Here is a 72089-nt window from a genome sequence, read left to right as displayed (position 1 = left end):
AAGCCATCATGTCACTTTACCATCCATCTTGTCCACAAATATAGTGCTCCCCCAGGAGCAATAGCAGCACACTCACAGCAGTATGGGCAGCATTCTCACAGAGCTGGCTTTGAGGCAGGCAACAGCAGTGATCTATACTGGGCCTGGGGTGGCTTTAAATCACTTAGTCTCCCCTTTTAAAGCTGCTCTTGGAGGGGAACAAGAGTAAGGGATTCGGCCCTGACCCGTGCCTCTAATTTCAGGAAGCCTCACCCAGTATTTCCACAAGGCTAGTGAAAAGTGAGCAAGGCACGTGCCTGGCATTAGCCCGTGGGCCCTTGCTCATGATGGCAAAATAGCACAGTATGTATTTTATCATTTACACTCATTGGGCCACATCCTCCTGTGTGAGAGAAATATCTGTGCAGGGAGCAGGAAACGTGAGAGTTTCTATTTACCGAGTTTCTTTCTCACGGGTCTGTCATGGGATGGGGGGCGAGGGGTTGTCACCCCTTGTGGACTGGGCAGGAAGTTTGGCAGCTAAACAAGCAGATGTCTCATGACACACACAGCAGCCCACGGCCACGTGCCATGCTAATTCCTGCCCTTCCAGCAGCTCAGGACAGGAGACCCTGTGGGAGTTAATGCTGCTTGAAGCAGCACTGAATCTCTGATGGATATCCCCTTGTAGATCCAGTATGTCTGCCAGGAAGCACAACGGCTGGTTCTCCAGCCCCAACCCAAACCCATATAAAGTCCAATCAGCAAAATAAGACACACGGGAAAAATGTTCCAGAGCCTGTATTCCCCTGAGCTGGTTCTACAGGGCTGGACTTGCCCCGGCTGAGAGGAGAATATGCCCTGTTCTGACAGGATGGGGTATAACTTGCTCTCTTTCGGTCGACTACATGCTATACACGAGTGGGAAAAGCAGAGCTGAATATGCAAGGGAGATGCTGTAGTGCCTGTGTTTCAAGTGCTTTATAGTCTGAGTTTTCATGAATCAAGGGTAGAGCTAATTATACATACAACAAGGCGATATTGTAGCAGGGATATAACTAATAGCCTTGTAGCGGATGAGCTTTGTGCCGTAATGTTTTGGATTCAGTGCTGGTAATATGGACACGGTATATTGATCTAAGGGCTTTCAGAGGCTGTGAACATCAGCATTATCTTTAGGAGAGATGTGAAATTTAAGCTTTTAACTGTTAATAGAAAAATCCTACAGTGGCTCTCTGAGCGTAAATTCAACTTGCAACAAAGCGGGGGAAACAACAAGCCAACACTATTTATTTTGTTACTTTCCAGAGATGCTGCCTGAACATGGAGAGGCAGTCCAGGAAGCCAGAGAGAAGAGGATTTACCCACCTGCTGTCCTGTCTCATTTAAAAGCACAAACCAGTGCACCATGATTCATTAGGGGAAACGTATAAACAAGAAAGGAAACAGGATGAGAAACTTCTGCTACACTTGAAAATTGTGCTGAATAAGGGCTTTGGCTTTTGTTTTGTTGCTAACCCAGCAGTACACTGATCAGTGCTGTGCAGAGTGAAATATTGACCGAGTATGAGCTAAACACAGACTTTGATTGCTTCGGATTCCTCTCCTCCTCGATATGACCAGCACAGCATGGACAAGCCACTCATGTTTTTTTTTTTAAATGTAGTTCATCATTAATTGTCTTAAATGAATTGAAATGTAATCTCCATCTTGAGTATTTTTTTGAGTGACTCTCAGCTTGATGGCTGAACATTGCTACGTCAGGGCTAAATTGTCCTTTAACTGGACATGGACATAAAGGGGAAGAAGATGTACCCGCTGGCCAGGGCTGGCTCCAGGCACCAGGGCCGGCTCTGGCTTTTTTGCCGCCCCAGGCAAAAAAGACTCCGGCCGCTCCCCCCCCCACCCCCCCCAGCAGGGGGGAGGGGGGAGGGCGGCGAGCCCCGGCCAGGGCTCCGCTCTCCCCCCGGCGGCCAGAGCCCTGGGAGGAGGGCGGCGAGCCCCGGCGGGGGCTCCGCTCTCCCCGGCGGCCGGAGCGCCGCGCCGCCCCCCTCCAGGTGCCGCCTCAAGCACAAGCTTGGTGGGCTGCTGCCTGGAGCCGGCCCTGCCAGGCACCAGCCGAGCAAGCTGGTGCTTGGGGCGGCAGCTTGTAGGAGGTGGCATTCCGCCCAATCCTAGGGCAGCACGGCCGCTTTTTGTTGTTGTTGTTCTGCTCCGGCTGCCCTGTAGGGGGCAGCGGCGTGGAGGACGGGAGCACCCTGCAGCAAGCCCGGCAGGGCAGCCCGCGTCCTTCCCTCCCAGCCGACCGGAGCGGTGTGGAGCCCTCCTGGCAGGGGGCACAGCGGGAGGGGCTGCGTGGCAGCGCCCTGCTGAAGCCCTGGCCGCCCCCCTTCCCTCTCTCCCCCCACTCCCTCCCCGTCCCCCCATCTGCAGGGAAGGGAGTCCCCCTGCACCCTGGCTCCAACCACGCCGCAGGTTTGTTGTTTTTTTTTTTTTTTGCTTGGGGCGGCCAGAAAGCCAGAGCCGGCCCTGCTGCTGGCTCCTTCTCCATTACCTCCCCAGACCTTGGGTCCAGCCAGCCCCGCTCCTGCCTTCCTATGACGCCCTGATTCAGCATGTCATGGGAGGGGCAGAGAAGGGATGGGCATGGCTGGGGTCAGCCTGTACCCCAGTGATTCTGGGCTCCTGCAACGGCCCATAGGCGCCACTGAAGCAGCAGTGTAGTTTAGGGAAGTCCCAAGGGTTGCTCCAGCTTGTGCTAGGGGACTCACAAGCCTCCACTCGTCCCATAATAGGTGAGGCACAAGCTGCACTAAAGGGAGCAGAAAACTTTCCCACCCTCGTAACAACATTTCCCAACCCATGTTGTCGTATGGGCGTACTTCGTAAAGTGTAAACAAGCCAACATGGCCGAGAACTTTACAATTGGAGAAAGAAGGTGTGGGGGAGGGTAATTTATTTTATCAAAAACTTCTGGTGGTGAGAGAGAGACGGGTTTGAGCTACACAGAGCTTTTCTTCAAGTCTGGGAAAGATACTAAGAGTGTGACAGCTAAATACAAGATTGAAAAGATAGCACATAGTCTAAGGGACGAAACTAAGTACTTATGCTAAACTAGCTGTTCAAGCTTTACTCCTGGGGGAATTCTGCACCAAAACATTACAAATTCTGCACACAATATTTCAAAATGTTGCATAGTTCATTTGTCAAAATGACACAATATAATCACACCAGTTTCAATTATTTGGGTAATTTATTTCAAAATACCTATCAGCAACTATGTCTGTAACAATAGAGGCACACAACAATTCCTCCAGGAGTAGAGTTAAGGAAACCCAGTAAACAACAACCCAGTAAAACCCTGTTTCTCTGCCCCCTCCCCCTAGAGCCCAGTAGGAGGGCCAGACACCCACACCTCCTCCACCCCAGAGCCCAGACGCGGGGCACCCCCAGCCCAGACACTTGCACGCACCCCCTATCCTCCAGAGACCAGCCGCGGGGCACCCCCTAGCCCAGACACTTGCACCCCAGACCCCAGCTGTGCCCCCCCTCCCAGGCACTCCTCTGTCCCGCAGTGCTCAGCCGTAGGGCGCCCGCAGCCCAGACACTCACACCCCTTCTCCCCAGACCCCAGCTTGCCCCCCCCAACCCAGAAACTCACACCCCCTCTCCCCCAGAGTCCAGAGATCCAGAGGGAGAAACAGCCTGATGCTGGGTCCTGGGCTTGTGTGGAGTTTCCTGCCTGCCACCTCCTTCCTTCAGGGCATGCTGAGAACTGCAGCTGCCGGGAACCCTCCAGCTCCTCCTCCCCCTGGCAGTGTCTTCTACTTCTGAGCTGCACTCGGCCAGGTCCAGTGGCCCCCAGTGGCGGACAGCAGCGCTGCAGCCCATTTCTGTGGAGGAAAAGGAAATTCTGTGCAAAGAACCATTAATTTCTGCGCCAATTCTGCATGCGCAGTGGTGCAGAATTCCCCCAGGGGTAAATCTTGTATTTAGCTGTGCCACTCTCAGTATCTTTCCTAGACCTGAAGAAGAGCTCTGTGTAGCTTCAAAGCTCGTCTCTCTCACCAACAGAAGTTGATCCAATAAAAGATATTACCTCACCCACCTTGTGTCTCTAAGGGTATGTCTACACTACGGGATTAATCCGAATTTAGATAATTCGAATTTGAGAAACAGGTTGTATAAATTCGATTGTGCGCGGCCACACTAAGCACATTAATTCGGTTTTTAACCACATTAATTCGGTGGTGTGCGGACACACTACCCCATTAATTTAACCACATTAATTCGGTGGTGTGCGGCCACACTAACCCTAATTCGAATTAACAAAATCGATTTTGGGGCTACTCCGCTCATCGAGGTGGAGTACAGAAATCGATTTTAAGTGCCCTTTAATTCGAATTAACTGGCTCTGTAGTGTGGACGGGTGAAGGGTTAATTCGGATTAACGCAGCTAAATCCGAATTAAAGTCGTAGTGTAGACCAGGCCTAAGATGACGTGGCTACAATAACACTGCCTACAACTTTAAAACTGGGCAGAAACAGACGGTGAATCCCAGCAATGATTGAACCTCCTGATATTCTAAAGAAAAAGAACTCTCCGCCTGCTTGTAGCTGTTTCCATTGCTTCCGGCTGACTCAACAGACATTCTAGGCTTCAGAATGACACACGGACAGTGTGACAGTTCTGTAATCTGAAATCACTGGGATTCTGAACAGCAGAAGAGTGTTTAGACTAGTGGTGCCAGATAACCACCTGCAAACTTTTCCAGCATTTCTCTGCCTACTGTGGATTATTTTTATTAGCCCTAAGAACCCCAGGGAACTTCCAAAAATAAGAAGCCACAGGATGTTTTGATCTTTACCTCTAAACCCAACATAAATAGACCAAGCCAGGAGTGATGTAATACCGTCAACAGGCCAGATATTGCACAAAGTCAATAAATACAATGCAGGATCCACCATCTTACTAGTCTTGATCTTGACACGTCGGGGAGTCAGAGATCATTCTGCTCTCCCCATTCAGTCCCTTTTTACTCTGCTAGAGGGAGAATGTATTTTATTTATTTATCTACCATCACCGAGGGAGCTGAAAACATGTCGTGTTATCCTTCAAAAAGTCATTTTGACCAGTGGCATTTCAGCCACTTTCTCAAAACCTAGAGATGGAGCCAGCTGGGTCTCTAAAGTGAAATCTGAAAGACAGCATCTAATTCACTGATGAGCGTGCTGGGTTAGCACACAGCATTCAGAGAATGAAAAGCATGAAGTAAGCTTCAGAAGGGGTAAGGAAGCCTGCCACTAACAGGATATGGTGCTTGTTTACTGAGATGTGCTACGGATATAGCAACCTCTTCCCCTTTCGATTATATTTCCATCAAACACATGATCATGCAAGCGCACATTAGTGTCTGTTTATCCCTCTGTAATTTATGAACTTTCCAGTAGATGGCTGTTGGCAAAAGGATAAATTCTCACATTTTCTCCTGGGTAGCTGAGTTTGGAAAGAAGAAGGGGTTATGGGGGAGCAATGGAACGCTGCCCCCCAGCCCGGGAGCAGTGGTAGAGACAGTGTAAGGACAACCCCCAGAGGCAGTGTGGCCTAGTGGTTAGAGCACCATATTGGGACACAGGAGACCTGGGTTCTATTTCCTGCCCTGCTTGGTGACCTTAGACAATTCAATTCCCCTTTACGCCTCAATTGCCTCACCTGTAAAATGGGGATAATGATCCTGGCCCCTTTTGTAAAGCATACTGAGATCTGCTCATGAAGCACGCTAGATAAGAGATAGAGACTATTAGCATGGAATGCTGAAGAACCCAGCATTCCATCTGCTATCTTCCCTTGCTGCACTGGAGTAGTCAGGCAGGCCACAAAGAGCTGAATGTCGGGGTTTTCAGGAACTGCCATCCTGCCAGGCCATTTCCCCAGATCCTTCCTTCCCACCCTGCACAGCAGAATGCCATTGACTTCTGTTGCACACAAGGTAGTCTGTGATTGTGGAGGTGGTGGCTGGATTTGCCTCAATGGGCATAGGAAGGGTAGATCAGAGCAATTCTCTATAGAGCAGCAAGTATTATGCAAGGCTAAGCGCCGGGTCTTGAAAACAAAGAGAGACTACTTGGCAAGAAAGCTGTGGCCCTTGTCCTACAGTTCAGCAGATCAACACTGTCTTGCTGCCAGAGGCTGTACATCAGGCTGGTCATTCCAAAAGGTCAGTGCATGAGGACGGCAGCTGCCTACACTAATGTGGGTTTTCTTGCCGCAAGCCCATTACACCCATGATGCACAATGCACACCAGCCAACATCCGATTTCCAGGGGGATGAGGAAGGTGTTCATTTTGACCTATCATTCTTTGAAGGGTTTGGCCCTCCACTACCTCAGCAGCAAACTCTTTGGGTGGGGTTTCGTGTGCAGCAGCCAAATGGTGCTGGTGGCTTGTAATATACACAGGAAATCAAACTAGATGATTTGGTGGTCTCTGCTGGCCTTATCCTCTATGACTATCACTCAGCAGAGGTGCTCAAGCTAGTACCTCCCTGGTTTAAATGACAGGTGGGTCATGACTGGGCTTTCTTGGGGACACCAGTGTTTATTTTAATCCTTGGTCCACTGAGGCCCATATTGGAAGGCCTGTGTTTTTTCCCAAGACTAACCGTGAACAGGGTGGGAGTGGAGTGGGATCTTGGAACAGCTAGCCGGGAAGAACCTTGTGTCAGCATTTTGCCACATTACACATTATTATAGACGGTCTGTCTGGGGCAGGGACTGTCACTGACTATGTGTACGTACAGCACCTAGCACAGTGAGTCGAACCTGCAGGTACTAATGCAATAGAAGTGTGAAATGACAGTAGCGGTACTAATGAAATTTGAGATTATCGATCAGGACAGTTTTAAAATCTAAATATACAAATGATTGACTCCTAACTGCAAGTTAACTAGTTATAGCTACTAAGGGGAAACAGAATAGAAAGAGAATTACCTAAAGAACAATTTCTTAACCAAATCTTTAAGCTCTGCATAGAAAATTCTCACTGAAAAGGCAAAACACTCCAGACTACACAGGAAGAAAGGTGGCTGACAATCAGCAACCCTTAAACTCAGAGCACAACAGTAACAACTGACTTCCTGTCCCAGTTCTGTCTGTATTCTCCAGAAGAGCAAACAGTTAAGTCAATGAAATTTAAATGCTAGCAAAATCCACAGAGAAAATTGCAGCAGTGGGGTGGGGATCAGCATACAAAAGTAGTGTCTTTTTCTCAGCAGAGACCATTAGCTACATTATGTTCATCCCCAGTACCAGTCAACAATTCAGCAAAGCTCTTCCAGTTAACGTACTGCATGGTATTGGAGAGAGGGGTGTACATAGTTCCCAAGCAACATTTAGTGTGTGCTTCTCTAGCTTAAAGAACAAAGAGATTTCCCTTTTTTAACATAGAATAATATGTACTACTGCTGTCAAGCGATAAAAAAAATTAATCGTGATTAATCGCGCTGTTAAACAATAATAGAATACCATTTATTTAAATATTTTGGATGTTTTCTACATTTTCAAATATATTGATTTCAATCACAATACAGAATACAAAGTGTACAATGCTCACTTTATATTTATTTTTATTACAAATATTTGCACTGTAAAAAACAAAAGAAATAGTATTTTTCAATTCACCTAATACATGTATTGTAGGGCAATCTCTTTATCATGGAAGTTGAACTTACAAATGTAGAATTATGTACAAAAAATAAATGCATTCAAAAATAAAACAATGTAAAACTTTAGAACCTACAAGTCCACTTAGTCCTACTTCTTGTTCAGCCAATCGCTCACACAAACAAGTTTGTTTACATTTATGGGAGATAGTGCTGCCTGCTTCTTATTTACAATGTCACCTGAAAGTGAGAACAGGCATTTGGCATGGTACTTTTGTAGCCGGCGTTGCAAGATATTTGAGTGCCAGATGTGCTAAACATTCATATGCCCGTTCATGCTTCAACCACCATTCCAGAGGACGTGTGTCCATGCTGATGACGGGTTCTGCTCAATAACGATCCAAAGCAGAGCAGACCGACGCATGTGGATTTTCATCATCTGAGTCAGATGCCATCAACAGAAGGTTGATTTTCTTTTTTGGTGATTTGGGTTCTATAGTTTCTGCATCAGAGCGTTGCTCCTTTAAGACTTCTGAAAGCATGCTCCACACCTCGTCTCTCTCAGATTTTGGAAGGCACTTCAGATTCTTAAGTCTTGTGTCAAGTGCTGTAGCTATCTTTAGAAATCTCACATTGGTATCTTCTTTGTATTTTGTCAAATTTGCAGTGAAAGTGTTCTTAAAACGAACAACATGTGCTGGGTCATCATCCAAGACTGCTATAACATGAAATACATGGCAGAATGCGGGTAAAACAGAGCAGGAGACATACTATTCTCTCCCAAGGAGTTCAGTCACAAATTTAATTAACGTATTATTTTTTAACGAGCATGATCGGCATGGAAGCATGTCCTCTGGAACAATGGCCAAAGCATGAAGAGGCATATGAATCTTTACTGCATTGTAAATATCTTGCAATGCCAGCTACTACAATTCCATGCGAACACCTGTTCTCACTTTCAGGTGACATTGTAATTAAGAAGTGGGCAGCATTATCTCCCGTAAATGTAAACAAACTTGTTTGTCTTAGTGATTGACTGAACTAGAAGTAGGACTTGAGTGGACTTGTAGGCGCTAAAGTTTTACATTGTTTTGTTTTTGAGTGCAGTTATGTAACAAAAAAGCCTACATTTGTAAGCTGCACTTTCATGATAAAGAGATTGCACTACAGTACTTGTATGAAGTGAATTGAAAAATACTATTTCTTTTGTCGATCATTTTTACAGTGCAAATATTTGTAACAAAAAATAATACACAGTGAGCACTGTACGCTTTGTATTCTGTGTTGTAATTGAAATCGATATATTTGAAAATGTAGAAAAATATCCCTAGTATACACCGGTTGATTTGAAACAAACTCGCACCACTCCCTAAACACTGCTGCTGGGCTTGAACTCCAGCGTAGCATCCATTGGGTAGAAATGAAAGTCTCCAATTAAAACCAGAGTTTGTTTATGTTGCTTTGGGGAGTAGACGGGAGAGAGAGAAGGGAAAGCTGAATAATTCAGTGAGTGATCTATATTGTGCCACTACCCGTATGCAATCATCATTATACTAATAAGATTTTCCCACACAGCCTTTCCATTGGGGCATCTCAAAGCACGCTGCAGCCATTAGTGATAGCTGCAACATTCCTGGCCCTCTTTACAGAGGAGGAAATTGAGGAAGAGACACAAAGCAAGCATCATATTTTCTAAAGAGCAGCCTTCCTTCTGCAGGTGCCTATGAATTATACCCCTGGAAATCAGGCTGAGGCACAAGCCCTCAGATTTGTATCCCATCATTCATGGTGTGGGTGCCAAAATGGAAGTGGACCCTGACCTTGGTGCAAATGTTCCACTGGGTGACTGGGCTACGTCACCCCTGAAATCTGGTTGATCCGGGAACAGACATTATGGGCCTTCAGACTCAGAGTCCTGGACCTCAGGCGCACGACCACCCTTCTGCCCCGTCAAATGGCAGTATTTAGAAAGTAGTCCCCATTACTCACATGTGGCACCGGCGTCACCAGGGTCCACTTCTCTGAACCCACAGCTCTAATCCCAGGTTCACTCACTGGGGGAAAAAAAGGGAAATGGGAATTAAGATAAATATATCTGGTTTAAACCGCACATTGAGTATCATTTACCCACAGGTACACGCTCCGGAGCAAATTCAGCCCTAGTGTAAGCAGCTCAGACGCCCCTGGCTGATGAGCACTTCAGATGAGCACACAGTTATCCACCTGTCCAGAAAAATGACACCACGATAGAGTTGTTCCAAACTCTGTTGTGTTCCATTGAACTTTCCTGCAGCGCTGGAGATGCAGCGGGAAACCCCGTGTTTCCCAGAATTCAGGCTGTATATGGTGTGGAAAGAGTTAATCAAGATTAGGCATTCCATCTCTATACATTTTCCCTGGTGTTTTATTGGTTCAAGTTAAGGGTGGCCCTCATTTCCTTCTCTCAGAGCATCTCTCTTAGGAGAAGGGGAGAGACACTCAAGATGTGCTGGAACATTGCTAGTTACAGCTGTTTTCAAAAATGACTGTCAAGCACCCAGAATGATGTTTGATCGTGGTTGTAACATGAATCTAGACAGCATGATTCTTCTCTGACTGTGGACAGGGACAAAAACAGCAATTAAGCAATGGAATAAGCTGCCAAGTGTGGATGTGAAACCACAGGAGATAATTCACCATCACTGGAAATACTCAGAACTAGACTTGACATCATCTAGCAGAGATGATTTAATGATAACTAAATTAATTCTGCCATGATGCAGGAGAATGAACTAACTAAATCAATGCAGGATTTAGTCCTTCAAACTCTGATAACTCTCAAATCATTTAATGATTCTATGAGAACAGATCCGTTCCATAGTATTTGAATCTGCACCCCAAGGTAAGTAGAATTTAACAGAACAAGAACTTACGAGGTCTCGGAGGTGTTGGTTTTGTCTTGCTGAAAGATTTTTCCTGAAAAGGAAAAAAAAAGTCCCATTTATAGCAGGCCACTCTGAAACCTACCAGACAAAAGGTCAAGCACTCTGCTTTGTATTCTTTTTTTCAAATGTTTTGCTTCCAAAAATGAAATTAACTTTCTTATTAAAGTCATTGAAATTCCCTCCCCAACCACAAAGCTGAGCAACGTTAATATTAATTTTAATTCTGAGTACTTTATAAAAAGGGGGGGGGGGGGATTTTTCATTAGTAGAGGAAGAAAAAGCCTACTTAGCATATCTAAATGAAGAATGTAAGATTTATAATGGCGTACAATAGCAATCACGTAAAAGCTACAAGATGGTACTATTCTCTCAGGGCTTTTATCAAGGTAGTTATTCTAAGTTAAATGTGAAATCCAATCAGAAATCACTTACAGAGTTCAGCATTCACACTCTGTTGTACTGTAAATAATACTGCCTATGATAGTAAATGTTCTCTGTTTATGATTCCATAATTTAGGCGGTGTCAGGAGTTATCGCTCTCAATTATTATGCACTGCATTTTTAGGAGTCAGGAGGAGTTAAGTATTGCAGGCAGCCAGACTACAAACTGATTTGTGATGCTACCAGAATAAAAGACAGGATTCATCAAAGAGAGAACACCATTGTGACGTTATTGACATGAACTGTGACCATATAGATCATTGTTGCAACCAGATCCTGTGGTTGCATTAGGTCTTGTACAGAGGAGGTCAAGTGGGGTGTCTATGGAAAGGTTGTAGTTTGCTGGTTATGATTATGCTGTCTGTCTGTGTGTATCATTTTTGTATTTGAAGTTATGAATATTGGCTTTGTACTTGTATCTCAATGTGTTTGATTCTAAGTAGCCTCAGTGAAGAATTTGGTCAGCTTCTTGAGAAAGGACGATTCTCAGTAAATGCCCAATCAAGAAACACTTAACTGACAATGGACTTTGGGAAACGCCAATCCACATCTGAGCTTTCCTGGGAATGTTCAAACTAACATATAAACAATGGCGTCGGCCTGCAAAAAGCTGAATCATTCATGTACATGTAACTTGCCCAGGTGGCTACAAACTCCATCTTGTTGCTGTGACTTTGCACAGAAGAACAAAGGGGTTCCCGCCCACAAGAGAGAGACTATAAAAGGTCCTAGAAGCCTCTCCATTTTGTTTTCAGCTGGCTCAAGAACTGGCCTCTCCACCCCCAAGAGATGCCTGAAAGAAACTGGAAAAAAGAACAGTAACTACGGGGGTGTGAGCGATTGCTGGACCCAGACTAGGAAGGAGTCGAGTCTGCAAAAGAAGCTTATTGGAACATCTCTGGGGGTGAGATTTCATCTGTAATCAGTTTCTTAAATGTATTAGGCTTAGACTTGCGTGTTTTGTTTTATTTTGCTTGGTAACTTACTTTGTTCTGTCTGTTATTACTTGGAACCACTGAATTCCTACTTTTTATATTTAATAAAATCACTTTTGTTTATTATTGAACCCAGAGTAAGTGGTTAATACCTGGGGGAGCAAACAGCTGTACATATCTCTCTATTAGTGTTATAGAGGGCGGACAATTTATGAGTTTATCCTGTATAAGCTTTATACAGAGTAAAACCGATTAATTTGGGGTTTGGATCCCATTGGGAGCTGGGTGTCTGGGTGCTAGAGACAGGAGCACTTGCTAAGCAGTTTTCAGTTAAGTCTGCAGCTTTGGGGGCGTGGGTCAGACCCTGGATCTGTGTTGCGGTAGATTAGCATATCTGGCACAACAAGACAGGGTTCTGAAGGCCCAAACTGGCAGAGAAAACAGGCTCAGAGGTAGTCTCAGCACATCAGGTGACAGCCCCAAGGGGTCTCTGTGATCGAACCCGTCACAACGATATTGTTAGCTTTTCAAACTTGAATGGATATATCATGAATGGGACTTAGCTCCTAGATTTGCATATTTCATTTAGGGACAGTTTTAGCCCCCCATACTTATGCCAAGTGATACCTTAGCTGCAAGTAGCACCATTGGTTCCAGGGGAATTAAAGGCCCGTTCCTGTCCCCATTGAAGTCAGCAGGAGTTTTGTGATGACCCTCAGTGGGAGCAAAATCAGGGTCTAATAGCAGAATAAGTGATTATATTACTCAGCATGAGTGAGGGAGGCACAATCTGTCCCTTAACACGAGCTTTGTCTGAGTGAGGTGCGTGGGAGCAGGTCTTTTTGTAATTAAAATTCAAAGGTCATTCTAGTGAGATTTCTATGCTATACAGGGTCCACTCTACAGAGGCCATTCTCTATCCATAGAATATTTGCTTCCAACACACATTGGGGGAAATTAGTCTAGTATGGGAAATACACTACCTTTCCACCCCACACACACACACATTTGGAGTGGACCAACATATATGTGATTCATAGTCCATTGGGGTATTTATTAATTGGAAGCTTTCTATAAATACAAGAGGGCCCACGAAGAACAAAATGAACTCAGGCAGCCAAAATATCCCCCTCCCTTGCTCCTCCCCCCCAACCCATTGGCCTATGCTACCAGTGAATTATTACCCCCAGCAGACTGGCAGGGATCGAGACAAGCCTCATGCCATCTCCCTTCTTGTAGGAAAGAGTAGGCAGGCCCACAGAGCCCCTTATTCCTGTATGCCTGGATTCAAGGTCTGGATAGCTCATGCAGGGGGTGTCACAACATACCTTCTGAATGTGTCCTAAACTTTCTCCATACCCGTGCTCTATGTCTGTGCCCATTACAGACCCATACTTCCCTAGGGATGAATCTTAAAGGTCAACATCTCAACCTACAAAGATACCTTTTCTACAATGCAAAAAATTCCAAAGGATCGGTTTGGCCATTTTAAAATGACGAAAGTCGGAGCTGGGGGCGGGGAGTAAAAAACAACAACAAACAACCACGTGTTTCCCATTCTTTTGAGTCAGAAAGTGCTTTAATTTGAAAACTGTAAACAACTTATTTTAAAAGGTCTAATCCCTTTTGGAATTTTGGAGAGGAAATAGAAAAGATAAGGTGGACGTCCAACTTTTGCTCTACAACAATGGGATTGATCCTGCCCTCAAGGAAGTCAATGGCAAAATTCTTGTTGATCTCAGTGGGAATAGACTTGGGTCCTAATTTTGAAAGAAGCATCATATGCATTGGTCATCTCAAAAAACATGCTACTTGCCTTAGAGAACTATGTAACGTTAGTTTAGTGGGCCAGATTCACAGATTGTGAGCTGGTTTGCAGTGCTTCACCAATGCAAAGTAGCTGTAAACACACCTTAACTAGATGGGTCATATTGGAGTTGTTCCAATCCTTGTATGTAAGCATTTATCTAAGATACCAGGGCACAAAAATGAAAGAAAGCCTCTTGGGCAGATAACATGCATGTATATTGTTACATTATTTGTTACTATTATGTTAAACTTATTAACAACAGCTCATATATCAAAAGACTTCCATTAAAGATTTTTCCCTTCAGTATTAATTAACACGATCACTATGTTTGTAGCACTGTTCATTATGTTAATATATCACTATTGTACTGTGAGTGTCCATTCTCATGAACTGATTTTATGTATTGTTTGTCCATGACAACTAAAAATAGTAACAAGTAAATTAAATACAAAAACCTCTTTAAATGATTCTCTTTGGACCAGACCCTTATTCAGGTTGAGTAGAACATCATTCCACTAATACTCCTAGAGAAATCAATGGGGCTATTGCTATTGGAGAAGCAAGGTACTACTCAACGTTAGTAAGGAACCCACAGTCAGACCTTCAGGGCTTAACAATGTGCCAGTGGGCACAGCAGTAAGACTAGATGTGCAGTCCAATGTGTCCTCTCAAAGGCTAGTTTTGCAAGCCAAAGGGAGGTCATCATTGACCAGGGGGGACACACTGTGGGATGCCCTTTGCAGACCTTCTGTGCAGAAGCAAAATGCCACCCACCCCCACCCCACTGCCTGGTTCCTGTGGAGTGTGCCACCAATGACCAATGATGGGCAGTGTACAGAAGATACAGAGTTTCCCAGAATCTGTGCAGGCTTCCCATGGTCTTACCTCCCAGCAGAGTAGAAGCATGGTGGCTCAGCTGCTTTTCGGGCGTTGTGTGAGCATGAGGAGAGGGTCATGACTGACCCCTAACTGCCTATATGGAGGGAACAATTCAGAGAGCAGAGGGCTCTCTATTCTAGCAGACAAAGACAAAACAAGATCCAATGGCTGAGAGCTGAAGTTAGACAAATTCAGGCTAGAACGGAGACAGAACATTTTAATAGTGAAGGTAAGTAATGATTGGAACAATTTACCAAGGGATTAGATGGATCCTCTATCATATGAAGTCTTTTAAATCAGCACTGGATGTTTGTCTAAAATATATGCAACCAGAGGTTATGGACTTAGCACAGGAATCATTACTGGGTGAAATTCTATGGCCTGTGTTTTACAGGAGGTTAGACTAGATGATCATAACAGTCCCTTTCTGGCCTTAAAATCTACAACTCTGTGAAACTCCGGAGTTCTCCTGTAATTGGTCCTTCCAAAGGAATTTTAAATGGCTGAGTACATCTATGTGAGGTCTCAGACTTTTGCAGAAACTGAACCATCGCCAACACTTATCTGCTGTTGGGACATGCATTTTACACACCGTGGGCCAGATGCTGAGTGATGTAAATCAGCATAGATAACTTCACTGAAGTCAGTGGAGTTTCTTCAGTTTACTCCAGCTGAGGATCTGACCCCATGTCTATTGGAACCTATATTTCTCAACTTTCCCATATTACAACACAAATTTACCCCTCATTAGCCTGAATAACAGCAGCTATGAACAAATGTGATCTCCCTCCCTGCTTACATCTTCAGAGCTGTGTCCTGTATTTTCCACAGCATTTCCTTGATAATCATGTTATATCTAGAATGTGTCATGTGTACACCCATCCTGCGGGCACTTAAAGGGAATAATCAAGCTGAGAGCTAATCTGTAAATAAATAGACTTAGTGAGGTTATGGCAACAGGATAAGCAGGATTTATACTTCACGAGGAAAAAATGAATACAGATGGGTACTCAAGCTGTGGGTTTCACGGTTAAGCTAAGAGTGCCGTGTTAAGTAGGAGCAAGGGAGTTCTTCATACATTTGTTATTACCCAAAGATCTTTAGAAAACTGTAACAGTGAATACTGAAAACCATGCTACAAAAATATTTATCTTGTGAGACAACATGGGGGGGACAGGGAAGACAATAGGAAAATTGTGTCGATTCTTAGTAATATGTTAGGGGTTTATTCTCCCTTACTACTGTACTTTATTTATTTATCAGCTATATAACATATATTTGTGCCTAGCATTAGCATCATGGGGCACTGTTCCTAGACCAGACTCTACAGCAATACAATACAAACATTACATAACAACAACAACAAAGGTGCCCAGCCATTGCTAGGGGTGCCTTTACAATATTCGACATCAAAATATAAACTCACCAGTCTGTGCAGAGCTCAGAGAATTACCCAGGACTAATCATAAACATCACCACCGCCCTCCTATGGCTTCATAGCCCACCTCCTGCCTGCCTGCCCGCCCAGGAAAAAAAACAAGTTTTGCTGCATGCCAGAGAGTTTAACAGATCAGGGCCCTGATGGACCGAGGGGAAGTAAGTGAGTTCTAATATCCAGGGGCTTTTCACAGCCCTGCCAGGAGCTCCCTGCCCCATATCCATCCCAAAGGAATTTCAGCTTGAGAGACTCCAGTGACCTCAGATGTAGCAATAGGATATGGGTGCTCTCTTACCCAAATCATTATGGGACTCTGATGTCAGTGGGACAGCTGCATTCAAAACCAAGGGAAATTACACTCCTTAGATTAGCAGTTCTCAGCATGGCACCTGCAGCCTCAGCATGGCTCAGGAGTGCGGTCTGTCGAGTTATGGTGAGAGAGCAGAAAACACGATCCCAGTCTGCTTGGCAGAAGACAGCTGTCAGGAGCCAAGGGGAGTGAGCAAAGAGACAGGAAGGAAGTGCTCACCCCCCTTTCCTTGCTGGATACGTTTCTGCTACTGAAAATTGAGCCGGGCCAAATCTTGTAGTCCTTAGCCAGGCAACATTCCTACTTGGTGCTGCAAAGTGCCAGTGACTTCAGTGGGGGGATGGAGTTGCCTTAAGCAAGACAACAGGATTTTTCCCAATTTATACTAAGTACAAGGGCTAAGTTCAGGACAGGCTGGTCAGTCTCCAATTCGTCTCACAAGGGGTGCTTTCTTGTTGCCCTGTCCCAGGAGCAGCCCAGGAGGGAGACTGTGACTCTGCGAATCACAGGCTCCTTCCTGGTCTCACCAGTGCTCCAGGGAGACTGTAAACACCCCAGACCTATCCCTGTCTATCAGTACCTGCATAGGGAGAATGCACCCCATACTAAACGGCTTTTTAATCCATGTACATTTAAACCAGGCACATTTAAATTTGAAATGTTTAACAGCGAGGCTGATTAACCACTGGAACAAACTACCAAGAGAAGAAGTGAATTCTCCATCTCTTTAACTCTTTAGATCCAGGTTTGGGCTTTAGTCAAGCCTGTAGTTTTGGGCTCAATACAGGAGTAACTGAATGAAATTATCTGGCCTGCATTAGACAGGAGGTCAGACAAGATGATCTAATGGACCCTTCTGGACTCAACATTTATAAATCTATGAATGAAAGCATATCCTGTACTCTTCAGTGCAGTGAGGTAACTACACAACCATGCACATTAGGATGAACGTAAGGCTCCTCCATGGCCTAACTGGTTGTTAAATTTTATTATTAGGATTTAGTTTTCTTTGTAACTAGAGGTTTGATGAACTAGGGGCTGAAGTCAATGAGAGTCTTCTCAATCTGGATCAAGCCTAAGATATGGTGATGAACATACCTTTCATATAGCCCTGTCGATTTCCATTAAGAAACCAAAGGGAACAGTTAGCTTTGCAAACTGAGTGTCTTTCTGCACTCTAGATACGCAGGGGAGCAGAAAGGGGGGAACAGAGAGAATAAGCAGTTCTGAAGTGGTAAGCGATCATTTATGTTTGTTTTCTGGTGGCTTTCTTGAATGCAATTGTTACCCGGGGTTTGGAACTTTGTCTGAAACAGTTTTAGAACTTTGCTGCGTTAGCAATATATTCCATTCACGTGGCTTTTTATTTCTGTCGCCTCAGGAAGCCCACAGGATTATAGGTGAAAAGTCAGTTAGGAATATCCCCCCCGCTGCTGAGATAAATATTTTGTAACTATCTCCCCCCACCCACATCTTGCAAATCTTACATTTACAGCATAAAATGCTGCATGACAGCAGCAAAGAAGTTTCACTTTTTATTAATAAAATCAAATCAAAACTAACAGGTAATTATCTTTGTTTGATTTCTTAATAACACATGAAAGCTTAATGGGATGCACTAATGCTGAAATCACTGCTTAAAGCCATGACTAACCGCAATATCTGTGCTCAAGGGATGATCTCATCAAGCTCCAATCAGACTGGGGGAAAAAAGGGACACCCATGTTTTCCCCTCCCTACTCCTTGCAAAATGTAGGACTTAATCTACCAGAATAATACCGTAAGCTTTTGGGTCTCAGTCTCGCCTTGCGAGGTCTCCTCTGTGCTGCTGGCTGCCTTAAACAGGCAGCTGAGGATACCCCCACCCCCACCCGCACCAAGCATGGGATCCCCCAGCGTTACCCACCTACTCTTTTTCTTGGTGTTAGGCCATGCTGGAATAGGGGAGGGGTGTGTTGGTCCATGTTGGGTGGGAGAAGGCAGGGCACTGCAGCTGAATCATGACCAACAGAATGGCTTGCAGAGAGTCAACGTAAGATAAAGCAGCCTTTAGCTGTGATTTATTACTAGGGAAGCCAAAGGGGCCTCCAGTTGGCTTAGCATTAAAGGGAGGGGGGCAGAAAAGGGGTGTAACCCCACCTCTGCTGTTTCACATACAATGTGCTGGATAACAACATGAAAGGATTCCAGGTTTCTAAAGCTAACCTGGCTCTTTATTAAGAGATGCTGAAACTGCAGCTAGGATTCAAGCCATGTGCACACAGACAGACGTTCTGGTGCCCCCTCCACACTCTTCTCCCCCAAGTTCTGTGCAGGTTGCTATGTCTGCCACCCTACCCTTGAGGTAGGCCAGGCTCAGCTCATGCATCCCAGAGGATGAAGCCCTTGTTGTGTAATCGCGACCAAGTGACCTCTTTGCTTCTGTTGCAAATGCTACACTTTGAGGGTTATGGGTTTTCCCAGCTGTTCTTCAGCACATTTTTTTATGGGGGTACTTTGCCCTGACAGAATATAGCTCCTATCATGTTCAAAGAGCTCTACAAATACTGGGCCAGATCTTCACCTGGTATAAAGTGGCATAGCTCCATTGCCATCAGTGATGTTACACTGGTTTACACCAGCCAGGATCTGACCCAATAATAACTGCATTTTTAAATACGGTCATAGGTGCCTAGAGCCAGGGAGAGGAGCTTTATTTTTCCTGTATACATCTTCACAACACCCCTGTGAGGTAGTTGAGCTTCAAGCATTATTAGAGGCAGTGTGGCTGTGACAGGGTGGACTAGGCCCAGAGGCCCCCTGTTGGAGGACTCAGGGTTCTACCATACCCCATCCCAGAAAGGGCAGAAATTGAGTCCTCCAAGTGGCCTACAGTGGCTGCGGGGGAAGCAGCCAATTGGAGAGAGGCTGCAGAGCGCAGCCAATCACAGCCCAGGAGGGCCATATAAAAGGAGCTGCCGAGCTAGAGACAGTCCTTGCTGCCTGGAGCTGAAGGAGTGAGAACTGTGTTCCTGACTGGCTTAGGGAGCAGCAGGTCAGTTGCTAGCAGGGACTGGGGGAGCAAGAGGGAGCTCATAGCTAGCTGCTGGGATTGAGCCCATAACAGTTGCTGGCAGGGACCAGGATAGCAAAAGGGAGTTCCTGCTGGCTGCTGGGACTGAAGATAGAAGAACAGCTGGGGCCAGAAAGAACCAGAAAGACTGAAGAGTCTCCAGGGAGGAAGCCCTGGGGACGCAGCCCCATACCAAGGTCAAGGGACTATCTGAAGACGAGCTAAGAAGGGGCCGTGTGATTGATTAAGGACCAAGCCCAGGAAGGGTTGCAGGAAGATAGTGTCTCCAGGGAGGAAGCCTTGGGAGTACGGCCCCATACCAGGGCTGGGACTATTTAAAGACTGACTCTGGGGAGGGCTATAGAGATACCAATGGAGCGGTACTGGGATAGGTCTCTGATGAACTGTACGCACAGGAAGGGCCTGTTTGTTTCACATACGGACTATGTGTGTGACTCAGCCAGAGGGCTAAGTCATTGAAAACCCTTCTGAAAAACCACTGACAGAGGTCACCACAGACTAAGATTGCAGGCACACACACCTGGCAAGGGGGCACTTTCAAGAGGTGGGTGCCATGCCGTTACAGTGGCCCTCTGAACCAAGCACTGGGTTGTGACGCAAGACCTGGATTCTCTTCTGGGCTCTGCCTCTGACCATCTGAATAACCTTGGGCAAGTCACTTCACCACTCTGTGCCTCACTTTCCTCATCTGTAAAATGGAGATAATACCAACCTCCTTTGTAAAGCACTTTGTGATCTACTGATGAAAAGTGCTGTATAAGAGTGATGCATTATTATTAAAAAGGAAGCCAGCTGTGTATACTGCAGCCTGAACAATTATTACACCTATAAGATTATTTATTGGGCTGCAACATGCATTTGTCAGAGATAACTGGTTCTTTTCCTAGGCAGCTATGTTGATAAGATGGAATTTGGTGAAAAACACAAACATTATTTTACACAGACAACAATAATTGATGTCATAGGAAAATTCAATAGACATAATGATTAGAATAAAATAAGTACTGTTACGTGGTTTCCTGCATTGTTCCATATTTACAATCTTGCTCTGTGCATACTTACAACTCTGTGGAGACCACTGGAAACAAAGATAGTAGGGAAAGTAAGTGGAGCCCATCAGAAGATTATAAGAAGATCAATTCCTACCCGTATCTGTATGTAGCCTTTGGGGAGGTGTCCATAATTAAGCATTAATATTATGATTTACATCACTTCTTTCTCAATAATTCCTATATACAAATGTGCTCTAACTACTTAGGTACTGCATAGCAACCTGATTGCCAAAGCCCCCCAAAACTCCCTTCCTGCAGAATTCTGCAGTGTACTGTACCCTTTGTGGTCACTTATTTTTCCCCTCAGAATGAGAATGCAGAACTGATGACTTAGGGTCCTCTCTTTAGGCCTTACACTATTTCAGCTAGATCCCAGCCTTTGACATAAATACTCCCACAAGGCCTTATCCTAATATAACAGCCTTTAACTATAGCAAGCCTAATAACCCATTTATTTCTGTCTCCCTATTTGCCTCCCATGCATGTTCCAAGTTAATAAGCAATACACCCCATCAATATTATACTCCTACAATGTCATTTTACCTCTAGCAAGCATAAAAGCACCCGGAAGACAGGGCCATTGGTCATAAGATCAAGCCAAGTTTCCCTAAACACCATCTTCCAGACTCACTGTACAGCCTAGAAAATGCAGGCCCTTTAACAGAGTCATCTGCAGGTATCTTGAGGCATAAGTAGGGAGAGTAGACTACAGTACTCAAAAATCCTTTTTACACCACAACAAAGTACTACATCTCCTGCATTTATTTCAGTGCACTCCAAGCACAGGGCCATTCCTGGGCACAGAAGAGAAGAATCCTTTCAGGTTTTGACCAATAAGAGGAGGCGATGCTAGCTGTAATAACATCAAAAAATGTAAGAAACCCTTTGATGTAGAAAAATGTAGTATTGCTGTTTGTCTGCATACTTGGTAAATCACTCATCATGGGAGAGTGTGTGCTTCAGTTAGGGCTGGTTGGTAAAAGGGATAGGGTGGTTTTTTTGTTTTGGTATTTTGAGACTTTTATATTCGTTTTTATTTTAATTATTTGTGAAAGTGACTAGAGCCATTTGGGAAAAGGCACAGTAAAGAAATCCAAATAAGGAAACCAAATAAATTCACACACACACACACCCCTTTGCCAGTTCATACCACTCCTTAGTAGAGAAACTTGCACTGGGAGAATTTTAGTGCTGCCCGGAAATCAGAAGGACACAGATGAAATAAAAGCTTGTAGATACAGCCAAACTACTGGTTATTAAATTCAGTTACGACAAAAACATCTTACAACACAACTGGTCTGGCTTGTGTGCACAGGCCCAAACTGTGCTATAAACAGTCTCAAGGAGGACACAGGATGGCTGCCTGCAGTATGCAAGACTGCCCACCCAGACAAACACAGTTCACCTGGATCTTTGGGAGTAAAACACTCCAATTCCCAGAGCATGTTCAAATGTTTCAAACAAAAAGGGATATTTTTGTTGGAAAATGGCCCCTCTTCCCACCCCCTCCCCCATTAAAAATATTGTGGAAAACTGCTGACTCATTCAAGAATCATTTTTACAATATTATTAAGCATCAAAATCATTATCATAAATATTATCAAAGTTGTTTCCCAAAAACTGTTGATAGACATTTCAATAACACATGTGATAAAAATATCTATCAATGTTTTGAAGGGAAAAAACCCCAGAAGAGGTCAGTTTCAAACCAGACAAACCATAACCACCATCAAAATTTCACAGGGTTTTTTTCCTCTTTCCTTGAACAGCTCTACCCATTCCTCCTTGAAACCTCCTGACAACCCTTGAAGAGATTACAAGCTCGCAGAAGCACAAGTTACTTCATTGTGATGGTATTACACAATTAGACTGTCTGAACAGTCACAATGTCACTGACAATTTTCAACACAGTACATTTTTGGTCAAAGGTCTTTGTCTGCATTTTGGTACTATCTCAGCACAAGAGAATTTCCACTGCAGGTCAGTTGAGACATATAGCGAACTCAGGAATGTTGCAGCCATAACTGAGAACATATTAGTATTTGGTTGTCTAGAAGAAGAATTACATGCACATCTTTGCACTGTATTCCAGATATCAAATTAAAAGGTAAGTCTGGATCCAGTAAGAAGCATCATCTGCATTGCAGAGATGAGCTATTTAGGTTGTTCCTTTACTATGCATGAGATAAAATCCGATCCAGCTATAGTCATTGAGATGAAGGACATGGAATGTGCATGTAATTGTCAGGAGCTGGGGACATCTCTTGGTGTAATTAACTAGCTATCCAAAGAACTGGTCTAACTCCCATTGATTTTAGTGGAAGCTACATTTGGCCCCTAATTTGTGTCAAACTTGTTTGCTTCTTTATGCAACCCTCCTTTGGAGGTCACCTTTAAATAAGATACATAACAATGAACTGGAAAACTATATTATTTTTATTGGTACTATGGCATTTTTAATGTGATCACATGATGTCTACCTGGCTTTTCCTTTAGCTCCACATTATGGACTAACCTGATGCGATAGATATCATGACTCTGAAGTATATACAGTATGACATGTTTTTAAAAGTGTCTAAATATACAGTTACCCCACCGGCTGTTTATTATAGCATGTCAACTTTAATCTCTCCATGAGACAGATTTCTTTTTTAAAAAATTGTAATATTTTAAAACAGAAACAAGTGAAAAGACAAACTAATTTACTTTCAAGGCAGCTCCATTTATGGCAATGAAACCTGAATTACTTGGATCCAGAGGTACTGGGACCTTCTGTTACAGCAGCAGTTTCTTATGTCTTTCAGCACCATGGTCAGGGACTTCAGAACCCATTTCACCATCAAGGCTGACTGCACTGAATGAGTCAACATTCACCAAAGGTTTCAGTTGTCTCTGGGAAAAAAAGGACATTTTATGCTCCCTTCTCCAAGAGTCCTTTGGTGAGGAGGATTGTGCCACTCGTTCACCCTTCCAAAATAGCAGTGGGAAACACGGTCTGATTACAATCCTGACTGTACCAATATAAATCATCAGGAACTATGCTGAAACCAATACAGTTATACTGGTCTAAAAATTCTGAGAGCAGAATCAGGCCTTTCATCTCCAAAGCAGAGACACAGGTGGAAGACAGAATGTGATTGTTATGGTTTATGAGGCCTTAAAAGCCAGGTGTTTCCTGGTAAGGATTTGTTCTTTTAAGTCCCTATACGAGATCCAAGCCAGGTGGAGATTTTTTTTTAAAAGTATCTTTAAAGTCTCTGAAAGAAATTAACATGGTCAATAATAATAGTAACTAACAGCAGCAGTAATTGTTTGTTCTTTATATAAATACCATAGATATGCATGGCACCTGTCGGAGTTTTATAAAAGGGGCCAATGTAGGGAAATCCTCAGGCAGTAGATGTAGTTCTGTGCAAGTCCCTCATGGCCCCTTACATCCAAGCATCGAGTGAAGAAGGTGGCCAAAGAGCACTGTGCTCCAGTGAATCTGGTTGGTTATGAAGCCATTAAAAGGTAGTGAAAATCAGAGCAGCCCGTAAGGTGCTCTGTCTTTTGCTGGTGGACTTGTTTTTCCCCTGGCAAGCGCCAGGACTGAAGAGAAGTTTGAAGGTGGTTTAGAAACCACCTTTGCCTCCTCCACACCGGTTCTGCTTCAGCACAGATGGGGATTTGGCCCTGCTCTTCCAATGAATAATTTCACCAGTACTAATAACAAGAGGAAAATGTATCACCTAGTATAAGTCCTGTGGATCATTACTGAGTCCTTCTTCTCAGGTAATAACAAATTTCTGCAGGCTGCAAAGAATTCAGAGAACTCATTGGTGTGGTTGGAGATAACTGTCTTATTCCCAAAGATAAGAGGTAGAAGAGACTGAAGTGACTAAGACGGGGTTGTCCTGTCCCCAGGAACTGGAGTGCATAAAGAACACATTGCTTTTAATTAAGTATTTAGGGCCTCAGCACCTTGAGGCCTCAACCAAGGCCTCTTTGTGGGGGGCAATGCACAAACTCATAGTAAAAGACAGTCCCTGCCCTGAAGAATTTACAATGTAGGTAGACAAGACAGATAAAGAGTGGAAGGGGAAACAGAAGGATAGAGAACTGAAGTGACTTGCCCGATGTCACACAATGAGTCAGACGACAGAGCCATGAACAGAATGCAGGTCTCCTGCCTCCCAATCCAGTACCATCTCCACTAGGCCACCTTGCTTCTCAGAGGATGAGGTAGACTGCCAGTCTGTTGTTAAAAGGCTTCACAATCAGAAAAACACAGGAGGCTTGTCAGGACTTACAAACAACAGAGATTACGTTAATTTCATTCTCCACCAATATTTCAACTACTCACATCTTCAGAAGTATGGATTCCATCTCAAAACAAGGATTACTTAAAAAAAAATCTGTTCAGCTCCTAAAAAGGAGCTGCAGTCTGATTAAATTGTACTGATCCATTTATCAAAAGTACTATGGAATTTAATAGGGATGAAACAAACAGGATCTAAGAGAGGGTTCTCCAGAAATTACTATATAAATCTACAGACTTTAACAAAGAATTATCTACACTCTATATGGTTTGTTTTAATCATCCTATTGAATTTAATAGAGAACTTTTGTAGAATTCTATAGAATGGTTAAAAAAACATAGAAAGGAGATACGTTTCTACTCAAGAGAACAGATTCATAGAATCATAAAAGATTAGGGTTGGAGGAGACCTCAGGAGGTCATCTAGCCCAACCCCCTGCTCAAAGCAGGATCAACCCCAACTAAATCATCCCAGCCAGGGCTTTGACAAGCAGGGCCTTAAAAACCTCTAAGGATGGAGGTTCCACCACCTCCCTAGGTAACCCATTCCAGTGCTTCACCACCGTCCTAGTGAAATAGTTTTTCCTAATATCCAACCTAGACCTCCCCCACTGCAACTTGAGACCATTCCTCCTTGTTCTGTCATCTGCCACCACTGAGAAGAGCCAGCTCCATCCTCTTTGGAAATACCCTTCAGGTAGTTGAAGGCTGCTATCAAATCCCCCCTCACTCTTCTCTTCTGCAGACTAAATAAGCCCAGTTCCCTCAGCCTCTCCTCATAAGTCATGTACCCCAGCTCCCTGATCATTTTCATTGCTGTCCGCTGGACGCTCTCCAATTTGTCCACATCCTTTCTGTACTGGGGGGCCAAAAACTGGACATAATACTCCAGATGTGGCCTCACCAGTCTTGACTAGAGGGGAACAATCACTTCCCTCGATCTGCTGGCAATGCTCCTACTAATGCAGCCCAATATGCCATTAGCCTTCTTGGCAACAACAGCACACTGTTGACTCTTATCCAGCTTCTTGTCCACTCTAATCCCCAGGTCCTTTTCCTAGATTCCAAGGCCAGAAGAGAGCACAGTGATCATCTATCCTGACCTCCTGCATAACACAGGCCATAGGATTCCCCTGAATTAATTCCTGTTTGAATTAACCATATGATTAGAAAAAACATCCATTCTTGATTTTAAAATTGCCAGTGATGGAGCCTCTACCGCAACCCTTGGTAAATTGTTAATTACCCCTACCGTTAAAAATGTATATCTTTTTTTCCAGTCTACGTTTGCCTATCTTCAACTTCCATCCAGTGGATCATATTACACCTTTGTCTGATAAAGTAATTTCTATATCACCCTTTAGCTTTCATTTTTAGGATGACGTCTCTACAGTTTCCCCATTACATTGCACAGGGACCTTCTACTTTCTTTTGAGAGGGAGCCCTCAACCTTTATTATTAATTCTTCTCAATCCAACACATTGACCATGTGGCTTCTTCCACAGGAACCTTCCACAATTAGGCTCTTCTGAGCTGGCCTAACCCGCTAGTGACAGAGAAGGGAGATCCAAAGCTTTAAATTCAATGTTTAATGATGGGCTGCATTTTTCCCTTTCCAACTATCCTCTTGCCTCCAAGGATTAATTCCTGCCTAATACAACACATTCCCAGTCCTCCAGGAGAAGCATCTGTAATCCTTTATGCACCATGGTTGTGCCATGGCAAGTCTCATGCAATAGGAAATGGAAGCCAGGCTGCTTTGGAAAGTGATTTTCCATCCTAAATGTCTAGCAGGATCTATGGTGTTAAGAAGCATGATGCCTCTGCTCGGGGCTGTTAGCTCTGGGAATGGAGAGCCGAGAACCAGACACAAACTCTAATCCCACACACTGTAGCAATGTGCTATCACTGGGCTGCCTGAGGTTACTTTCTGAAAGAGCCTATACAGTCAACGTATTTTGCCACTAAACTCCAGACCCAAATTACTTAGATTGCATTGGTGGAGCTAGTCTTATTGTGTAATTTGATCCTTGATAGCATCTGCAGTATAGCTTTTTGGTCAGGATACTGCTGGCCCAGCTGGTCTAGTACTTAGATCCATCCTTAAGAGCTTCCTATACCTCCAAGATGTGATCCAGGTTGTGCTCATAGCTTTATGACTAAGACTGTACATTTCTAGGCAGGCTATGAGCCATTGTCAGAGCTAGGGCTGCCAATTTCACACCCACCATGTCCATTTCCACTTCCCTTTTTTCTCTCTGTCTGAAGGATTTATTTCTCCCATCCATTGGCAAAGCAGCCCTTTTGAATGCATCCTGACATGCTGTAATTTATGCAAAACTCTATGCTGAGCTTATCAGCTTGGCTATGAAGAGCCTTTTCCACACTGGGAGCAGTTGTAATTTCCTTTAGAAATGGGGCAGAAAATGTCTTAGAAAAATACAAAATCCTTTCTGGTGCTGAACACCAACAACTCCTGTTGAGGTCAACAGCAGTTGTGGGTGCTCTGGATACTGCAGAATTGGTCCCAAGAATATCATCACTGCTCTTAACTATAACTTCAGTGGAATCCCCTGCCCATTCTCTCTCAAGTCTTTGCAATTTCGCTGGGCTGCCAGATCTGTCTCTGCTCCATCAGTTCTGTTATTTCATTATTTCGTTTCACTCAAATATCTCCCTGGTGCACCTCCACTGTAATCACTGAAGTCGCAGCAGGGGAGAATTTGGCCCGTTTTGCTGGATTTGTTGATTGAGGCATTTGGTAACCGAGTGCCAACATGGAACATTTTTGACATCTTAAACTTTTTAACAATGTGTAGCGGCAACCCAGAAAGCCAGCAAATACACCACACTACCATCAGCCCCTACACAAATAGGATAGGATTTACTTAGCTAGTGGACTCATGTTAACAACCCAAGAGCCTTCAGCATCATATATAATGACCTGCTTGAGACTCTTGGTAACAATACAGGCAAGCTCTGCTTGGTATTGCCTTTGTACTTCCACAGTCCCTGGGCCTGTCCCCTGGCATAAGTCAGAGTCGCCTCAGAGCTACTATAATGGCCCCCACTGGAATTGTTGGGGTACGGTGTGCTCTAGCTACACCCTCTCTTACCTCTGTCATGCTCACAACTCCTAAGGGGTGGCACAGAGCCACGTAAGATGGTTTTACACCACTCAGGCATTCTTCTTTGGCAGGGAACTCCCCCGCTGAGCACTTGGGCCAGCTTTAGGACTGCTCGGCACGTACACAATAGGCACAAGGCAGCCGCCTTTGATCTGGCCCAACGTCTCTATTGGGTGAGCGTGACTTCTTGTTTTTTGAGGTAAGAGATCACTGCTGGGTATATTCTTCCCATTCGGCATGTAGCTCGGCTGTCAGTTTCCCCAGCACGACATCCTCTAATTGCCTCACCCACTAGGTTACTTCCGGTCCTGTATTCCAAAATGTCTGACCTTGCGAGTACAATCAATCTACCCTCATTTCATATCCCTCTGTGGAACAAACTCCTCCATGGTCCCTAGGGCTTTTTAGCAGGAATAAATCAAGTGCTGTGCTGTAGCTATTTCTGTATTACATGATGCATCTGGCTTACCTAGGGCAGTTAAAAGCTGTGTTAATTCAAAAATAGACTTTCTGTCCACTCCTTCATAATAGCCAGGTACTTTTTGACTTTAATAGCAACACCACTGGATTATGAAGCCCTTCCTTTCCATAGTGTCTGGTAGATAGAGAACCACAGAGTGCTCTGCTCTGGAGACACTGGAGAATAGCTTGCTGTGGAAGCCTGTCAGTGGGTGTAATCTTTCAGTCACTTCCCCTTTACAAACTCATAGACTACAAGGCCAGAAGGGACCATCATGATAATCTAGTCCAGGGGTCGGCAATGTTTGGCACGCGGCTCACCCGGGTAAGCACCCTAGCGGGCCGGGACAGTTTATTTACTTGCTGACGTGGCAGGTTCGGCCGATCGCGGCCCCCACTGGCCGCGGTTCGCCATCCCGGGCCAATGGGGGCGGCAGGAAGTGGCGCGGGCGAGGGATGTGCTGGCCGTGGCTTCCTGCCACCCCCATTGGCCCGGGATGGCGAACCGCGGCCAGTGGGGGCCGCGATCGGCCGAACCTGCCACGTCAGCAAGTAAATAAACTGTCCCGGCCCGCTAGGGTGCTTACCCTGGTGAGCCGCATGCCAAACGTTGCTGACCCCTGATCTAGTCTGACCTCCTGCACATGGCAGGCCACAACCTCACTCACTCCTGTAATAGACCCCTAACCTCTGGCTGAGTTACTGAAGTCTTCAAATCATGGTTTAAAGACTTCAAGTTACAGTGACCCGTGCCCCATACTGCAGAGGAAGGCAAAAGCAAAAACAAAAACAAAAAAAAAACAGGGTCTCTGCCAATCTGACCAGGGGAAAATTCCTTCCTGACCCCAAATATGGGCGATCAGTTAGAGACTCACCAGTCAGACACCTGGAAAAGAATTCTCAGTAGTAACTCAGCGCCCTCCCCAGCTAGTGTCCAATCACCAGAAAGCGGAGATGTTTGCTGCTAGCAGTCACAGATCAGTGACATGCCATTGTAGGCAGTCTCATCCTACCATCCCCTCCATAAACTTATGAAACTCAGTCTTGAAGCCAGTTAGGTTTTTTGCCCCCACTCCTCCCTCACAGAAGGCTGTTCCAGAACTTCACTCCTCTGTTGGTTATAACCTTTGTCTAATTTCAAGCCTAAACTTGTTGATGGCCAGTTTATATCCATTTGTTCTTATGTCCACGTTGGTGCTGAACTTAAATAACTCTTGTCCCTCCCTGGGTATTTATCCCTCTGATATATTTATTGAGAGCAATCATATCTCCCCTCAGCATTCTTTTGGTTAGGCTAAACAAGCCAAGCTCTTTGAGTCTCCCTCTTATAAGACAGGTTCTCAATTCATCTGATTATTCTAGTAGCCCTTCTCTGCACCTGTTCCAGTTTGAGTTAATCTTTCTTAAACATGGGAGACTAGAATTTCACACAGTATTCCAGATAAGGTCTCATCAAGGCCTTGTAAAATGGTATTAATACTTCCCTACCTCTACTGGAAATACCTCACATGATGCATCCTGGGACTACATTGGCTTTCTTTGTGGCTGTATCACATTGGTGACTCAGTCATCCTGTGATCAACCAATACACCCAGGTCTTTCTCCTCGTCTGCCACTTCCAACTGATAAATCCTCAGCTTATAGCAAAAATCCTTGTTGCTAGTCCCTAAATGACCTATCGCTTTGCACAATTAAATTTCATCCCATTTCTATTACTCCAGTTTTCAAAGTCATCAAGATCTTCTTTTTCCCCCTTTCTTAAAAATAGGAACTATATTAGCAATTCTCCAGTCACAGGGTATGAACCCCAAGTTTACAGATTCATTAAAAATCCTTGCCATTGGGTTAGCAAATTCATTTGCCAGTTCCTTTAATATTCTTGGATGGAGATTATCCGGACCCCACGATTTAGTCCCATTAAGCTGTTTGAGTCGGACTTCCACCTTGGATGTGGTAATTTCTACTTCCATATCTTCGTTCCCATTAGCTACCCTGCCACTACCCCTAAGCTCTTCATTAGCCTTATAAAAACTGAGGCCACGTATTTGTTTAGGTGTTGGGCCATGCCTAGATTATCTTTAATCTCCACCCCATCCTCAATGTTTAGCAGTCCCACTTCTTCTTTCCTTGTTTTCTTGTTATTTATATGCCTAAAGAACCCATTTCTATTGGTTTTAATTTCCTTTGCAAGGTCCAGCTCTGTTTGGCTTTTGGCAGTTCTCACTTTATCCCTACACCTTCTGACGTCCAAAAGGTAGCTTTCCTTGCTGATCCATCCCATCTTCCATTCCTTGTATTATAGAATCATAGAATATCAGGGTTGGAAGGGACCTCAGGAGGTCATCTAGTCCAACCCTCTGCTCAAAGCAGGACCAATTCCCAACTAAATCATCCCAGCCAGGGCTTTGTCAAACCTGACATTAAAAACCTCTAAGGAAGGAGATTCCACCACCTCCCTAGGTAACCCATTCCAGTGCTTCACCACCCTCCTAGTGAAAGAGTTTTTCCTAATATCCAACCTAAACCTCCCTAACTGCAACTTGAGACCATTACTCCTTGTTCTGTCATCAGGTACCACTGAGAACAGTCTAGATCCATCCTCTTTGGAACCCCCTTTCAGGTAGTTGAAAGCAGCTATCAAATCCCCCCTCATTCTTCTCTTCTGCAGACTAAACAATCCCAGTTCCCTCAGCCTTTCCTCATAAGTCATGTGCTCCAGCCCCCTAATCATTTCTGTTCCCCTCCGCTGGACTCTTTCCAATTTTTCCACATCCTTCTTGTAGTGTGGGGCACAAAACTGGACACAGTACTCCAGATGAGGCCTCACCAATGTCAAATAGAGGGGAACGATCACGTCCCTCGATCTGCTGGCAATGCCCCTACTTATACAGCCCAGAATGCCGTTAGCCTTCTTGGCAACAAGAGCACACTGTTGACTCATATCCAGCTTCTCGTCCACTGTAACCCCTAGGTCCTTTTCTGCAGAACTGCTTCCTAGTCATTCGGTCCCTAGTCTGTAACAGTGCATGGGATTCTTCCATCCTAAGTGCAGGACTCTGCACTTGTCCTTGTTGAACCTCATCAGGTTTCTTTTGGCCCAATCCTCTAATTTGTCTAGGTCTCTCTGTATCCTGTCCCTACCCTCCAGCGTATCTACCACTCCTCCCAGTTTAGTGTCATCTGAAAACTTGCTGAGAGTGCAGTCCACACCATCCTCCAGATCATTAATGAAGATATTGAACAAAACCGGCCCCAGGACCGACCCCTGGGGCACTCCACTTGAAACCGGCTGCCAACTAGACATGGAGCCATTGATCACTACCCGTTGAGCCCGACGATCTAGCCAGCTTTCTATCCACATTATAGTCCATTCATCCAGCCCATACTTCTTTAACTTGCTGGCAAGCATACTGTGGGAGACTGTATCAAAAGCTTTGCTAAAGTCAAGGAATAACACATCCACTGCTTTCCCCTCATCCACAGACCCAGTTATCTCCTCATAGAAGGAGATAACTTCTATGTAAACTTTCTGCTTTCTCTCAATAAGCTGTTTGAGATGCTTGCTCATCCAGCTTGACGTGAAACCCTTTCCCTACGATTTTTTCCCCTTGCTTGGAATACAGGCTTCAGATAGTTTCTGCAACTTTGACTTCAAGTAATTCCAAGCCTCCTCCACATTCGGATCCTTGAGTTCTTCAGTCTAGTCCACCTCCCTAACTAATTCCCTTAATTTTTTAAAGTCTGCCCTTTTGAAATCAAGGACCCATCCCTTTCGAGCTTCGGGGAAAGGAAAGCAGCCATTGTTATATTTTTTTGCAGATTTCTTGTTTTTATCCTTCCATTTAGTTTAAACTGAATTAGCTCATGATCACTCAAATAGATTGATTGTAAAGGGTATTTCTGGCAAATTTAAATATAACAGTGCTCAGCATTGGTCTAACCCTGTTCCTGTTTAAATTAATAGAAGTTTTTCCATTGACATCGGGGCAAAGCATTAGACCAACACTAAACACTGTTGAAAATTTCATCAGGTCTCCATCCATTCCTGGATTGAAGTGGGTATTTCACCTTTTTACCACACCAGTTCTGAAACTGGCCCATTGTGTTGAAGACAGCTGGAGAAAAGTACATGTACAGGATATGCTAACAGACTATCAGCTAACAAGCTAATACTCTAACACAGCTACCAAATATATTATGTCAGAATCAAGTTTAATTTCATAGCAATGCAGATATTATATTCTGCTTCTCTCAATAGCCAAAATCATTCTTTCATAGTGTGGTAATAGTTACAAATATTTCCAACATATAATACAGTTAATAATTATATAGTAATTATACTGCATCCATAATAGTATTACAATAATATTTACACTCCACTTTTTGAGTGATCTCAAAGCAGTTAACAAAAGCAAATATCACTCTCCCTATTTACTGATCAGAAACTGAGGCACAGAGAGATCAAGCAACTTGCCAGGCAACACACAGGAAGTCTGTAATGGAATCATGGAAATGTAGGGCTGGAAGGGACCTCAAAAGGTAAACCTAGGCCATCCCTGACAGGTGTTTGTCTAACCTGTTCTTAAAACCTTCAAAGATGGGGATTCCACAACCTCCCTTGAGTTCCAGCAACTGATCCAGCGACCTGGTCCATAACTCTGTTCAGAAATGAAATGGGATGGGGGGGGGAGGAAAAGAGTAAGAGAATATGAAAAGAATCTAATGTGTCTTTTATTTAAAAAACATCAGATTAATCTAATGTGGGCCCACAGACACTAAAATGTCAATAATAATTGTATGGTCATTGCATGGCATCACTAGAGGGCAGAGTTAAGGTTGTTTGGGTGCCTTCACTTGCGAGAAAACCAAATTAGCTTTAAAAAAAGGCTGGAAAATGTGCTGCTCCTTTCTTATCAGATGTGAATATACTGACACATAAATCCTATTGCATCATCTCTTTTCTTCCTCTGTGATTCCTTACTATCGGGAGTCAGTAAACATGGATGTCTTTGCTCAGATCCAAAGCAGGCCCTCACTCAGGAAAGCATCCCCATTCAGGAAAAGAGTTAAGCCTGTGCTTAGCTTTTAGAGCATGATATGTGCTTTAAAAATGTGCTTTCCTGAATCAGCGTGTAAAGCCATAAAGAACTCATAACTACAGCCTTCTGAGATCTACAGATGCACAAGAGTTAGGTATTATCATTATTCTACAATGCGCCTGTTCCTGCAGCCCGTCTCCCAGGAGTAGTCCTCATTAAATCAATGGGACTACTCACATGAGTAAGGCCTGAAGGATCCCTCCCCACTACCAACGTTCTAAATGTTCTAATCCACCCACCAGCTGGAATGATAAAAATATATATTGTATTTTACTCTCTGGCTTAGTCCTCTCACCCACAGCAATGTTCCCAGCTAGACCCATTAATAAGGAACACTTGGTAAACTCTGGGAAGATGGACATACTATTTGCCATTCAACAGATATTGAAATCTATCCCAACACCAGGACTAACTCCTGCATTTGTACTCTGGAAACTTACAGTTGTCAAAAGATAATAAAAGGGTTTTCAAGCGCTCGAAATACTATTTCTTTTAGAGGAGGTCTTCCCTTAATTTACATACTAGATGTGAGATTAAGGGAAATTAGTTCCTCATATTAGTTGCAAAGCCTTTGTGAATATGAAAATAAGGGAATTTGTGTTGCATATAAGTAATTCATGGCATTCAAATTTCCTGGCAGCTCCTAAAAATGGATTTAATAATCAGGATTTCTTATTTGCTTGTTTTTCTTCATCTCTGGAGAGGAGGCTGAAAGACCCTTAGAGATCTCACTCTCTTTTCTCTTCTTTCCGATTAATTAAAACTTTTTAAAAAAAATGTTTCCCTTTACAATATTGTTTATTTTTCATTAGGATTATAACTCAGTCCTGTCTCCAGCCACCATTTCCTCTTTGCTGCTGCTATTTGAAGCTTAAGCTACCACAAAAGTTTAGTTTTCTCCCTGAAATGAGGATCATGTTATGTCTGAATAGTATCCATGAAAAGATTCTCATACTAACAGAAAGAGAGAGGGTAATTATCATTAGACAAACAGTTTCTTTTACAAGATTTGGCATATTCAAGATTGCCAGCTCCTTGTCAGATATTCACATCCTGTCACATCAGTCTCTTTGGATGTTCTTGAATAAGACAATGCCCCAAAAATTGCATGTGATCCTAATATGAAGTAACATATGAATTTAGCTTCAGCTTGCTCACAATACTGGATTTGCCATTTTAACTCTGCAATTTTACCTTCCAGACAAAGGGTTAAAAAAACACAAACAACTTCAATAACTTTCCCTGAGAATTTGATCCAAAGCATAGTGAACTAATAGGGAGTCTCAAATGGGCTTTGGAAAAGACCCTAAGTAAGTATTTGATGACTAACTCTGTACATGCAAGTCAGAAAATGTATGAAGTCCAGGTCAGACACTAGGCTGCAGATGTTAGGCAACATTAGGCCCAGATTTCAGATTCCAAAACACCCAAACTGAGATACAATGGTGAACCTTCATTGCTACTTTTGAACGCTTAAAGAGAACATTCTCTGTCACCATAGAATCATAGAAATGTAGGGCTGGAAGGGACCTCCAGAAGTCATCAAGTCCAGCCCTTTGCACTGTGGCAGGATCAAGTAAACCTAGACCATCCCTGACAGGTGTTTGTCCAAATTGTTCTTAAAAACCTCCAACCATGTGGATTCCACAACCTCCCTCAGAAGCCTATTCCAGAGCTTAACTACCCTGATAGAGAAAGTTTTTCCTAATATCTAATCTAAATCTCCCCTGTAGCAGATTAAGCCCATTACTACTTCTCCTACCATCAGCGGACGTGGAGAACAATTAATCACTATCTTTATAACAGCCGGTGACAGTCTGTACCCTTATGTTCAACCCCTTTTAGAGGATTATGGTAAAACTTTATAAAGTATGCCTTGGGAGGTGTCACTTGAAAACTCATAATTTGCTGATCATTATTGTCCTGGTAAAATACATGTGGCAGCATTATATGTAAAGTTATCAGATTCTCCTGTGTGATATTACTGGGACATATTCCAACATGTTCTGGAGGGCAGTCACAAACCAGTCTCCCAGAGACAAAAGGCTAGCTAACACCTCATCCAGGTCTCAACGAGATCAAATGGACCATCACCTGAGTCAGTGGCCGCTCTTTGGCAGAAGAGAGGATGTGGGCAAAGAATCTACATTTTGACAAAGAAGTTTGAGGTTCCTGGCCACACAGTCTTCTTAACCTCAGCTGGAGATGATTCTTGCACAAGAGAAATGACTATAAGAGGAGAGAGCAAACACCCCAGATCACCTTTCCCTTTCTCTCTACCATTGGCATCATCAACACCTGAAGAGCTGCAGCATTGGACTGGGGAGAGATCCTGACTGAAAGATTCAGCCAGTCAGACTGTTGAAACTTGTGATGAGAAAGACCTTTGCTTTGAATTCATGTAGCTTGTTAAGTTAGGGGTTAGTTGTGTTTTATCTTTTATTTCTTTGTCACCAATTCTGACTTTTATGTCTCATTACTTGTCATCACTTAAAATCTAGCTTTCCGTAGTTAATACATATGTTTTATTGTTTTATCTAAACCGGTGTGTTTGGATTGAAGTGTTTGGGAAACTTCATTTGGGATGACAGGATTTGTGCACATCATTTTCTAGTAATGAAACGACGGATTTTATATGAGCTTGTATTGTCCAGGAAGGTGCTGGGCAATACAAGATGCACATTTCTGAGGAAAGTCTGGGATTGGGAGTTTGCTGGTGTTGCCCTACAGTACAATTCAGGAGTGGCTGGCTATAGCACTCCTGCACTATAACTGGGAGTAACTTACATGCTGGAGGCTGTGTGTGAGCAGACCACAAGTGGTTGTTCTCAGTGTAAAAGGCACACCAGGTTGGAGGACTGAGGGGACACAGCTGTCCATCAGTCCAGATGGTACCCTGGGTAACATCACACAGTCCTTAACGTATTTGAAGACTTATCAGGCTGCCACTCAGTCTTTTCTCAAGACTAAACATGCCCAGTTTTTTTTAACCTTGCATCTTAGGTCAAGTTTTCTAAACCTTTTATCATTCTTGCTCATTTCATCTGGACTCTCTCCAATATGTCCACAAGCTCCCTAAAATGTGGCACCCAGACGTAGTCAAGATGAGGCCTCACCAGTGCCAAGTGAGACAATTACCTCTTGTGCCTTACCTCTGACACTCCTGCTAATACATCCCAGAATGATATTAGCCTTTTTCACAGCTGCATCATATTGTTGGCTTATATTCAGTTTGTGATCCATTATAACCCCCAGATCCTTTTCAGCAGTACTACCACCTAGCCAGTTTTCCCCATTTTGTAGTTGTGCATTTGATTTTTCCTTCCTAAGTGAAGTTCTTTGTACTTATCTTCATTGAATTTCACCTTGTTGATTTCAGACCAATTCTCCAATTTGTGAAGGTTGTTTTGAATTCTCTGTCCTCCAAAGTCCTTGCAACCCCTCCCAGCTTGGTGATGTTCATTGGGTGAAATCTTGGCTCCCATTGGTATACTTAGTCAGGATCCCAGATATACTCAGAATCCTGTATTGCTCCCTCCCCAAGATTTTGATAACGCAAACAGCTTAAAAAAAATTGGTCCAACTTTCCATTAAATTTCCATTTGGAAGGTGATCCCATAGACAGTTTCTTCCCATAAGAGAATTGTTTGAGTAAATTATGACCTGAAAATGGCAGATTAGAACAAATATTTTCGATCTTAACTATAGCAGGGCTATCTGCCTTGGTCAGACTACTCACTGCGATTCTGAATCTCCCATTGACTGCAATGGAACCTGGATGTCACACACTGAGAACTGAAATGTCCAGTTTCTTGAGAGCCTATTCAGTTAGGATCCAATCTTAAATCCACAACACGTATATGTTCATGTTATAGACACATAATATAGATGGAATCTATAGTAGATATTTCCCTTATACGTTTTTCAGTCAGAAAGGATGGATGGATCTATATTACTTTTTAAATGGAGGATTATTTTTCCAATTTGGGACTGGATAACTCAGCGGTGATGGGTTATTAAGCTTCTCCCCTTCAAGGGCTAGATTGTGCCATCTGTTGTTTAGAACTGTCTGCTCCAGAGGCTGCTTCCTCTGCTGGAGAACATGGGATGGGGACCACTGAAGTCCCATTTGCTTTCTCAGGCAGAAGGGAGGAAAACCTAGCTGCTCTGGGCATACAGTAAGGAAGTGGGTGATAAGTGCCCCAAAGGGCATACGGAGGGAACTATCTCTGTGCTCCCCCTACGCTCAAGGACTGTGATTCTCCCTGGTCCTCGCACTGGAAACACAAGTGTGTGGGGAAGACTCTGTGCTCTCACCTCCATGCCAGGGTCAGGGGCAACCTGAGAACATTCCATCCTGGACTGTTAGCATGTAAATCTAGCTCCAGGACCTACTTTTACATGAAGCAAATTGGTAATTCTTAATCCAGTTCCAGACTGACAGATGCCCATATCACACAAGCCACCACCACAATTGTCACCCTTGCCATTTTAGCAGGGAGTCCAAAGACTTAATGGGCCTGCACAGTGAAGTATGCTCTTACATCTGGGAGTGGCCCCTGCGGGTTAGAAATAGGGCACATTGGCAAGGAGGACTTGAGAGGTTTGCCCTGCCACTGCCCATGATATGGCTGCTCTGTGGCTAAAAAGAGGACTTCAGTCTTTATCTCTGTGTGCGATGAACTGTCTCCTGCACAGGTACTTTCTGTGCAGGTGGCTGCAAAACTGGCTAGTTTGCACTCATGGAATTTCCTTCACATAGTCCTGTCAGGGGCAGAGAGGTGACCGGCTTCTAGCCTCTAACTCTAATCATCTCTAGCGCTGGGTGACATTTTTCATCAAAAACTTTTCCCGCCAAAAAACTTCTTCCGTCGAAACAAGAAAAAAGAAAAAGAACATGTTGCGATTTGTTCATCATTCTCCAACTAAAATATTTTGATTTTCCAGGCGGATTTAGGCGACATTCACAAAAAAAAAAAAAGATGAGGAGGTGCTGTTCATATTATGCCCAATGGTGATGGCACTTCCCCCAGAGGCAGTAGACCCAAGTTCAAATCCTTCTAATGACTTCAGAGTAGGGTCCAAGTCTCCCGCTTCCCAGCTCTGTACTCTAACCACCAGGCTGTTGGCCAAAGGGCCAGGTTCATGCTCTCCTATTGAAGCTGTTCCACTTTGTATCGATTACCTGACTAGTCACTGAGCGAGAGAGAGAGGCTGATAATGGTTCTATAGGCAAGATAGATGCAAGTGTTGGTAGAAGAAAATATGAATACCTTCAATACAAAGATGGGGAATTAAGGCCCAGAGGCCCAGATTTTTTTAGGTATTTAGGTATTGCTGCACTCAGGGTTGCAATGCCTAACTGATTTAGGAACTTAAGTCTCATTTTCAAAAGGGAACCAAAATGCCATTGACAGTCAAGGGGATTTAGGCACCCACATGCTTAAATATCTTTCAGAAATGAGACTTAGGCTCCTAAATCATTTAGGTGTTGCAACCCTAAGCACAGCAATGCCTAAAACATCTGGGTCTGAGAGATTACGGGACTTGACCAAGGTGCAAGGCAGTCAGGAAGTTGGGGAAAGAATCAGGAAGCAACCCCAGATCTCAGTCCAGTGCCTTAGCCACCAGATCAATCTTCCTCTTATGGTTTGGCCCTATAAACAAAATCCATACAAGTTTCTTTGGAGAAATACATTTAACTGCATGAGGACAGCCTATAATGGGGTAATGATGCACTGCTAACTTTTTCAGAGCCGCATCTAACACACTTGCCTGTCACATCTTGTTAACGTAACCATTACAATAAAAAGCATCAACATATATTTTAATGGCATTCAGCCCAAGTTCAACTGTATTTCATAACCAAGGCTGAGCACCCAGATCTAGATGAACTCTTTGTGCTACTGTCAAAGGAGCAGGATCAATGTGCACCGAAAGAGTACAGAGTGCAGTTTCTGCACCATTCCTAGGACATGATGCTTGTTTACTGTTCACCAAATCCCAAGGGGGCATGTAACTAAGGGTACGTCTATACCCAGCCGCTAGTTCGGCGGCTGGCAATCGAAGTTCTGGGTTCGACTTATCGCGTCTTGTCTAGACGCGATAAGTCGAACCCGGAAGTGCTCGCCGTCGACTGCGGTACTCCAGCTAGACGAGAGGAGTACCGCGGAGTCGACGGGGGAGCCTGCCTGCCGCGTGTGGACCAAGGTAAGATCGAACTAAGGTACTTCGAACTTCAGCTACGTTATTCACGTAGCTGAAGTTGCGTACCTTAGTTCGATTTGGGGGGTTAGTGTAGACCAAGCCTAAGAAACTGCCAAATGAAAATCTAAGTATTACATCCACACATTATATGGGAGGGAAAAGAGAAGCTACTAAAAAGGTATTTAGTGAAAGAAGCAGCTGCAGCTTATGAACCAGGAGCCAAATCCTGGTCATCTGAGTAAATGGGCTTTGTGGGAAAGGGATCTGTGGGGGAGGAATCCTCCCGTGACCTTGTGCCAAGGTGTGCAGCACCAGGGCAATCATCTTGCATCTGCGACTACTTGCCATCCCCATAGGCCAGTGTAAATAACCAGAGCTCCAGTGAAGTTTATGATTTTATACCATGCCCATCACCATGGTATCTGAGCACCTGAAAAACAGGATCCCATCGAAGCCACAGGTCCTCTATACACTTTTCTACATGCACTTTAATAGCTCTTTAGGTATATAGGATGGACTTTTCTTCTACTTTGCCTTCTCCTCCAGCATGATGTGTTACCATCAGGTGGAGAAAAGATTCCAAGCCTGGACTATTGGACTAATCCAATGTGGAAAATCCCATATTTATATAACTCAGTTACAGGCCAATCTTAAAATAAACTGATAGCGGAAAATATTTTCCCAGACTTCAATGTTAGCTTTATTTTTAATAATGTGGGGTGCGGGGGCGGGGGAGTGGAGGGGGAAAAGGTAGGAGAACTGTCAGTACCAAATCTTATAACTATAAATAAGACTCAGCTGAAACTCTGGTTCCACACATCCGAGAACTCTTGGGAACTTTAGCTCTTAACTTTACAGCTGCACCTGGCCTGTAAAATTGGACAACCAAAACCCTAGATCTTGACACCTTCAAATCCGGGCAAGTTGGATTCGTCTTTGGTGCCCCATCTCTTCTTAGGAAGAAGTCACTTTCTGCTTTGCTGGAGTTTAATTGCTGCTCTAGGGAAATACGATACAAAATAGCTACTAATATTTTATCGAAGACTGAGTGAAAAGAAAAACTAATCTATTGACGATGTGGCCAACTCATGCATGAACAAAAAAAGGGTTTCCCTCTTTAGCCCTGTTCACGTATTTTCACCTAAATTCTATGCTGGTCTTCAGGATAGGCATGGTACACTGTGCTCATGGAAATCTCAATACCTTTGCGTATTCCACATAGGATCTGTGGTCTAAGTTATGCATAAAAAGACTGAAGAAACACATCACACTTTACTGAACGAGGGTATTGAAAAGTTATTTTTAATATTCTCATGGCACGATGCCCATGCTACAAGGCATTCTGGATAACTATTCTGTGTTTGCTTTCACCTCTGTCATCATAACATCTGTCGACACAGCTTTGCACAAGATTTAAAAAGTGGCACATAAGAACGACCATACTGAGTCAGACCAAAGATCTATCTAGCCCAGTATCCCGTCTTCTGACAGTGGCCAATGCCAGGTGCCCCAGAGGGAATGAACAGAACAGGAAAGCATCAAGTGATCCATCCCCCGTCGCCCATTCCTAGCTTCTAGCAAACAGAGGCTAGGGACACCATAGGCACAAGTTACTATAGCTTCTATAAAGAAGAGATAATGAAGCACCTAATAGCTTTCTGGTTCAAAGAGCATATTAGAGTTACTAAGCGTTAATAAAAAATACAAGACCACAATGAAAAGGATACTTTGTTTCCTTATCTTTATAACAGAATCTGGTTGGTCGGACTCCTTGCTGACTAACTGTTTGACTTGCCTTACTTACAGTTGTCCGATGCTAGTTCTGCTTGCCTCTAGCTAAGATGGAATTCCAGCTCTGAAAACTGAGTTCCCATAGTTTAACATTGCATAAACTAGCGAGTTACACATGCTTTAGGTTTAAAATTTTTAATTAGCAGATTAATATACAAAGCATGATTTTAAATCCAACCTAGGTTAACAATACTGGGGCAGATTCTCAGCTAATATAAATTAGCTATTAGTATTATTAATATTATTTAGTATTATTTACTTTTTGCAGCACCTAGACGCGTCAGCTGAGATCAGGGCTCCACTGTGCCAGGAGCTGCACAAACACACATAGTGGGAGAGTAGTCCCGGCCCTGAAGAGCTTGCAATCTAAATAGGAAAGACCAAAACAGGAAGTATTCTCATTCCCATTTTACAGATGGTGAACTGAGCGATTAAGCAATTGGCCAAGGCAAGACAGACAAAGGATGGGAGTGGCACAGAGGGTACGTCTACACTGCAATAAAAGAACAGCTGTACGGCCATGGCTGCCCTGGGTCAGCTGACTCTGCCTTGTGGGGCTAAAAATTGCAGTATACACATTCACGCTCTAAAACCTCACAAGTGAGGGGGTGGGGGAGGGGGCTTAGAGCCCAGGCTTCCGCCAAAGCCTAAATGTCTTCATTGCAATTTTTAGCCCTTCAGCCTAAGCCAATTGACCCTAAGACTCAGTGCTGTGGGTTTTTTATTGCAATGTAGACGTATTCAGAGAGGTGAAGTGACTAGCCGAAGGAAAAACAGCAGGTGTCAGAGCCTGGAATAGAACCCTACCCACTGGACCATATTATCTTAGCAGAGCTCTACTGATTTACCCCAGCTGAAGAGTTGTACCTGAATATTAAAAATCACCTGTTAGTATAAACCTGACGCTGGGCCAAATTTAGCTCTGAGATACGGCGTAAGCAAATGTAACTCCACTGAAGTCAGAGTAACAGCCTGTGGCCTGTCCGTCGTAGCTTACACAACTTGACTTGAAGGGCCCAGTCCTGCGCCCATTGAGGTCTGCAGGAGTTTTGCCCCAAGATTTACATTGCTGAGCCACCTGATCAACAATAGCGGGGGCCTGTTCTTTAGCACCGGCAAATCACCAGGGCTCTACCCACTTCGATGGAGCTAAACTGATTTACACCAGCTGAGTATCTGTCCCACTGACACCAGTTGGCACACACATTTGTGGTGGGATTTTCCTACCTGCTGAGCCGTGCTCCAGCTCTGCTCCATAGAAGGCCATGGCAGTTTCACCGTTCACATGAAAGGAAGCAGAGCTTGACCATTGCCGAGTGTCTTTAAATCCAATTGTTTCTCGAAACATAGCTTATTTCTGAGTTGTAGCTGGATTTTTTTTGACGGGGCTGGTTATTGAATAGATTAGCCCAGCTTCTGGCAAAACTGGAGTCAGACTCACTTAAAATTAAGGAAATGTAAAAAATATCTTTAATTAGATTGATCTGAATTTTGAGTCTCTAATGACGACTGAAACCAAGAGATAAAATTTGACTTATTGTTTGCAAATAACAAGAATTCCAAATTTAGCCCTATTTTCTGACTGATTTCTTCATGTGTAATTGTTTTTCAGAAGCATTCACTGAACAGTTTATGCAATTAATTTTCAGACAGGGTGTTCTTTTAAAAAACCACAAATTGTTCACTTTGACTAGTGAACTGTTTAGTATTTGTGTTGTACAGGAGGTCACCTAACACACAGGGTATGGTTTCTGCTCCATTACTGGTTAACTGAAAGGTTTTTTTAGAAACAGACAAATACTGAATAAAGAATAGCAAATGATGAAATCTCAGTATGAGACAAATAATCCATGATTCCTGGTAAATGTCGTGAAACCCTCCTGATTCATAAACATTTTCACAAATACACAGTGGCTATTATTTATATTACAGTAGCATCTGAAGCTCCTAGATCAAGACTTCAGTGTGCTAGGCTCTGTACAAGAAAACACAGTAAGACAGTCTGTTCTCCTGCGAAGCTAACAAACTAAATATGGAGGACAGCCAAAAGGTGGGAAGGGAAAATAGAGCAGAGAGGTGAAGTGACTTGCCCAAGGTCAGGCAGCAGACCAGTGGCAGCGATGGGAAAATGCAGATCTCTTGAGTCATAGCCCAGTGCTCTATCACTAGAAAATAAGAGTCCATAAATGGTGGTGGACTGCATCAGGCATTGGATTTGCAATTAAATGTGCAAATCATGGCTTTCCTTCTTTGACCAGCTTTGCTCGAGAGGAGAGTTTCATGTGGTATAGGCTTTAATTGCAAAAAATTCATTGTGCACCTAAACCACAATGGGAACGATACCCATTGCCAGGTAAGAACAGTTTATTTATGAAATGCTGTGTACCAATTAAGGTGTTCTTGTGGCCGAATAAAATAATTAAAACATTTGAAAAATACAGCATGAAACCCAACCAAGATACTGCCCTGTCAAGGTGACATGATGAACACACATAGGCTGGGATTTTCAAAAGCATTCAGCATTGACCAACTCTGATCCCACCGAAATCCCTGATTAAATTCTCCACAGACTTCGATGGGAGCAGAATTAGGCCAACACAAAGTGCTTCTGGAAATCCCACCTGTAGGCCAAGATTTTCTAACGTGACTAGAGATTTTGGGTGCCCACATTATGGGGCCCTGATTTTCAGAGAGCAAGTGCTCAGCACTTAGTCACATCCGATCTCTATGGTTTTTCATGCTGACCACAACTCAGTTTTGAAAATCCTGGCTGTACAGCACATATGCAATAACAGAGCATGAAAGGTATTAAATAGAAATGCTGTGGTACTGATGTTCAGTTGAGCTGCTGGAACTCATGCTGGGCACCATCCCCATCAGGCCCAGGATCAAGGGAGCATACAGGTTGCATTACAGGTTATATCCTCGAGTCCTGTGCAACGTGAGGCTCAGCCACACTCCGGGCCAGGGGCCAATATGCATGAAGTGATCCTGAGATAAAAGGCACAATGCTTTTGCAAATTATTATTATAAAACACCATTTTAATTAGTCAGTTTTGAGAACTACACAAGGAAGAACTCTATAGAGGTGACTCTCAAAACATATTGCCTTGTGACTCAGAGATAGAGCAAGGAACATTACCATTACAAGCTCCAAAGAGATACAATGAAAACTATTACAGCTCCAGGAAAAGCACATAAAGAGGAGCATAACAATTACCTGACTCAGAGCAGAAGAGAAAGAGAGATACATAATATAGAATACTGCCGTTACTGGCCGAAAGAGAGAGATGTAATGAAGAGTATTGCAGTTACCTACTTCTGATAGAGATATAATGACAATCATTAGTTATTTGGCTGTAAGGAGGACATGTAATGTGTAGTATTATTGTTACCTAGTCCTGAAAAAGAGAGAGAGAGAGAGAGCGCAATGATGAGAAACTGGTACTGTTACCTGACTCTGGAAGGCAGAAATTATGACAAGATTTGCTGTTGCCGATGGCTCTACTTTACATGACTTACCCAGAGAGTGAGAAAGAAAGAGAACAGAGTGTATGGCAAGTTATGTAGCTCATGGATATAAAATCAGGTCCTTGGCTGATGTTAATCAACATAACTCTATTGCCTTCAGTGCAGTTATGCCAGTTCACACCAGCTAAGGATCTGGCCCTTGCAGATGTCGTTCATTTATCAGGAAGCAGAAGGCGAGGGAGAGAAAAGACTAATCTTTACCTTTGCCTGGCTCAGAGAACTGGAGGCAATGAGTATTTCTAGAGTTACCTGGCATAACAGAAGAAAAGAAAGGACAGTGTTTGGCTCTGGGTCTTATGTTCAGGGATGCAGACCTCCACAGATTCTATTGGTGCACCCCACAACTCCCACGGATTCTATTGGTACACGCCAAAGCGATGGAATTCCACCTTCTCCTCCTTCATATGAACAGAGCGAAAGTCAGGAAGCTGGGGAGAAGAATCCTTTTACAGTGCTCTCCATGGACATGACAAGTGAATGAGACCCAACCAGGTGTTTCCTGGGGCAGGGTGGAAATACAGCCCTTGAAAGCCTCTGAAGTCACAGGAGGAGAAGATGCTTTACTAGCATTTTGCGCACATCTGCAGTGAGCAGGGTGCATCCTTCCTGGAGCCTTCTATGGCCTTCAGTGGTATTAGCACCCTCCCACTAGGGGTGGTTGAAGATCTCTTGTTGGGCTCCCTACCCCCAGCTTGGCAGGGAGAGGTGGGGGAGATATGGAGAAGCCCAAAGCCTCAATTAAGGTAGGTTCTATACTTAGTGTTTCCAGTGGGTTCTACTCCAGCTGCTTGGTACGAGTGAGCTGGCAGAAGAGAAGCTGCCTGGCACAGCTACAGAGTGAGAGATACGGTCTAATGAAAAACAATCCAGTTGAATGCGCAATGTTCCAGTGAGTTTTCTAGCATGGGGGCATTGCAATAACAAGCACTAACAAACAGGCACTGGGAGTGGGGGCCATGGAGGGCCTGAGCTTCATCCCACTTCAGTCCTGTTTCATTCTGGTGTAACTCCACTGACTGCAACAGAGTCATTCCTCATTCGCCCTGGCATAGGCGAGACTAGAATCGGGTCATGAAACGTGGGGGCTGGATGGAATGGAAGATGTAAGCAGAGAGAGCGGTTAAATGATGGTATGTGTGGGGTTTTATAACACACCGAACCACAGAGATTCAGTTAATCCCAAGACAGCAGGAACGAAGGAAAATGCTGTCTTTTGAGAAACGAAGGGACATAGCAAGGACTGAGTCGTCCACCTAGGATGGCTCTGCAAACAAATAACTGTGGCACACATTCTGCATACGTGACCTGCCCCTTAGATTTCCACAACACTGCTTCTCAGTCATCATCACGTAAAACCTTTGGATTTCATTTCTCAGTTTTATATCACTCCTAGGGCCTGATCCAAACCCCACTGAAATCAGCATTGCCATTGACTTCAAAGAGTGTTGGATCAGGCCCCTAATTGGGCTCCTTGCTCAGGCAAAACTCCCACCGACCCCAAATTAATAACTTTATCCCTTGCCTGTCTATGATTTGTGATCACAGATAGAAAGATCTGTAATGCTGCTGAAAGCACTGACTCTTGCAGTGTTTAATTTGTTATGCACCAAGAAGAAAGATAATCCAGAAGCCCTACTGTTTTTCACAAATTGCACGGCACTAGCAAGAACTTGCTATTATAATAAGCTGCAGGTGGGGGGAACAAAATAATCTGTCAAGGAAGATGGCAATAATGAGGAATGCTTTGCTATTTAACCTACTTACAACGTGATTAGCACCATCATCGTTGTGAATATGCTAAGCGCAGATCCAAAAAGATCTTGAGGCTCCTAACTTCCATCGGAATCAGTGGCAGTCAGAAGCATAAATGGCTCCTAGGTCTCTATCTCTTCCACTACAGAACACATAGACCATGAGAGCACCTGTTCAAACCCACCCTCTGCTGGTTTTATTTTACAGGTAACTCAAAAAATCAGTGAAACATAAACCTCAGCCTGAGATTCCCCCCTGAGTCCGGCTGTGTCTAGGGGCTTCCTCCAGGACTGCCTCTGTCTGAGCTCCATATTTACAGCAGATCCAACAACAACAACACCTAACATTTATACAGCACTTTTCATCACTAGAGCTCAAACCACTTTACAAAGAAGGTCAGTATCACCATCCCCATTATATAGATGGACAAACAGAGGAACACAGAGGGGAAGTAACTTCCCCAAAGTCAGCCAGCAGGTGAAGTGGCAGAGCCAGGAGTAGAATCCAAGTCTCAGAGTCCCAATCCCATACTCCATCCACTAGGCCACACTGCTTCCCTATAAAATAAGATGTTCTTGTCCTTTATATATCTGGGGTGGAGTTAATTGAGACCATCTACTAGCATGGCTCACGAGTAATTATCCTTTGAGTCTAGGACTAGTCAACCAAAAAGTCATGTGTTTCCATATACAGTCTTCGGAGTTTACTGCCCTGCTATAGTCTCCAATGGATAATTCTTCAGCGTGAGAGCAGGGCTGCTCACGTGCAGACAATACAATGCATCTGTGTCTGTGTCCAACACTACAGAAACCCATTCTTAATCTGATCAGTCTTACCCACTGAGTAGATGGAAACTCCTTGAAGTGAGAAACATATGACTTGCAATCTGAGTGAAGATAGCTGGGTCCAAGGGATTAAACTGGTTCAGAACTGACCTAAATTTTCACTCAAAGATCAAACTATGTTTGAGGTTCAGAAAAAAAAAATCAGGTGCATTTTTTAGAAAAAGTTTCCTGTACATGACTTTTTCTGTCCTGAAGTGGAAATGCCAAAATATTCCAACAGGGTCTTTTGTGGAACATCTGTCCCAACCCCAGAAGAACGAAAGCACTTGGAGTTTCAGATGAAAATCTGCTCTCATGAGATTCCCAGGCTAATTTTGCAGATTGCAGAGGTTCAGATGAGCATCCAAACATTTATGTTCTTATCCCAACCCAGTTGCCACACCTTTTGAGAAGGGCCAATCACTGTTTTTTGGAACTCTGTAAGTTGCTCTAGTTGGCACTTGAAATGCTTTTAGAACATATTAGCTAAAAGAAAACAACTGGATTCCTTTATAGTTCAAGTAAAATAGAAGACTTTTTAGCATCAGCCATGAGCGAACACCCAAACTGGGCACTGAATTCCTTGACTTAATACCAGTTCTTACCCCTTAACATATAACTTCTTAGGAAGGTAAAGTAATATTTGCCTTTTGTCAGAGGAGGGGAAAGGCTGTGGCCTAAAATAAGTCTTTAAGTTCACTGAGTAGTATCTTTCACCATGAGCCAGTAGGCCTCATTCTCACTTACACCTCTATGGCAGTGTAAGGGGGCCTTCATTGGGCATACATTCCATGTAAGGCTTCTTACACTTCCCGAGTGGTGTAAAGTGGCCTGGGAGTAACTGAGAATCAGTCCCAATGGCGCTATTTGTGGAGTCCGTCTGCACAAGGTAGCAGGATCTGGCCTATAATAATTTCTTAATAAAATAATTAATTTGTCAGATAAAATCTCTGTCTTGGCTATTACATGTACATGTGACACGGATAATGCTACTACAGAGACTACAGAGAAAGGAACTTCTCTTGGTTCCCCATGGGGATTTCAAGCTGTTCCTTATTAATAGTCCTGCATAACACACAATATTATGCAGACAAAACACAGAAATACTTTGTCTTCTTTCTTTCACCTCTGCTCCTAACTCTGACTTTTCTCCTCTCAGTCTGCTTTCTCCACTCTCCTTTTCCTCGTTTCTGTTTTTCATGTAGCATGACACAAGCTGAGTTTTGTTTTGTTTTTTATTTTGTCTCCTTTTAAAAAGCCAGTGCTGCAGGAATCGCTGTACCCCACATCCTAGTCCATGAGTATCTCAGAGCCTGAATTTTTATCAGTATGATTTTGGTACACACCAGCCATGTACAATGCTAGCCCAGAATTGTAGGAAGGGCTATTGTACCAGATGGCTACCAACCAATACCTATGCTGGATTTTCATTGTCACTACTTGCTGTTCTTTTCACCCTCCCATACTGCAGCCAGGGTCCAAATACAAGCTAAAATACCATTGTGAGGCCGGGTAGAATCCACACAGTGGGAAGCCACCTTCTCTATGTCCACTTGACTTTTAAATGCTCCACGTATCATGATCCCGGAAAGAGATATCTTGGGCTCCAATCCAGCAAAGCATCTAAGCATGTGCATAACTGAGTACCTAAGTCATCCCACAGAAGCCAATATCATGTGTTTCAGGTTATGCAACTGTGTATGTGTTTTGCTGGATCAGAGCCTTAGTCTCCAGAGTATGGTATCGAGGGTAAAAGGCCAAGGGGGTCACTTCATTTAAGGAAACAACACACACACCCCTTAAGGGCTCCCATCTCCTTCCAGTGCTTGTGTCATCAGCCCGCCTAGCCCTTTGCTACCACTCATCACAGAGCTTGCTCATTCTCAGCCTCTCTCTGAAGCAGTCTCACAGGAACATGGTGCTTCGTTTGAGAAGTAATGATGGGCATCCATTCACTTATGTTCATGGCTTGTTGAGTTCAATGGTGTGTGACGCCCTGAAATGTTTCACATTTTGTTCCCTAATCTCTTCTGCACTTTTTTTGGCACAAGGAGGTGATGAAAGGATGCCAGTGCAACCACTAGTGACCAGTTAAGGGAAATCACACCAGTTCAACTTTAATTCCTACGGTTGTCTCCGGTCAGAGCTGCACTGAGGTATATTTAGCATGGAGTCAGCTCTCTGCTCGCTCAGACAGCTGGGAGAGAAAACAATACAAGTCATGCTTCAGCGATCTCACACGGTATCAGGAAAGAGAATAATTCGGGCACTTTGCAGCGTTTATGAAATGCAGCTACAAATTCAGATTTGCTATGGAGATGGCTGAATTAACTCTTAAAAATGTTCCTGTTACATCTTCAATGGCTTCCATCCATTTCCTGTTCAGCAACTGGTAGTAACAAAACTTAGATTGAGTTTGTGCCTCTTGCAAACTCAAGTGTCACCGATGGTATGCCAGAATGTCTCATCTGGCTGTAAAGAATGATATGAATGTTGTGGATCTCCAATCCAGATCTCATCAGCTGCTCTTCTCTGGGCTCCCTGGAACAGGCCTATCATTGATGTCAATGGGGGCATTGCATTGCAGCTCTGAGAGTGCAGGGGTGCTCTCAAGAACTCTCTTTGGTGGATAAGGGCTTTACGGAGTACAGAATATTGGATAAGGAGAATTTTGGATCACCAACTCAGCAGCAAACAAGCATTAATAAACTTCTCTTCACCCACAAGAGAGGCATAGAGAGAAGCAGGCCAGGGATGAAAGCAAGGAGGGTGGTGAGGAGGGCAGATCCAACATCATTTTATTGCAGATGAGACTTCCAATACATGACAGGTTTCAAATTCTGAATAAAAACTCAGGTAAGGAGACCACGGCCATTCAACTGAAAATCGGTGACTCCCTGACTGGGAGGAAAATTCAGAAATGGCACTAACTTCCCCTTTGAAATGCTTTGAAAGGAGGACAACAAAAAAGAAAACTTCTGAAAAAAAACCACACAACTCCCTGCATCCCACAGTTCTTCCAATGTTGGTTTAATTATAATTTTAATTGCTTTTTCCTTATAATTTTTTTTTCAAGTTAGCAGTAATGGAAATTCAGACAGATTACTGATGTCAGCCCCAGAGAGCTAATGACACACAGCTCCAAACAACATCACCCTGGACCTGTAAACTCTTCAGGAAATTCAGTGAAGTTTTCAGGTTTCAGCTGTTATCCTCATCATATATGGCTTTAAAAACTAATTCCTTACAGTACCATTTTCTTAAAAATACAATTATTTGCATATGACAGGTATTTTGCAGTGCAAATACTGGAGGCTACTCCTTCAGGCCAAGAACTCACCCATTCACCCACATACCCGTATTTACATATTCATCCACCATACACATATGGCCAGACTCTCTCCCGCATCCAGGGCCGTCAGGGAACTGGTTATGATTCCCTGATTTTCAGCCCTGACCTCAGAGCAGTTTAGAGCAGCCTGAGAGTTCCTCCAGACTGCCACAGCTGGCTATGGTCCCCATCTGTCCACGGTTCCTACCTGTCTCTTCTAACTCACAAGCCACTCCCTGCAGTGAGTGCTATGGAGTGAGAGGAAGTGGAGCCGGTGCGGTGTCCCCAAGAGGAGACATAGGGGACCTCTGCACCACTGAACTGCACAAAAGGAATACAGTGGCCCAGATTCTCTGGCTACACGAGAGCTGTGTATTAGGTACTGCAAATTGAAGATGCATTCATCAGATACAAATCCTACAAACATTTAACTTTCATTTAGGAGCTCGGGGGTGCATTTAAAGTTGGCTGCAATCTGCTTGAAGTGGTGCAGCCGCCTCCAATCCTGAACAAGAGCCTGGAAGATCTCTAACATTTCTCCTTTATACCCCCCTTCGTAATGTCATATGCGATGAACAGTCCCTTCAAGCTGAGCTGGGAGGGAAACCCTTGGGAGAATCTGTAGGTTTTCAGGGCCTAGAGCGCTGCGATACATTAGATGAAAATGTTTGAGGACAAAACATTTTCAAAGCCAAATAGCAGCAGCACCCCATACAGGTACATTTGATGGGGCATTTTCTCTTGCTCTTTTTATGTCAAAGAATCTTCTTTGCTCCTCTAAAAAAGGGCTTTGATAAAGTGTCTTGGTCTTAAAACAGTCATGTAGAGCCCCATATATGGATAACAAGAATACCCAGAATTACATTGCTAACAAAAACATTGGGAGGGATGGTAAACCTCTTGTTTCTGGGCTCAATCCAATCTCTAAAGCTCAGGGATTAGGATAAAATTTTATGGGGGTGGGGAGATTATCCCACATCTGTCTACTGTGGGGTTCTTATACCTTCCTCTGGAGCAGCAGATCCTGGTCACTGTCAGACTCAGGCTAAGGGATTAGATGGACCTTGGGTCTTATCCTGTCTGGCAGTTCCTATATTCCCATATTCCATGAGTAGTTATGTGGTAGACACACGTTTCAGGCAGATCTAGAGAGCCATATCCTAAACTAGTATAAATCAGCACAGCCCCATTGAAGCCAATGCTGATTCACACCCAGCCAAGAATTTGGTCCTGTGACTAACTTGTGTTGAGTAACACTTCAGTGATTTCAAAGAAACGGTTTTCATGTGTAAATGCTGCTCCTCACAACTAAGAATCAGACCCTTACAGAAGAGCTGTCATTTAAAATTATACTGCTAGTGCCACCTCAGCTCCTGGAAACATATATGCTTTAAAAACTTACAGGAGGTCCTGAGGGTGAGTCTGGCACAAGTGAAGGATTTGGGCTTCTGCTTTTGTCAAGTTACATAGGGCTTATCTGGAACTGCTGAATATGACAATGGTATAAACAACGTAGTCAAGGCCACCATTCAGGGTGATCCGAAAGAAACCACTGGTTACCTACCTGCTCCTCCCTGTAGAAAGCTGTAGGTTCTGCAGTCTTCTGGCTCTTCCGGGGAAACAACCACCTCTCTCGCAGCTGCAGGTTTTGCTTCAGGTGGATGGCCACCTGCTCGTCAGGATCTGCCAACAGAGACCTCAGGTTTTCCTGTTTCAACCCAAGTTAAAAAACCAAAACACACAGGGTACAAAATGTCATTATATAGCAACCTTATTATCATTAATGATAACCTAGGATGGAAAACCAATGAATAGCACCAAAAATGAGTTTGTTTTTTCACGTCCTTGATATACATAAGACACTTTCAGATCTTGGTATGATAGTGGGTTTCTTATATACACATTAAGAAGAGAATGAAGGGCCCCATTCAGCATAAAATTGTCCGAGAGGCTGTGTAGTGTCTGGATATTCTCCATAAATTTTCCTGAGCTGATATCATGGAGGCTGCTCTCTATTTCAAGAGAGAAAAACAATGAAGCCTTTTCTTTTCTGTGCACCTTTATGTAGTTCCATAAGATGCCAGTTTCATTTGCATGTGCCAAGACAGCAGATATTACATGGGCACCCTTTATATTAATGCTCCTTTTATTAGTGGTTTAGGAAAAGGTAACACATTATTAGTAGACATTTTAATAAATGTTTAAACAATTGTTATGGATTGTTAGAGTCCAACAGGTTGCTTAAAACCATGGCTTATAACCATCTGTAACACCATCTGCTTACAGCCATCTATGACACATACCGCTCATGTCTGTAACATGTTCATTACATCAGCCCTTTATAAATGGAACACTAATATATGGCATGACCTGCTTTATTCTCAGAACTGTTGCATCTCAATAACAAAACAGGAATGGGGGAAACAAATGAGTGAGTGAGGAATAATAACTCTCGGTGCTAACTTCCATAAACTCCACATCTCCCCAACATGTCTACACTTACCTCCAGAGCGATCGATCCAGCTGGGGTCGATTTATCGCATCTGGTGAAGACGTGATAAATTGACCACCGAGCGCTCTCCCGTCGACTCCGGTATTCCACCAGAGCGAGAAGCGTAGGCGGAGTCGACGGGGGAGCGTCAGCAATTGACTTATCACAGTGAAGACACCACGGTAAGTAGCTTTAAGTACATCGACTTCAGCTACGCTATTGTCGTAGATGAAGTTGTGTAACTTAGACCGACTTAGCTCGCCGCCCCCTTCCCCCCCACCCCCCAAAGTGTAGACCAGGCCTAACTCTCAGCGGCAGAGTAGCAGCTTTTCACCCAGGCATGGGCCAGCCTCTACCCTCAGTGTGTTGACCTCACCAAAGCAATCTTTAAAGCACAGACTGGACAAATCTCGCACATGTCATTTCTGGCTTATTGGAAGTGGCCAAAAAGCTTGATTTTTGGTCTGCATATCATGATAGTTGAATGAGAGGGGTGCATTGGTTTCTAAGGAGCTCACCCCGGGTCAGACCTTTAGTCACACTGAACTGTACTTTACTACTGTAGTAGTCCCATAAGATGCCAGTTTCATTTGAGGTCAGTCACAAGAGACCTATTGTAAAATAAATGTATTTTAACCCTTTTTTGTTCTGGCCTGAAGCTGCCTAGTAGAGAGATGGGCATCCTGGGTGCTAAAAACTTCAAACCAGCACCAGCATTTTGAGTTTGAAATGTCTGCATAATCCCAAATTTTGTATGGGTCCCTTTTCATTCAACATATGGTCCGGTCCAAGCTGGCTGTGTGGTTTAAGCAGCATTTTAGTCATTCCCGTTGCCAGTCAGTCAGAATGCAGCCAGGTGAGAGAGCGCCAGCCTGGAAAGATACAATATGGGAGAAAAAGGTGGTGGGATCAACTGCATACATGAGCAAACGTTGGCAGTGCCCATCAATTTGACGTCACTCTCCTCTCTGAATGCCCTCCATTGGCTCACCATCTGCATCAAATTTAAATAATCGGTCACCACCTTTGCAAATCTACACCCCCCTCCTTATCCTCGCTTCTTGAGATCACATCGCACCCGACCCTCTCCGTTTCCCCAGCATTCCCTCCCCTGTCTATTTGTCAGTCTCTTCTGTGCCTTCTTCCAGGCAACCTGCTAACATGGTTTGACCCCTCTGACCTCTGAAAGGCCCGACCTTTCAGTGAGTGTTAAAAGCCAACCCTTTCCATGCTGGCTATAATGAACCATACTGATTTCTATAGAAAATCCCCCTTGTTTCCCTTCCTTGACTTCTTTGTCCTAACAATCTAAGGTAATTAATATGGTCCCCTTTACCACAGCATCTGAGCACCTCACAATCTTTAATGTGTTTACCCTCACAATGCCCCCTGCAAGGTAGAGAAGTGCTATTATCCCCCTTTTACAAATGGGGAGCTGTATAAACCAAGTGAGTTGCCCAAGGCGACACAGGAAGTTTGTGGCAGAGAAGGGACAAGAGCCTAGGTCGCCTGAGTCACAAGCTAGTGCCCTGACCGCTGGACCATCTTCCCTCTCCTTTGTCAGTGAGCTCCTCAGGGCACTGATTTGATGACATCTGGAAAGTGCCTTGTACATTGTGGGTGCTGCCACAAACAACCCTCCTCAGGCCAGGGATAACAGATGTGCTACAAGCACACTCAGAGAGTAGAGGAGACCAAATGAGGAGCCTGAAATCAGAAGGGCCTAGGAGAGACAGGCCTAAGCAAAGGCCTGAGATGGGGAGGGGTTGGAGGGGAGAAGAAGGGCCTTAGGAGCTTTGGAGAGAGCCACTCCATTCCCGAGAAGCTTAGAGTGAGCATGATCTGCCTACATCAGAGCAAAGAGGAGAGGCTGGCAAGCACATCCTCACCACCTAGTCAAAGGGACGGGAACCTGATTCTTTTAAAACCACCAGGCACAATCCAGTCCATTAGAAACAACACATTTTTTGTCAGCTTTCAAATCGGTTTAAGGGATTTGCACTCCCAGTTCCCATTAAAACCAATGGAAACTGGGTATCCAAACCCTAGCTGGCTTTGAGAATCTCAGCCCTGCAAGAGTTCCATCGGCAGTATTCTCCCAGTCTTAAAGCAAATTAGTGTCAGGATCCGAAAAAGGACAGTCAGGGCCAAGGGTCAAAGTGGGGGCAAACCCAAGGCTGGGAGTAGTAGAGGAGTTCATAGTCAGGTTCCAGGCCAGGGTTGATACCCAGGATCAGAGTCCATGTCAGGAGGTGAAGTCCAAATCAAGACCTGGTCAAAGCCAGAAATTAAGGAGCAGGAATAGTCTTGTAGCTACAGGAGATCCACACTGTTACCTGGACATTTCCTGGAATGCCTCTTGGGTTTATATAGGGCAGGGAGACAATCAGGCGCCATGACACTGCTGTCTGTCAAACCCTTGAGGCAGAACTTCCCATGGTCTGTGTCCACAGCAAGTCACGGGAAGTGGAGCGCAAGCCAGTTACCACTGTTGCTGGATGGCAGCCTGGAGATGCCAGCTGTCTGGTAGCTCTGTGGGCCTCAGTTCAAGAACTCCTGGGGCCTTACAATTAAAACCTTTGCAGGCGCTCCTGTCTCTACCAATTTGGAAACCGGAAAATGTTGGTAACAGATGGAACAAGCTGCAACAGTGAAACATAGCCCCTGGGAACAAAGTGAATCTGGATGAGATAAGTGTATCTAAATTCCTAGCATTGTTAGCAAGTTTACAAGAGTTAATGGGGGAAGGAGGAGGTCTGTCTGCACTAGGCACAGGATGGCTAAAAGTACTGATTAAATTATCCCAAGCAAGGGGCAAAAGGCTCTCTCTCATACCATAGGCAATATGACAGCTTGCCACAGGGTTGCTCTGGGCCATGTACCACTGTGGCCACCAGAGCATCAGAATGAGATGCCAATACTGTAAAGGTAAAACAACCAAGCAGGTGAAAAATAAGGAAACATATTTATACACACAGGGAGGCTAGGTTTAAAAATATGAACGCTGCTTTCCTCTAAGAGATATTATGCCTCTTTTCTTAGCTTAAAAGCATGTTCTGAGGCAGAAAGTAGAAAGAATATAAAATTAATCCTCCTACTAAGGAAAATGGTCTGTCTTCAACTGCTGTGCTTCACTTTGTTGAAGGGAAAAGGGGAAAGATTCTGCTTTTAAAGCTTTTTTTTGCATCCCATCTGGAACTTCAAATATATTTTTGGCAAAGTAATTCTTTGAACACTATAAGGACAAGGTGTTAATAAAAATACTCTACAATTATAAGTTTTTCACTTGTGTTTTGTGAAAAATAAAAATCTGTGGATTCCTTTGGTGCTGGCATTCCTAGTTCTCAGTCGACATTTTTCTTTCACTAGCTTCCAAGGTCTTCTGAAAAAGGAAATCTATTTGAGTTTATGACCGCAAACTAAAAGGTTCTAATATATTATATTCACGGAGGGGATTACCTAGCTCCTGGTACTTATTACTGCAGTGTTCTGTGTCCCATTGAGCTACTGAAGAGAATGTTGCATCCTTTAAAAAAGGACCCGATCCTTATCTGGTGTAAATCAGTGAAGCTTAATTGGAGCTGTGCCAATTTACACCCACAGAGGGTCTGGCCCAAAGACTTTTAGTGCAGAGCAAAATACTAAAGTGACCAATTAAGTGTTTACACTGGCACGTGACTACTCAACATTTTTTTGGCCGCCACAGTCTGCATTCAGCTCGCCTGCTCATTTTGACATGTAAACACTTACTTTTATTGAAAAGTACACAGTTACGTTTCAGATTTCCTACTCTGGCAGGTTATAACATTCCACTCTTTTGTATAGTGAAGCAGAAGTGGAACTCTTCAGTCTTAAAAGACTTAAGTTTGTACAAAGTTTAAAGGAATGACCCAACAAAGAGTGAACACTTGGGATAGGCCCATGTCAGGACCTGGGAGACTACAGGTGAAATCCTGGCCCCACTGAGGTCAATGGGAGTTTTGCTACGGACTTCAATGGAACCAGGCTTTTACCCCATGTCTCTGAACTTTGTGAGATGTCTGAATACAGATCTGGGGATGAGCACCTATGCCAGGTCCATATTCGGAGGGAACTCTCAAGGTGGAGAGCTCATCTCAGACAGTTTGGCAGCACTTTCCCTCACCACCCTCCTCCATAATCTGGGCCCTGAATTGGAATGCCAGGTTCTTTGCATTCAGGGATGAGAGCTACTTTTGCGTTGTCAAGCTGCTCAAGGCTGGGAGTGTGCATTTCCAAACTCTTTGAGCGACACAGAGTTCAGGATCATCAGAATAAAACGAGGCCTTACGCTTGGGCTATGCACAGATTTTGTACCCGTACAACTATTTTAGTTGGGGGGGGGTTTTTTTTTTTTTTTTTTTTTTTAACCAAGACAACTATTATGCCTTCAGAACCCACCCTGAAAACTCTTCTTTGCCATAAGGCCTACAAGAAACAAAACTCTTCATAACAGCTAGGCTGCTGTTGTGCAGAGACCACAGTCTATCACGCTGACCTATATTGTTCCATTGTTTCCATATACTCCCTCATCCGTCTGTCCTTATCTATCGGTTAGCTGTTGTCTTACACTTAGATTGTAAGCTCTTTGGGGGAGGGACCATTCTTTTGTTCTGTGTTTGTACAGCACCCAGCACAATGGAGGCCTGGTCCTTGACTGGGGCCACTTGGCTTTAGAATACAAATAATAATATTAAAAAAATACTGATACCAGTGCAGATGTAATTATACCAGTAAAAATGTGCCTTATACTGGTATAGACTCATAGAATCATAGGACTGGAAGAGACCTTGAGAGGTCATCCAGTGCCCTGCACTCATGGTAGGACAAAGTATCCCTGTATGGATATAAACTATATCAATATAAGCACATTTATATCAGTATAATTGCATCCACACTGGAGGAGGGGATGGAGAGTGGATTGCACCTCCATCTCACTACCAGTATAGTTAACACAGTACAACTTTTTGCTTTGGACAAGGCCTTTGAGCCAAAGTGGCACACTTCCCATTGACTTCAATGGGAGTTGTGCTTGCTTACACCCAGGCTCAATATGGCCCTTAATGTGTGTTGCAAGAGGATTTCAGCATATAAGTCTTTGGGAACTACAGGAATCATCAAACAGAACGGAATTGAACTAGATTGACTGGGGGAGTTCTGTGAGCTTGGCCAAGCTGCAGTTGATAACACTCAGTACCAGGGCCGGCTCTAACTTTTTTGCCGCCCCAAGCAGCAAAAAAAAGTGCCGCCCAGCCGTAACAGCCCCCCCCCACGCCGCCCCCCCCCCCCCCCACCCCCCCCCCCCCGACCCCCCCCCCCCCCCCGCGGAGCGCCGCACTGCTGAAGCCCCCTGCGCAGAGCGCCACCGAAACCCCCGCGGAGCGCCACATTGCTGAACACCCCCTGCGCGGAGCACTGCCGAACCCCTCCCCATGAAGTGCCGCGCCACCGAACACCCCCGCCGAGCTGCTGAACCCCCGCCGAGCACCACGCCGCGCTGCCCCCCCGCCACCCCAAGATTGGCCGCCCCTTACCAGGTGCCGCCCCAAGCACGAGCTTGGTTGGCTGGTGCCTGGAGCCAGCCCTGCTCAGTACCAACCTGGAATTCATAGTACTGTGTTTTTTGTTTTTTAACAATCAGTATCTCTGTATAAAATTATATTTCAAAGGAGCTAGATGCTACTTTATTTAGTAACTTTCAGTTGGTGTCCACTTGTTCTCTGCTGAGAGGAAAACATCTTTTTTATAATTTGTATTGCAGTAGTACCCAGAGGCCTCAGAGCCCTGTTAAGTTAAGACATTGTACAAACAGATTAAAAGATGCCTCTTTACCCCAAAAATGCTTACAATCCAAACAGACCATTGAGTTAAATACTTCCTGACCATTCAGAATGGTTAATCAATAAGGTTTACCTTATGTAATTAATCACCAAGGCGCAAATCCTCAGCTGATGTCAATTGTCATGGCTCCATTGAAGTCAATTTACACCAGCTGCAAATCTTCCCTCCCCACCCCCTTGAGTTTATAAATGATTGCTAAATTTAAATAACTGCACACTAGAGTGAGCACATGGAAGCTCTCTCGCTGTGGCTGAACATGGTACCATAGTTCAGAGCCACTTCTGTCCCGTGGTGCTGTCATGTGACACCGTCATGGGAAGTGGAGGCAAGACAGGCCAAGGAACCCGCTTCTGTACATCACAGGAAAGAGGGAGAGTGGGACCATTTTCAGGTCCCTATTCCCCGGCTTCCTCTGGGAGGAAGTCTCATCTGTACCATCTCATTCTGGAGCTCCGCTGAGGACAGGAAGAAGCCCTAGTTGTCGCTGATTCTAATGAGGCAAGAGAATAACTGGGGAAGCCAGACTACATGCTGGGAGGAGGAAGAACTGGCTGTGAAAACCCCACATCTGGATTGGCTGCCACCTGCCAGACGATTAAGATGCACCAATTCGTTGATCATAGGGGGCACCCATGGCATGTAAAGACCGTCGCAAAGTACTTTTATTAGGTTTATCTTGACTATTAAGTTTTTAGTAACTTCAGCTCTTCTCATTCCTGCAGCAAATCCCTCTCAGACAGAACCTGGAAGATGTCCCAATTCTGTACCTTCCATATTGCTTGAAACTGAACTCGGGCACAGACAAGATTTCATTGATATATCCCCTGAAATTACTTATTGATTCTTGAGGTTGTCATGGATGATATCCAATTATTATACATCTGCTGTGTCAAGAACCTTGGTGTGAATTCTGATTTTAACAACCCTGGAGGAATACATCAGTGGCTTGGCCAATGCTGCTCCCCTCCGAGCCCCGCTCTGCAGGTTACCAGTCTGAGACCTCCTGCTTTTGTTAGGTCCGGAATTGATTACTGTAATTCTCTGTTGGCTGAACTCCCAGATCATGTTCTACATCAGTTTTGACTCGCACATAATGCTGTTGACAGGGGGTTTTATGAGTCCAAAGATTTGTTCTCATTTTACACCTTTTTTTCAGCATCTTTATCCACTGGCTTTCTGGATGAACGGTTGGGTTTTAGCAGTCACTTTCAAAGCTCTCCATAATTATTCCCCTCATTATCTGGCTGATTTCTGACACCCAGACAAAAACACATAAAACCAGATTTTCTAGTGAGTTAACAGCCCATTTGCACCACAAAGAGGCTATAATCTGCCCACCAATGCTCAGCTGAGAAATCCCTTGGTGTAAAAGAACTCTCTGTTGGGCAGAACAGTGCCATTGTCAGGTCTGGGCCAAAGCCCCATCTGGTGCAGGGGGGCACGTGAGGAGTATAAGGGAGCGCAAATCTGCAACGTCACATCATCAACAGCCCAAATTAGAGCTACCCAGAAGTAGCTCTAAGTGATGTAGCTCTAAGTGATGTAGGGGCTGCAGCCAGCCCTCATAATCCAGGAACCCTAACTGGCTCCCTGTCATCATCCTCACTCCTGTGCCCAGCAGAGCTCTGGTGCATGAGAGACTTTGATCTATATTATACTGAGAATAGCCCCGGGAGAGAATGGCTGCCCATAGATCATTTGTGAACAATGGGAGAAAGACATTTGGGTCAACAGTGCATCTAAGCACGGGCTTCATGTTAAGCACATGTTTAAGTTTCGTTGCATGTACTGAAGAATTTTGCTGAAGAGGGATGGTCTTGAGCCCAGGTTTAACGTTAATCGATTGACTTAAAACCAAAGTTTAAACTGAAATCACGCCTCCCGGCTCTGATATTTTTCACAAACCTCTTGGCAATATTATTCAGTTTTACTGCACTTGCACCTAGGGGCCTGAATCAGGGCCCCATTGAACAGACTAAACATGGGAGAACCCACAGAAAATGAAGATAAGCTAATAGACAAAGAGGAGGAGGAAACGGTGAAACGCTCATATTGAAAGCAGCAGTACCTTTTCACTGCTTTGTTATTATTGGACAGTGCTCTGGGGTACACTGTATGAAAGGTTTTGTATAAACATGCTGAGTGACTGGCTGATTGATAAGAAGAGAGTCCTCAGTTCTTACTAGCAGATTCAATGTTGATTACTTGTGTCATATCAGGCAATCTTCGTCCTCCATAGAATTTTGAAAAGAAAATCCTCTCTCTCATGATATCTGGTATTATCAGCTCACAGATCAGGTGAAAGAGAAGAATAGAGAATATGGAGTGTGGCTGAATAAAGAGATCAGGAAAATACATATAGAAAAACAGAAATACTGATAGCTGACATTTTAAGCTAGTCAGATGAATAGTGGGGCTCCCATCTATTACAATTAAAACTCAGTCATGCTAATAAACAGGGTTAAAAATGGGTGAGCAGCTTCCTTTTTCAAAAAAAATATAGCTGCTATAACAATGATTCATTCTAGTTACCAGGCTGAGGCCTGTGACAGTCTGTATCCCTATGTTCACCCCTTCTACAACACTATGTTAAATTTTGTACAAAGCATTCCATGTAAGGTATCATTTGAAAACTCATAATTTGCTGATCATTATTGTCCTGGTAAAATAAGTGTGGCAACAACATTGTATATAGAGAGATAAGATTCCATTGTATAATGTTACCAAGACATGTTCCAACATGTTCTGGAGGCCAGTCATAAACAAGTTCCCCAGAGGTAAAAGGCTAGCCAACACCTCAGCCAGGTGTCAATGAGATCAAATGGACAAACCTCTGATTAAGTGGACAGGAGAGATAGTATGGGGAAATTCCAAATTTTGACAAAGTAGTTTAAGGTTCCTGGGCATGCAGACTTTGTCTCCTAACCTCACCGACAGATGATTCTCGTGCAAGAGAAAGGGCTATAAGAGAGAGGGCAGATGCTCCAATTCATTTCTCCCTTGCTCTCTCCCCTCGGCATCATCAACACTTAAAGAGCAAAGGAAGCAGCACTGGACTCGGGGGAGATCCTGACTGAAATTGGTTCAGCCAATATGACTGCTGAAACATGTGGTGAGAGAGACCCTTGCTTTGTATTCATTTAGCTTGTTAAATGAGGTTGTAGTTGTGTTTTACCTTTTGTTTCCTTGCAACCAGTTCTGACTTATACGTCTCCTTACGTGTAGTCACTTAAAATCTATCTTTCTTTAGTTGGTAAATTTGTTTTGATGTTTTATCTAAACCAGTGTGTTTGGATTGAAGTGTTTGGAAAGTTCCATTTGGGATCATAAGATTAGTGCATATCATTTTCTAGTAATTAAATGATGGACTTTATATGAGTTTGTATTGTCCAAAAGGGTGCTGGGCAGTCCAAGACACACATTTGTGGGGAAAAGTCTGGAGCTGTGAGTTTATTGGTGTTGCTTTGCAGTGTAATTCATGAGTGACTGGCTATAGCACTCATACAGTATAACTGGGAGTGATTTACATGCTGGAGGTTGTGTGTGAGCAGCCCGTGAGTGGTTGCACTCACAGTGAAGCAGTGTAAAAGGCACCCCAGGCTGGGGAATTGAGGGGACACGGCTGTCCATCAGATCAAGATTGTACCCTGGATAATGTCACAGGGCCCGATCCTGTTACAACTGCAGTCAGCGACAAAACTTCCTGTTCCAGTTGAAATTCATTGGATCAAGCCCCGGATTCTCAATCATTTGCCCCTTCTGGGTAACCCTTAGCCTTCATGTAGAGATTGATCTAATCCATTTTACTAGCATTGGCGTGAGCTGCTTAGATCTCTTGCTATGTCTAGTGAGAACTGATGAGCCTTAGGGCATGTCTACACTTACCTCCGGAGCAATCGATCCAGCGGGGGTCCATTTATCGCGTCTAGTGAAGACGCGATAAATCGACTGCCGAGCGCTCTCCCATCGACTCTGGTACTCCACCGGAGCAAGAAGCGTAGGTGAAGACACCGCAGTAAGTAGATCTAAGTACGTCGACTTCAGCTATGTTATTCATGTAGCTGAAGTTGCATAACTTAGGTCGACCCCTGCCCCCCCCAGTGTAGACCAGGCCTTAGAGAAATAAGCAATCCCAGTGTATACAGATTACCTCCGTATGCAGCAGAAGTAGAAGGTTGATCTTCAGTTGACTCAAACAAGCTGGTGTGTACATTGTCTCCTTGAGGATAGCAAACCTGACAATGTGTGTGTGTGTCCAGTAGGGAAGGGATGGACACAGCGGGGAGCATTTCGAGGAGCCGTGGGTTGGTGCGTGCCTCTCGCTAGCCAGAGAGAGTGAGATCTGTGGTTTCAGGGAGCTGAACTACAGCAGACACAGACAAGCCCACCACATGCCAAGGGCAGGTAGTGGTGAGGTGCCCGGGTTCACAACCCTGGGTACACCTGGGAGCATCACACTGCCTTTCCAGGAGCATGGTGTCTGTTTTGTCTCTGTGCTCCTGGGGGGACACAGTACTCCATGAGGGCCAGACTTGGCTTGCTCTTTGGTGCATCATACCAAGGGCTGCTGTTGTGGGCATGCAGAATTCTGCTTCCTGAGGATCCTGCAGTATGGGATGGCTCTATGCCACCCTATACTATAGGCTGTGCCTAAATGGCACATAATAATCCTAATGATGTCAGAATGAATAGCTGCCGGGGGACTCTGAATGTCTATGCTTTTGCTTGAAAATCTCACCCTTCATGTTGCATTAAATTTATTTTTTCTTTTGTGTTCTCCCTTTGGGCAAAACAGAATGATGGTAGAAAGTATTTTCATGCTGAGGGCCTCTGAGTTTCTCCCCAGCTGCTTACACAATAAAGTAATGACCCCAAGCCCACGGAAGTCAATGGGAGTCTTTCCATTGACTTCAAAGGGATTTAGATCAGGCGATAACATCAAAGGAAATAAAAGCTATTGACTGCTTTTAGTACATAAAAATGTAAAGGCCCAATTCTTCTCTCTTACGCTGATGTACATCAGGAGTAACTCCACTGAAGTCAGTTGAATAACACCGGTGTAAAACCAGCGTAAGGGAGAGGAGAAGCTTACACAATTTTCCCTGATGCCTGCTTCAGCCCAAATTTCCCAGTTCACTAATACTGATGGTTTTCACGTCTTCAGCTGACTCCTTCACCTGATTCAACTTATGTGTGGTGTAAGATGTCTCCAGGCGGTGTGATTCATTATTACAACTAACAGCAGTGCAATCACCCCTTTGCAAATACAGGGGAATCTATTTTGTGTTCTTTTGGTTTGCTGGCAGTGATGGCTTCAATGACAGGAGCAATATATGTTTACTTTTTGCTCTGCTGTCATCGATGAGCTGGTACGTTCCAAGGTGGCTTTGCAGATCGTTTTATTAAATAGACAAGGAATGTTAGAAATAGCAACAATATACATTAACAAAATGATCATTTCTGGCCATGTAACCTTAGTGAAGATGTGAGAAAACACAATAGCTGCATGCCTACATAAACCTTCAAACATGAGATACATTTCGAGACTCTGGTTAGTTTATATAATGTGTCTGCAAGCCACTGTGAAAAGGATTTTTTATTATTATTATCATTATCATCATTAAAAAAAACCAAACATCACTTATAATTTACTTCTCGTGGGTTGTTGCATCTAGCTAGATTCTCTTCTCTTCTTTTTTTCTTTTCATTACTAGGACAGATATATGAATTTTGTGCTTTGCGGTAGTTTATAGTTTTATAGAGTAATGGTATTTGGTAAGTGTATTTTTGAAGGTTGCATTTAGAAATGAAATGCTTATGGCTATTATATTTATGCTGTCTCTTTGGAAATGTCAGGTTTTTTAATAACATTTCTGCATGTGTCAGATTTAAACCACTCTGACAACTAGATGGTGGTGATATCATATAGTTAGTGGCAAGTTGTATTAAGTCACATAGCCATAAAGCGGAGAATGGAGATGAACTGATTTCTGACCTGTCATCTTACCTTATTATCCTGCAGAATAACATATAAGAGACTTACACTATATTTGTCAACAATTACTGAACAATGTTTAAATTACAAATGGGCCTTAGCCAGAACATTGGTTCCAGCCTCTCTGAAATCCAGAGTAAGGGCATGTCTACACATACAGCGCTTCATCGGGTGAAGACGCTCTATGCTGAAGAGACAGAGCTCTCCCTCGGCATAATAAAACCACCTCAGCGAGCAGCGGTAGCTATGTCAGCAGAAGAAGTTCTCCCACCAGCAAGTGCCAGTGTAGACAGCACTATAAGTCGGTGTAACTCATGTCGCGCAGAGGGGTTGTTTATTCACACCTCTGAGCATAAGTTATGCCGACATAAGCTGTAGTGTAGACATAGACTAACTCAGACCTATCTGTGCAGCAAGCCAAAAACATAGGCCTCAATTTTCAACAGAGACTAATAATTTGGGGAGCCTTCATTCTTGGTTGCCCAACTCGAGACACTTTAGAATAGGGCTTGTTTTTCAGGACGGATGCTCAGCACTTTTGCACAAATCAGTCTCTCCAAAAGTTGCCTCTACAACAGCACAGCATGTCTTCCCAAGAGTCAAAACTTGCTTGCATACTAAGAAAAAAAATTTGGAAGAGTTTGTGTAGCAGCAGCACTTACTAACACCTTCCACAGCAGGATTGTTTCTCCTCTGACATATATTAAACATTTTCAGCAATCACTGAACTTTCTCTCTGAAGAATTCATTTATTCCTCCTCCAGAAAACAGCTTACAGAGTGATGGGTTACACTGGCCTAATAATAGGAGTGGAAATGTAGAGTCTAGTTGTAGAAAAGAAGGTCTTGAGGCTAAAGTATAACCCTGGGGATCAAGAGATCATGGTTCATATTCCAGTTCAGGACCTTGTAGAAGCCACTTAATCTCCCTGTGCCTCAGTCCCCCCTCCAATAAAACTTTCTCTCCCCTATCTTTTGTCTTGTAAGCCTGGAACCAGCAGATTCTTAGGCACATAACTAACTTGAAGTATGTTCTTACACCTATTGACTCCAAAGGAAACACTCACATGATTAAAGTTACACCCATGCTTTAGTCACATTGTTAAATCAAGGTCTTTGACTGTAAACTCTTTGGGGGCAGGGACTGTCTCTTAGTGCGTGTACAGTGCCTAGCACAATAGGGCCCAGATTCGGGTTATGGGCTCTAGTTGATATTGCAATGCACATAATATTGGTGCCTATTATAGTCAGTATGGACCTGCATTATGTTTGCAGGAGCCCCATGCCCTTAAGTGCCACAATGCCTCTCGAGACGCCAGTAAAACAGGGCAAAATTTTAATTCTGATTTAATTCTTCTTACCTCAAAGATTTAATTCTGCTTACCTCAAAATCTTCCCTGAAAGTCGCCACTGTATTTCTGATCTTCTTCGCTTTATCTGAGATCTTGCTCTTTGATTCACAGCTGGAGACCAGGAAAGATGGTTGGTGACATGGGTAAGGATTGCTTTTTTTTTTTTTTTTTTAAACCTGAGATCTATTTAAGTTCAGGAAATCAATGCACTTTTTCCTCTATCTATATTACAACTATGCCCTTATTGATGTATTTCTTTTGAGATATTTTCCCTTATATCCCCTCAGTATGTTGCATTCCATTTCTATTTTTCCTCCTCTTCTTTCTTCTTTAAAGGGAGATTATTTGCTTTTGCAACAATTATAAGGTCCCAAGAAAGAAGTGATCAATCTACAAGTCAGCTGAAACTGCAAAGATAGTTTCCCTTCACCAAAGCTGCCAGTTAACTCAGCTTTGATTTGGAGACATTAGCCTCTCCCAAAGTGAGAGATGAATGGCAGCCCCCCACCCTTCTTACTTTTTATCTTAAATGATGGAGTTAGCACTCATGAGGGCGCTAGAAACTGAAGCTGTCTCATTAGCTACATTCTGCAAAACAGGCACCATAGCAGGGTTAGCATCCATATACTTTTCCTCAAGAGTATTCTCCATGGACCAGCTCTGTAACTGAGACTTTTCAAGGGACATTGTCAACTTGAATTTCTGAATCTGACTAGTTTACTAAAAAAAAGTAAATTTTCTGGTGGAGCAGCCTTAAAACAGTATGGCTTGATTTAAAAAAAAAAATCTTTGAATATTTAAATATTTCTTTAAAATGTTGATAAAGCGATTGGTTTGTTTTTCTTTTCCTGGTGATATTTATACAAGTCTTTTTCAGCAGAGGAGAATAGGTGGGCCCAATACCTACACACACTTTTCGAGTGATATCGCTAATTTCAAAATCAGTAAGTAAATATAAAAAGGTCACTAACATGGTTTCCGAGCCAGCAAAGCATTAAAGCAGGTGCTTAATTTTAAGTGTGTGAACAGTCACATTTAAATCAGTGAGATCACTCGCACGCTCAGAGTACTTTGTTGGATATGAGTTTAAATTTCAGTTGTTTCATAGGTGCATAGAAAACAATAAGAAACCATAAATACACACACATGCACACAGGTGTAAGGTTAGTCAGAGACATGAATTAGTGATCTGAGCACAGAAGCCAGAAATTCCTAAGTTCCAATGTCACTCCTGACTCTGATTCCACTCTGTGACCTTGGAAAAGTCATGATCTCTGTGTCTTAGGGCTTGCCTACACAAACATTTAGTTCACGGCAAGCTGGGATATAAATGTATCTGCACTAGCCTGCCACATGCTACGGGTCTGTATGGACTTGCTGACACACACTAACAGTTCTTTAGTACTGTTTGATCTATTTTAGTTTCAAAGTGGGGTAGATCAAAAGGCACTAAGGAACTGTTAGTGTGCGTCAACCAGGTCCATAGGGACACTTGGGCTAGGTCTATACTTGGAGCTGAGAATGTGATTCCCAGCGTGTGTTAGACCTACTTGTGCTAGCTCCCATAAAAATTGCACGCTAAGAATAGCGTAGCTGTGGTAGCTCTGGCAGCGGTGACATAGGCTAGTGCCCCAAGTTCAAACCGGATCCCAGGGGTACAGCCTCAGGGCTGCTAGCCCATACTGCTGCTGCCTATGCCATTGCGGCTGCACCACTATTTTTAGCATACTAAATTGATGAGAGCTAGCAGAAGTATGTCTACTCAAGCTGGGAATCACACCCCAGCTCCAAGTGCAGACATAGCTGTTGTGTGCGGCAGACTGGCAAGGCATAGATTTAAACCCAGCTTGCCCCAAACTAAATGTAAGTGTAGAGAAGCCCACAGTTTCCCTATCTGTAAAATGGGGACAATAAAATGTATGCACCTGTCTGTCACATAGCAGCGCTCTGAGAAGTAATCAATTTTGTCTGAAAAGTGCCTACAAGATGCAAAGAATGGTACAGGTTTTCAGTATTCTATTATGATTGTGAATTCTTTGGAGAAGCACGTATTTCAGAGTTATAAATACCTGTATAACAAATGTAACTTAATCTGCATGAGGAAATAAAGGACTTGGAGGAGGGAAATATTCCGTTTGTATTAAATTGTCATGGACATGTATAACAATGAGCAGGAGGGACACTGACTGATGTGCGGACGCCAACACAAAAACCTTCTCCCTGTATGAATTGAAAATTTGGGGTGAAATCCTGGGGCCCCTGAAGGCAATAGCTAAGCTCCCACTGACCTCAGTGGAATCAGGATTTCACCCCTAGCGGTTAGTGGCCCAGGGACCTCTTGATACCAACTGGCAGAGGACACAGGGCATGCACAGGGTTTTACAGGGATCCCCTGGGTGGGATATCTGCATAATAGTTCATGTGGCATGAGAGGTCTCTACTGAGAGCCAGTCTGGTCATCATAATCATTGTGAAATGTATGCACAGATAACATTTACAGCATTACGTAGCTATATGGAAAATTATGTTCCTAAGGTCTTGGAGTTTAGGAAGGTCATGAGGAGGTGACGTGGTGTTAATTAAACTTATACTGTATTTGACTGTAAATATATCTCAGTGCTGTGAGTTAAGCAGAGCAGTGATCTGAGGGGGAACTGGTAAGCTGGGGTGTGCTGCTTCTTTGCAAGCAGTGAGTCTGTGAACATTGTGAGTGCTCAGTGGAGCAGGGGCTGGACACCTACATGGAGATGCTTGGAGGGCTTGAGGTTTGGAGTGGGCCAATCTGTAGAGTGACAGTGGGGCCTGCAAGGCCTAGAGGGGAGAGCTTGTGTTGCACATGGTCAGTGGGGTTGGAAAGGTGAGCCACAGCAGGTACAGATGAGGCTACCTCATGCTAAAGGCAAGTGGTAGTGAGATGCCTCATGGCCCTGGGAGGATTTGCCCACATTCATCTTTCAGAGCTGCTCCCTTCTATTCTTCTTAAATTCATTACTTGTAGCTGTTGTAAGATACAAGGATTTACACATAGCACTGGAATAAATTGCCTATGGAGGTTGTGGAATCTCCATCATTGGAGGTTTTTAAGAACACGCTAGACAAACACCTGTCAGGGATGTTCCAGTTATTACATAGTCCTGCCCTGAGTGCAGGGGACAGGACTAAATAACGTATTGAGGTCCCCTCCAGTCCTACACTTCTGTGATTATACAGCAAATATAAAAAGACATTTTCTGTAGTGTTGACAAGGGCACAGGCTGTGACTTACCTACGTTCTTATGCACATGCTTAGCTTTAAGCAAAATCATTTTTTTAAATGGGTCCTTTAAGAAATATAGTACCTTTTTTACTGTCCCAAATGATCTCAGAAACAGAACAACACAGACTCTTCAAACTCCCCACATAGTTAAAATTCACTGAAATCTGTATATTGGCTACATATGATTTTGGGGGGAGGGTTAATCATAATTTTCCCACATTGTTTATTACATTTTATATAAAAAATGCTTACTTTGAAGCTCAAAGAGCATTGTTTAATGTTGACACATTCAGCAACGTGTTGGTTAATTCAGATTGTGAGGGAAGGGTTTCTTACTCTTAAAGAAAATGTAAAAAATTCAGGCTATATAATTGCATAAATAATCTGGAGTACTTGTGGGAACACAAGAAAAGAGGTCAAATATAACTGCTTCTAGGGATAGAAGATCTGTATGGAGCATATGCTAATATATCATTTTTAGACTATTCTTTTTAAAATATGTAAATAGCTGATTTTAAAATTATATCCCTCAATCTGAAAGGTAATCATAATCTGAGTATAATTGAAGAGAGACGTATTTCCCTGTTGAAGAAACAAAATTGCCTTCTTGCAAAAGAACCACTATTTCTAAAGAGCGTAACAAATTGACAAATTAAATGGAGTGTGTGTGGATCTGCTATATGCCATCTCTTATCACTCTAAAAGTACACAAGGAACCTCCGTTTGAAATCTCCTCTAAAACCTGGGATACAGAGATCTGTTTTCATGTAGTAGAAAGGGGACAGAAGGCATGGAGTTAGTGTTGGTTAATGTCTCCCTGCAGTGCTATTGTGAAGAAAGGTTGAAAGAATTGGTCATGTTTAGTCTAGATAAAAGAAGACTGAAGGTGGGACATGATAACAGTCTTTGACTACGTAAAAGATTATTGAACAGGTTAGACAAACACCCATCAAGGATGGTCTAGGTCTTTTTCCTGCCTCAGCATAGGGGATGGACGTTATGATTTCTTGATGTCTCTTTGAACTCTGCATTTCTATGATTCTAACCTCTGGGAGAGAAGAAAACCCAGATCTTCTGAATCCCAGTCCAGGGCCTTAACCATTAGGCCATCTCCCCCTCTCTTGCCTGCTGTCTTCCAGGTGTTAAGAGCAGAGCCAACTCTGAGTCATGAACTGAACAGGCTCCAGTCAACACAGGCCCAAATCGCCATTTTGAGGAAGGAGAAATGCCTCCCTTGACAAGGTGGTGTTGTTGTGCACACCTGGAGTTGTGTGCTGAGGTACCGATGGCCTTCAATACATACCAACTCCACCAGCGCTTCGAGGTCTAGCTGAACCATCTGTATGTTGGGAGGCTTTGATCGGAAGTCTACTTTAAACATTCTGAGCGATGATCATATGGTCCATTCTCATTTGACGAGGACAGGCAGGTGTTGAAACTTCTTAACAATGACCCTACTGTATGTGATGAAAGTATTGGACTCTGTATAACTGCCCCAGTTGCAGACTGTGTTTTGACCATGCTGTAACTTTGAAAATATCATCAGATGTATTTCATGTTAAAAAAAAAGGATCTGGCCAAGTACTGCTTGAGCTTCTCCACAACATTTCCTACCATAATTTCTTAAAAACTGACTGCCCTCTTTAATGGACAACAAAATTCAAGCAGGTGAATTAAACTATTGATTGATCACTTTTGATAAAGAATAGCCTTGAATAGTAGTCTGATGTAAGGAAAAGGAGAAAAAACAGTATGAACTGTAAGTTCCTGCACCACATGCTGACAGCAATGAAAGGAAATAACGTGATTTTTATGCATGTGATGTCAAATGTTGGCTTTTCTTACCTCAGGAAAAAAATAGTGTCTTGGCTGGCTAGACCGCAATCTGAAGTGACATTTAGAAGTGTTTACATCACTTTTGCTCACTTTACTAGTCAATACGAGATTTTGCTATTTTGGCTTTTATGGGGTCATCCAAGTTGACGAAAATCAAACACTTTTCTTTCCTTTGTTTCACACTTCATCCCTAATACCAATCAAAGAATGCTGAATTCCTTTTGCTAGTAAGGCATTCGTGCCATAAGTGTTCAGATATGCAGACAGAGGCAGCAGGTGGAAATATATTAATGGCTGTTAATTGCTCAAAAAAGAAAAGTAATGAGAGAGAAAATGTCAGGGTCCAGAAGAATGCCAGTGAAAGGTAACCTTCTGTT

The sequence above is a fragment of the Terrapene carolina genome, unplaced genomic scaffold, assembly GCF_002925995.2.
Source record: "Terrapene carolina triunguis isolate 2854851 unplaced genomic scaffold, T_m_triunguis-2.0 Scaffold62, whole genome shotgun sequence".
In the NCBI taxonomy this organism is placed as follows: Eukaryota; Metazoa; Chordata; order Testudines; family Emydidae; genus Terrapene; species Terrapene triunguis.
Note: the sequence above shows the minus strand (reverse complement) of the source record.